Source organism: Podarcis muralis, chromosome 10 (genome assembly GCF_964188315.1).
Source record: "Podarcis muralis chromosome 10, rPodMur119.hap1.1, whole genome shotgun sequence".
In the NCBI taxonomy this organism is placed as follows: domain Eukaryota; kingdom Metazoa; phylum Chordata; class Lepidosauria; order Squamata; family Lacertidae; genus Podarcis; species Podarcis muralis.
This window is the reverse complement of record NC_135664.1, coordinates 19,692,502-19,764,496: the sequence shown is the minus strand read 5'-3', so window position 1 is coordinate 19,764,496 and position 71,995 is coordinate 19,692,502. Positions and strand designations below refer to the sequence as shown.

Sequence of the window (71,995 nt, the reverse complement as noted above, 5' to 3'; positions counted from 1 at the left end):
GCTAATCCAGCATTGATTGTAGGCAAACAACATTCTAAAACAAAAAGTAGAAATATGTGTGTGATGTCAGGCTTCCCAGCCGAAAGATACAAGATGGCCACCATTTTGTAAAAAGCAGGGCTGAGTCAAAACCACTGATGTTGTTTCAGTTTTGCTATTACCACTCCCCCCACTTATTTGAACACGTCAGTCATCCTGTGGAACCTCACACAATTAGTAGGGGATGCCTCACTCACAATACATTTTTGCTCTCCAAACTGAAGAGAACATTTATAATAATTATAAAAATAATTTATTATTTATACCCCGCCCATCTGGCTGGGTTTCCCCAACCACTCGGGGCGGCTCCCAAAAGAATATATGAAAAACACAATAAAACATCAAACATTAAATACTTCCCTAAACAGGGCTGCTTCATTTCCTTCAAGACTGATGTTTATTATATTTTGCAACCAGCTTTGTATTGTTTGGAATCCTCCCTGTGGTTGACTTGGCACTGAAGATTGTTAGAGCATAAGGACACTCCTTGGTATTTAGGGAAGTGAATAATTTTGTTCTTATCAGCAATCGGATATCAGTATGAGGGTGGATAAGCATGATTATTCTGTCATCTGAATATAATGTTTATGAATAATGTGTATGATACATCATTCATAAATAAGGATGGAGCAGATTTTCTCTCTTTTTTGCATTTAAACGAGAAACTACCTGATGTATACTTCTTGAATGAATATGCGAATTGAAATTCGCACTTCTCTGAATTTTGTAACGCAGTTGTACAACAATGTGTACAAAAATGCACAGTGAAAAGTAACATACCGAAATGCATTATATTCAGGGAAATTGCTTGGTATACTAGTCAAAACTGCAAACAAAATGTGTTTGTTAGGAGAAATTCACACCAAAATGCTGATTTTCAGAGGGACTTTTATTTATTTATTGCACACTGTGGAGATCTGAATTTAAGACTGGGAAAAAACGAGAAACTTAGAGGACTGAAATGGACAGATTTTTCCATTCTGATAGTGTTATCTGTTTACCTCACACTGAATAAAGAAGGGCATAGGGAGGTACCACTGAAATTTGAAACCACTGATACTATTACATAATGTATGGGTCATGAACATAGACTGACAGGTATGAAACTGCTTCATCCCTGAGATGATCCCTTTCATTAATCCACCTGAGCTTTTCTGTTGCAAGGAACATTGCCTATATAGAGTGTTGTCTGTACTTTAATCTGGCCGCGCTGTCAAAACAGTCAACCCAGTCTTAACAGGAATCTTACCAAGCAACATTCCTTTCCTATGTGGAAAAGACAGGATTCCTGTCTGTTGTGGAAAATATAATTGCATATTCTATGATAGTTTAAATGACTCACTGCACTTCATTTAGCTTAGCTACAATTAAAATTTAAACTACGACGACTGCCTCGTTGTGTTCCTGAGAAAAACACATGCTACGCATCTAAATGTGAGGCCAAACACTGGAATTGACCGTACTCTTTCAAATGTTTTTGCAAACTGAAAATTGCTTTATGAAGCAGGAATGGAGAACCGAGGGCCACATTCCCCCATGGGAAATCTTACGAGGGCCGCATGTCAGTGATGGGCATAAGGTAAAGGTAAAGGGACCCCTGACCATTAGGTCCAGTCGCGGATGACTCTGGGGTTGCGGCGCTCATCTCACTTTATTGGCCAAGGGAGCCGGCGTACAGCTTCCGGGTCATGTGGCCAGCATGACTGAGCCACTTCTGGCGAACCAGAGCAGCACATGGAAACGCCGTTTACCTTCTCGCCAGAGCGGTACCTATTTATCTACTTGCACTTTGACATGCTTTCGAACTGCTAGGTGGGCAGGAGCTGGGACTGAGCAACGGGAGCTCACCTCATTGCGGGGATTCGAACCGCAACCTTCTGATCGGCAAGCCCTAGGCTCTGTGGTTTAACCCATAGCACCACCCGGGCGGAGCCTGAGGTAAAGGTGAGCAGGGCAATGAATGTAATCTGTACCTTCATATTGTGGGTTGCATCCTGGCCCTGCAAAGCCAGATGTTTCTACATGCAGGCATATCTCTCGGTCCCCTATCCCAAAAAGATGAATGATCACATACAGACAAAAGCACTTGAGGGTGCACAACTGAGTCAGCGAAGGTGTGGCCTAGGGAGAGTCGGGAGGGCTGGGCAGAGAGGACTGGAGTGCCAAATTTGGACCTTGGGTCTGAATAATAATAATAATAATAATAATAATAATAATAATAATAATGACGACGATGATGATGTAGTATATGCCACCCATCTGACTGCATTGCCACAGTCACTCTGGTTCTAATGGTTTAACTCCATAGCAAAACATGGTTGTGTATTTAGGTGTTTTTGTCAATATAGAATCTATTTAAGCTACTTTAGAAGTCTCAAGCCTTTTTTTTTATAATATGGAGCATGGCAGCTGTAAAACAGTTTTGACTTAGGTGTCCTTAATTTCTAGGGGAACTTTCCACTTCCTTTTTAAAAAAAATCATTTTTATTGATTTTCCAATAAAAAACATCCAGTTAATATAGCCAATCATAATACTCCAATTAAAAGAAAAAACTAAAATAAAAAGACCAAATTATAGTCCAAATTTATTAATTTTTTGGAGCTCTCCATGGTCTGGATCTCTGAAGCATATCTCCACATCTCAGTCCTGCCTCTCCTTGTTGTTTCCATATTTTCAACATCTCGATTTTGATGCTATATAATTCTCCGTTCCTGAGTCCACAATTCTCAATCATGTCAAACATCATATACTTTCATTCGTCAAATACAGCTTTATTAGTATATATTTTTCCAACTGTGGGAACTTTCCACTTCCAATTTGGGTTGAGTGCAGGCATTCAAAGGTGCCCTCAGACCATCTCTTATTTTCTCATCGCCCACATTTACACACACACACACACACACACACACACACACACGTCCTAAGAATGACGCTATGTGCTCATGGAATGTCATTCCCAAGTGACTTCTGGGGAAAAAATGGCAGCTGCAGGTAGAGTCCCAGAGGAGCGTTCATAAGGCACCTTGAATCATTATTTCGGCTTTCAGCCCAAGTTTGTCTCCTGAAAAATGTCAAAAGCCTCTCCCATTTCATGGTTTGTGAATGAAGTATTAAAATGGTGGTGACATATTTATTCATTTTTAAAATAATTGTTTCTATGTCATATTTTTTTCAGGTAAGAAAGAACATTTCAAGTGTAACAAGAACAACAATGTATAAAGGACAAAACAGGCATTTGTCCCTGACAACCGTTCTACCCTTTCTTCTCATCCTGACGTAATATTTTTGAATGTTACAGTATTTTGAAACAGCAACTTGGAGAATTCATTTATCTAAAAATATATATATTAAAAATCCAGAACTTAACCTGAGATGCAGATAGGCCATAGAGTATTATGTACATAACAGATGGAAACAACATTGGGCATTAAAATCCTTCCCCTCTCCTAGGTCTTTACACATACTAGTTTTATGTGTACATTTGTTTGTTTTGTTTTGCGTGCAGCTGGAATATCATTCATGTGTATTTTTAAAAGGATGGAATGATTCTTGGTACAAAGTTTTACTCATTGAAATTAATGAAAACACTACTAAGTTAGTCCATTAATTCTGTACACTTTCCTTGAACGGAGACCTCCAGTTCCTCTCTGCTCAATCCTGCAATCTTTCTGGGTTTCAGAAACTTATGAAAAATGCATCTTCTTTTGGACCAGGCATTTCTCAACTGTTAATTGTTGCCTCGTATTGCTCAGGATTTACAGTGTTTTTAAAGTTCTTTAGTCTGGATATTTGTTATTTGTAGGTCTGTGTTGTGCTTTAATGTATGCTTTAGAGTTCTGGCCCTCTTAATTACAAACCATTCTGAAATAAAGCAGGTGGTCTATGGCCTCAGCTACATTGTCCAAAAACAGCGCTTTAAATGTGTTATAAACATGCAACACCAGAGGGAGCTGTAGAGCACAAAACCTTTCTATGCGATTTTACATAGTGTTTTTTTTACAATTGTTATAACAATTTAATTTATGGTTTATTTATAGCGTTCCCCCCCACCATGTGTAGATCCACCCTATCCACTGATTACATAAAATAAATAAAAGTGTCATCTATGATAAATAAAACTTTCAAAACAAGCTAAAAATGGAAAGGAAATGAGCCAACAGTGTGACGCGGCAGCTTAAAAAGCCAATGCAATTCTGGGCTGCATCAATAGGAGTATAGCATCTAGATCAAGGGAAGTAATAGTGCCACTGTATTCTGCTCTGGTCAGACCTCACCTGGAGTACTGTGTGCAGTTCTGGGCACCACAGTTCAAGAAGGACACTGACAAACTGGAACGTGTCCAGAGGAGGGCAACCAAAATGGTCAAAGGCCTGGAAACGATGCCCTATGAGGAACGGCTAAGGGAGCTGGGCATGTTTAGCCTGGAGAAGAGGAGGTTAAGGGGTGATATGATAGCCATGTTCAAATATATAAACGGATGTCATATAGAGGAGGAAGAAAGGTTGTTTTCTGCTGCTCCAGAGAAGCGGACACGGAGCAATGGTTCCAAACTACAAGAAAGAAGATTCCACCTAAACATTAGGAAGAACTTCCTGACAGTAAGAGCTGTTCGACGGTGGAATTTGCTGCCAAGGAGTGTGGTGGAGTCTCCTTCTTTGGAGGTCTTTAAGCAGAGGCTTGACAACCATATGTCAGGAGTGCTCTGATGGTGTTTCCTGCTTGGCAGGGGGTTGGACTCGATGGCCCTTGTGGTCTATTCCAACTCTATGATTCTATGATTCTAATAAGGTGCTAGAGTTCTAAACTGGATATTGGTGTTTTTTTAAAAAAAATGGGGCACATCTGCATGCTCATTCCCATAATGTCACTTAGGCATTGATGTGCTTGGACAATGCCACATGGGACCTGTAGTTCCTAGATAAAGTAATGGAGAATAAGACTACAGTTGTAACTCGGATCCCGAATGCCTTGTGAGCCAAACGTTTTGGCTCCCGAACGCCACAAAAGTGAGTGTTCAGTTTGCGAACGTTCTTTGGAACCCGAACGTCTGACCCGGCTTCTGTGGCTTCTGATTGGCTGCAGGAGCTTCCTGCAGCCAATCGGAAGCTGTGCCTTGGTTTCCAAATGTTTTGGAAGTTGAATTGACTTCCAGAACGGATTCCATTTGACTTCCGAGGTATGACTGTATTGGTGTCTATTAGCCTTATTCTCCCTCCACAGTTGGAGACAGTGTGCCTCTGAATTCCACTTAGTTACTGGGAGTTACAAGTGAGGAGAATGCTGTTGCACTTAGGTCCTTCTCATGAGATTCCCATAGACATCTGGTTGGCCACCATGAGAAGAGAAAGCTGGACTAGATGGGCTGCAGAACGGCAAGTATGGTAAGTCCTCTCTCCTAGTCCCCCAGCCCCTGTGTCTGCCAGTGCTGGCCTTGGCATACTGTGAAGGCCAGTTTGCTTTCGTGGCGATGGCTGTTGTCTTGATAGCAGCTATTACACTAGTGGTCAAAATTGTGGAAACCTTTTGGGAAAAGTGTATTTCTGAGGTTCCATGGCTCATAACATCACTGTTTTGGAGTAATACCATCAAATTACATATCAATGGAAAGATGATTTAATGAAGAATGTAATGCAATAACTTATGACAACAATGGTCCTAAAGAATAAAAATGAAACACACAGAAAAAATGACATATACAGAAATTCTCACCATGTCAGTTACCGTATTTTTCGCTCTATAGGATGCACTTTTTCTCCTCCAAAAATGAAGGGGAAACGTGTGTGCGTCCTATGGAGCGAATGCAGGCTTTCGCTGAAGCCTGGAGAGCGAGAGGGGTCGGTGCGCACTGACCCCTCTCGCTCTCCAGGCAACAGGCAGCTATCTGGAAGCCTTCGGAGCGCTCTGAAGGCTTGCGGATAGCCGCCTGCAACCTGAAGCCCGGGGAGCGCAGTGCCAACTCCCACTGCGCTCCCCGGGCTTCAGGCAGCTATCCGCAAGCCTTCTGAGTGCCTTCCCAAGGAGGGAACCAAGTTTTTTTAGTTCTGCAGCTATCATAATGTGAAACTAAGATTGAATTATTGCCTCTATTAATTGGGTTTTATTGCTGAGTTGCTTCTAACAAGTTTCTTTAGTCTGCTGTCGTAATAAATAATCCATAAAGGTTATTGCATTACATTCTTCATTAAATTATCTTTCCACTGATATATAATTTTATGGTAAAATGTAAAGGTAAACGGACCCCTGACCATTAGGTCCAGTCGTGGCCGACTTTGGGGTTGCGGCGCTCATCTTGCTTTATTGGCCGAGGGAGCTGGCGCACAGCTTCTGGGTCATGTGACCAGCATGACTAAGCCACTTCTGGCAAACCAGAGCAGTGCACGGAAACACCGTTTACCTTCCCACCAGAGCGGTACCTATTTATCTACTTGCACTTTGTGCTATTACTCCCCCAAAAACTGGTGCTATGAGCCATCAAACCTCAGAAATACTTTTTCCAAAGTAGGTGAGAGGGAAGAAGGAAAGAACAACTGTCCCTCTACTCCTTCTGGTGCCTGGTGATGCTGAACTTACCTATGAAAATGGGAAACATGTGACTTTGATTTCCATTCTTTAGCCAATCTGCTATGTTCCAGCGCTCTCTTCTTCATTATACGGTTCAGTATTTGAAAACAACAACAACAACAAGGACCGTGCTAATTGGAACAGAACAATCTTGCATTTTGTGCAATTATTCAAGGCCTAGCGGATGAAATTGCCCCATCCTCTCCAGATCGTGTTAGTATCTCATTAGTTAACAGCATGCCCAATAGGAGGACGACGGGGCTTTAATATAAAATGCAGCAGTTACTGTATGTCGTTCTGCCAAGTTTTCTTCTCCTGATTGGCTCTCTAGACGTAAGTACCTCTGTCTTCGTCAATAAATATGTATAAACAGCACAGTGTTTTTGGGTGTACTTAAAGGCTAATGGCTTAAAACTCCTGAAAACTCCTATTTATTAATATAATTTTAACCCCCAGCCTTACAATTGGACTGCAAGTCCAGCTTTGCTAGTATACGATTCTACTCATTTGTCTAATACCTTATCTCATAATATGGAATTTTTTTGAAAAAAAGTGTGTGCCATGAAATGTTTTTTTTTTTTTTATATTGGCAGCATAGAAATGTTTGCAAATAAAAAAATGTGGATTATGAAAAACTGAAGGAAACATCACTGGATATAAACTTCAGTGCTAAATAATGCCAGTTGTTTCTAATTTAAATGTTTCAAGATATAAGTACACCCCACAGTGCTCTGAATTAGAGGCATAGCGTTAGGTTTATCTAATTTGATAATGTTCAAAGATTTTGAATTGTAGATATATGTTTCTAGGATTTTTAATATTACGGTTGAAGCATTAATAATTGGGTCCAGGTTTAAAAATGACACAGCATGCACTGATTTCAAAAAGCCGTCGAAACTTTCTACTTATCAGATATTCAGGGAAAGATCAGAATTTGCTGTAAATCTAGATTCAAACGGGATGTGGGTAGGGAGTCATTCATTAAACGACAAAGCAAAATGACTACTTGGTTGGATCTTGAATACTTACAATATGAATGAAAGGATCATTTAAATGAGCAGGCAAGATGTGCTGCGGACATCTCAGCTACAAGCCTCACTGAAATGAATGGGGAATTGTGTTCTTCAGTAGTCCCAAGTACTGGCGCCTTGGCAAATATATATTCTATGTAGATGGTGCTTTATGTCTTCAACCATTAATATACGCTCAGTGTCCCACTAACTAATGTGAGTTGAACCCACAAAATTTAGTGGGGCTTACTTTTGACTAAGCATCTGTAAGATAGGGTGATTTTCTTGAGAGCCAGTGTGGTGTAGTGGTTAAGAGCGGTAGTCTCGTAATCTGGGGAACCGGGTTCGCGTCTCCGATCCTCCACATGCACCTGCTGGGTGACCTTGGGCCAGTCACACTTCTTTGAAGTCTCTCAGCCCCACTCACCTCACAGAGTGTTTGTTGTGGGGGAGGAAGGGAAAGGAGAATGTTAGCCGCTTTGAGACTCCTTAAAAGGGAGTGAAAGGCGGGATATCAAATCCAAACTCTTCTTCTTCTTCTTGAAACCTAGGCTAAATGGTTGTAGATTCTTGTAGAAGCAGGTTGTAAAAACTTGAATGGTTCATATGATCTTTGCTTTTTAGTGAGATGAACTGTACTTCTCCTGATTTTATTTGCAGGGGGATAACAGTCTCCTCTCTCTAGGTTATACCACCAAGGACTAGGGATTTCAGGAGTGACCATATTCTATTCCTTTATTGTGCCTCCATTTTGCCCAAGGAACCCCTAGTTTTATTCCATTCCATTATACCCAGTGTTCCGTTCTTCCTGGGCACCAGTTTACCTCAGAGAACTTCCACACTTAATTGCAGAATTGAAAATGCAGCCATTTAAGGTAGCTCTCAGTTACTTCAGTTCATTGTGTCTTTTTCAGTTCTGTGTTACTGGTGTGCTCTTATGTACTGACAAAGCAATGCAAAATGCATTCATGTCATGGATGGAGAGCCTGCAGTCATCTAGATTTTGCTGGACTACAGCTCCCATCATGCTTGATTATTGGCCATGCTGACTGGGGTTGGGGGAAGTTGGAGGAACAATATATGGCAAGTCATAGGTTCCCAACGCCTGATTTATATGATTTTATGCATTTTTTAATACAGTATTTTACAGATGTACACATCAGTCCATGCACATTATTGAAATGCCAAAGAGAAGAATCTTGATACTACTGCGGATACAGTCACATGAAAATTTACATTTTTTGTAGTGTTTTATCAATGCACATTATTAAAACACCAATACAATGAATTTGATGTAGTAGTGCATGTATTTTTTTTTTTGTATCATTCATTTTGCGGTTTCCCCCCTAATGCATACATACAAATTGGATGAAGACACGAAGGAAGGAATTGAAAGCTGTGGCAAGCTCCTTAGGTACAAAGCTCTGTACAGTGGTTCCTTGGTTCTCAAACTTAATCCGTTCCGGAAGTCCATTCCAAAACCAAAGCGTTCCAAAACCAAGGCACACTTTCCCATTGAAAGTAATACAAAACGGATTAATCCGTTCCAGACTTTTAAAAACAACCCCTAAAACAGCAACATGAATTTTACTATCTAACGAGGCCATTGATCCATAAAATGAAAGCAATAATCAATGCACTGTACTATAAAATAAGAGAGATAACTTTTTTTTAAAAGATGATAAAAAAATTAATTTTTTCTTCTTACCTGCACTGATGATAGTCATTGTTTAGATGGGGGACTTTTATCCATTTCTGTAGTCACACAATCAATCAGTAGCTGAACTGGGTTCTACACCGTCACAAAAACAAATTAACCGAAAAAGCCTCAAAAACAAAAACGCAAAATAAATAGCAAAAACAAAAGCGCCAAGCTTAATCCGTTTGACTTCTGAAATGTTCGAAAACCATAGTGCAGCTTCTGATTGGTGCAGGCGTCCTGGAAACAAAAGCCGACAGCCGCATTGGACGTTTGGCTTCTGAAAAACATTTGAAAATGGGAACACTTACTTCCAGGTCTTTGGCGTTTGGGAACCAAGACGTTTGAGAACCAAGGTACCACTGTACACAATTTAGGAATAAAGAACAAAACAATAGATAATCCCTAATGCAGTTGTTCGGCTGCAGGAGGTGGGCAAACCTGGCTAATTTGGACCTCTAAAATCTGGGTGAAAAATTGGTTGAGGAACATTTTGGAAGTACAGTGGTACCTCGGGTTAAGTACTTAATTCATTCTGGAGGTCTGTTCTTAACCTGAAACTGTTCTTAATCTGAAGCGCCACTTTAGCTAATGGGGCCTCCTGCTGCTGCTGCGCCGCCGGAGCACGATTTCTGTTCTCATTCTGAAGCAAAGTTTTTAACCTGAGGTACTATTTCTGGGTTAGCGGAGTCTGTAACCTGAAGCGTATGTAACCCGAGGTACCACTGTATCACTAAAAGGGCAGGGTCTTTAGTGCCCAAGCCAGTAGCAGCCAGTGTGATGGGGCAGAGTTTACCTGGACAGGGTTGAGGTGGGACAGGGTGTCAGTGAGATTGCACCTGTGTGGATGCATTGAGAGAGGCAATATGGTACTCTTACTGGCGCACTCATGCAGCCCTGTCCTCACCACTGCCCTTGCCTTTCCCCTGCTCTGTCCAGGTAAGCTGTCGCAACATCAGCATTGGGAGGGGACTTCCTTCAGCTCTAATCCACCACACCAACCGCTAATGCCTCAAGCACTGGTAGGTAAAAGGTAAAGGTACCCCTGCCCATACGGGCCAGTCTTGACAGACTCTAGGGTTGTGCGCCCATCTCACTCTATAGGCCGGGGGCCAGCGCTATCCGGAGACACTTCCGGGTCACGTGGCCAGCGTGACAAGCTGCATCTGGTGAGCCAGCGCAGCACACGGAACGCCGTTTACCTTCCCGCTAGTAAGCGGTCCCTATTTATCTACTTGCACCCGGGGGTGCTTTCGAACTGCTAGGTTGGCAGGCGCTGGGACCGAGCGACAGGAGCGCACCCCGCAGCGGGGATTCGAACCGCCGACCTTTCGATCGGCAAGTCCTAGGCACTGAGGCTTTAACCCACAGCACCACCCGCGTCCCTTAAAGCACTGGTAGTAAAGTGCAATTTCCCTTTGCTAGCCCCATTGTTACGATTAAGGACATGTATGTAAGGCCAGGGGCACCTATTGGCTAGTGTCAGTAACATCACGTGAGGTGAGATACATCATTTCTCTCATCTGCGGCCATGCAAAGGTTGCTGTTGTTTTAAAACTTCCACTTTCTGTATATATTTTTTTTAAAAAGCATTGCTTTTATTTAAAAATATGTCGGCATCAGAATACTGATGTGGCATCGTGTTATAATGCCTTAAATGCGCATAAACTATACTGCTTTATACTGAGTTTGAATGAACGGAATGCTCTGACCCAGATTTCACTTCCCACAAGTTCAATGTTTTTCTAAAGGATAAATTAATTTTGACGTGATTTAAAGCAACAACATCATCTTTCTAGTTCCCTATACAGTGGTACCTCATGTTACATACGCTTCAGGTTACATACGCTTCAGGTTACAGACTCCGCTAACCCAGATATATTACCTCGGGTTAAGAACTTTGCTTCAGTATGAGAACAAAAATCGTGCTCTGGCGGCGCAGTGGCAGCAGGAGGCCCCATTAGCTAAAGTGGTGCTTCAGGTTAAGAACAGTTTCAGGTTAAGAACAGACCTCCAGAACGAATTAAATTCTTAACCCGAGGTACCACTGTATTCTTGGGCAAGATACCTCCCTCACTTTTCTCTACTGCTGGACAGAATAGGTATCCATCAATGTGTGCTAAATAAATGCTCATTTTGGAGATGCTTTATTCCAGGCTGAGTGCTTCTTTGTTTCTCTACATGAGTGCTGATTTTGTTGTTGTTTTGTTGTTTAGTCGTTTAGTCGTGTCCGACTCTACGTGACCCCATGGACCAGAGCACGCCAGGCACTCCTGTCTTCCACTGCCTCCCGCAGTTTGGTCAAACTCATGCTGGTAGCTTCGAGAACACTATCCAACCATCTCATCCTCTGTCGTCCCTTTCTCCTTGTGCCCTCCATCTTTCCCAACATCAGGGTCTTTTCCAGGGAGTCTTCTCTTCTTCTCATGAGGTGGCCAAAGTATTGGAGCCTCAGCTTCAGGATCTGTCCTTCCAGTGAGCACTCAGGGCTGATTTCCTTCACAATGGATAGGTTTGATCTTCTTGCAGTCCATGGGACTCTCAAGCGTCTCCTCCAGCACCATAATGAGTGCTGATAAAACCCTTTTAAAAAGCGGCATTTGTGAGCACGTTCCCCCTGCAATTTTCAGCTCCAGGACTTTGAGGACACTCGAGCGTAGTGTCCATAAGTGACCTCTGAGACCTAGAAGAGGTGGGGAATGGAAACTGAAAAATTTCTCATGTTGCCTTTGACCATCATGGATGTGATGCTTCTGACCGCATTGGATCTCCTCCACAAAGTGAGAATACCAGCCGTATCCGTAAAAATACAAATCAAAATTTGCAGCATAAAACACCAAATATAGCAGTAGGCTAATAATACCTGTGATATTGTCTGGGCAACTCATAGAATGAATTAACTGTTAATTGGAATGTGTATAAGCTATAAATTCATATCCACATTACTTATACACATAATTATGTGCTGTATTTGAAAAAATATTTCCATGTTTCCAGAAGGAAGGAAACATTTCAAATAATGCAGCCAAGTGTCACGTGGGACCTTAAAGACATTTATTATGGCATAAGCATTCATGGACAGGAAATGATTCTTTAATACATTTAAACCATTCCCTTTGCGAGAGTAAAACCAAGTAAATCTTTCTCATCGTTTGCTGAGGAATTGACAGGGGAAGATAAAGCAAGTTGATGTATTGTTTGGCAGACCACATCAATTTGCTGACTAGAGTTAATTTTGTGAATCAAGGATCCCTTTGAAATGCTCCCATTGGTTTCGGCAAGCTTGGACACAAACCTTTAACTCATTCATTTTCAGGGGACCTTTTTTGTGTTTAAAATATGGAGCAGAAAAATTTCTGCATGCTTTTCTTTTTGGGACTCTCCTATGACTAGGAAAGAGATGTGCATCCTTTGGATGTTTAACTAAGCATGACAATGTGGTATTGACTGAGAAATGTCGGAGAATCTGTACCAAGCTGATAATGAGGTAGCAAACTGAATCATTAGCGCCTATGCTCATTACAGAGTTTGGGATTAAAACTATGCAAGATAGCCATAGAAGAAAAAGCAGCGGCAGCAGTAACGAAAGACACCAGTGCCCCTTTTTTGAGCAAAACACAATAATAAGCAATTTATTTATCATGGGATTTGGATACCACAGATTATTAATTTCCCTAAAATTCAACTTTGCATGGTTCAAAATGTGCTTTTTACATATCGCAACTGTAGGAAAAATCTCAGCGATACGATTTCTCATTATTCTTGAAACAGAATATGTAATATTTTATGGCATCTTCCGATGACTTATTGTGCCCTCCAGTGAAGATTTGAGCCGGTGTAATGATGTCAATTTCCGTGGGAAATCCTGATCAATTAAAAGCAATAGAAATGTTGCCTACTCACAGCCTAATCTCATGAAGCTTCATTAACAGACTGTTTCATTGGCACACCCAGGTGGCTTCATATCTTTGGAGATGGTAGAGACCATGGTTTCCCCAAGGGAAGGTCTCAAGGCTTGCTTGGGGAACATTGCCTTTGTGGGGGAAGAGAGCTTAAAAACAAAGAAAGTGGTGATGGAGGAAGAAACTTGGATAGCTAACAATAGCAGCTGCAACAGCTTGTTCACGATCTCTATCAGGTCCCACACCCTGCCTACCAGGTGATTCACATTTGTTGTTTAGTCGTTTAGTCGTTTCCGACTCTTCATGACCCCATGGACCAGAACACACCAGGCACTCCTGTCTTCCACTGCCTCCCGCAGTTTGGTCAAACTCATGCTGGTAGCCTCGAGAACACTATCCAACCATCTTGTCCTCTGTCGTCCCCTTCTCCTTGTGCCCTCCATCTTTCCCAACAACAGGGTCTTTTCCAGGGAGTCTTCTCTTCTCATTAGGTGGTCAAAGTATTGGAGCCTCAGCTTCCAGTGAGCATTCAGGGCTGATTTCCTTCAGAATGGAGAGGTTTGATCTTCTTGCAGTCCATGGGACTCTCAAGAGTCTCCTCCAGCACCATAATTCAAAAGCATCCATTCTTCGGCAATCAGCCTTCTTTATGTTCCAGCTCTCACTTCCATACATCACTACTGGGAAAACCATGGCTTTAACTATACGGACCTTTGTTGGCAAGGTGATGTCTCTGCTTTTTGAGATGCTGCCTAGGTTTGTCATTGCTTTTCTCCCAAGAAGCAGGTGTCTTTTAATTTTGTGGCTGCTGTCACCATCTGCAGTGATCATGGAGCCCAAGAAAGTAAAATCTCTTACTGCCTCCATTTCCCCCCCTTGTTTTTGCCAGGAGGTGATGGGCCCAGTGGCCATGATCTTAGTTTTTTTGATGTTGAGCTTCAGACCATATTTTGTGCTCTCTTCTTTCACCCTCATTAAAAGGTTATTTAATTCCTCCTCAGTTTCTGCCATCAAGGTTGTGTCATCTGCATATCTGAGGTTGTTGATATTTCTTCCGGCAATCTTAATTCCAGCTAGGGACTCATCCAGCCCAGCCTTTCGCATGATTCTAAAATGACAGATTTAAGGACTCTCAGCATTTCTAGGGTCCTCCAGATGTGGAGAAACTGCTTTGGGATGTTGGGGAGAACCTGATATGGCCACCTGAATATTCAGCACCATAAGGCACTCTGCCAGGGTGCGAATGGAGCCCATGGACAGTAGCGACATGAGAACTAGGGCATGTGGGAAGGCCATGTTGAAGTTCAAGGAACCAGCCTTTCAACCTGCCTCACTGGAGCAAGCACATGAACATGGCCACCCCTCCCAACAATAATATCCAATGGAGGGGATCGTGTAGATGTGGGAGGGTGGTAGAAAAGGGGAGCACACTGCATGTGGCATGGCCATATGTTCAGCTTTCCATATGGCATACTGTTCAGATAACTGACCTCATGCTCCATCCCTTTTACCCCAGCTGCCGTGGTTGTTGCCTTCACTGCTATCACTGTCACCACACAATCCAGTGCTCTGCCATCATTGTAGAGTAATTTGGCAGCTACTTGGCCCAAGATGCAGAGGCCTGGTAGCTTAATACAGTGTACTGTGGGAGCTGACGGATGTGCATGATAGGAATGGGGAATCTAAGAGGTACTTAGTGAAATTCCTAACTATAGGAATTATCCCCTGCCAGATTCCTTCTTGCGTTTGAGGGTTCGGAAAAATACTTTACCAACACCCTTAAATTCTCGTTTCTTGGAAGATGTCAACAGGCATGGAAACCAAGGAGAAATAGAATGCTGGGATTATAATGGAACAGAACTTCAGTACACAGAGGGATCTGATGAGGAATGAAGGACCAGGGATGGTTACCACCAAACCTGTTGGAAGCATCAGAGGAAGTGATGAGCAAATAATCTGTCTCCTGCTCTGCTGACATATAGGGTTAGTGTTGGGGCCATGAAAAATATAACAGAGTCAGAAGCAATAGTGTAGTGTAAATGGCTTGGCTGTTCAGTGGGGCTGGGGGAAGATGATGGGGGAAGTCATTTCCCAGTAAGGGGCCTCCGGAGTCTGCCTGCTTCCTCCTACTCAGCTGCCCTACAGCTGAGGGGGAGGCGGTGGGCAAACAATTTGGGGCAGCGTGGAGCCTGTGGGTGCCCAAGCCACCGCATCACTCCCAGGAGAGATGGTGGCTCGGGTGCGCTGCAGACCCCGCGGTGAGTGCCACCCAGTATTTTGTCACCCCCCCCCCAGTGGTGACACCCAGGGTGGACCGCCCCTACCACACACCCCTTCCTCCGCCCCTGGCTGGCTACTGTACAAAGGCAAAATTTCCATTCATTGATCCACCCACTTTGAATGAAGGGATTTGAACTATTCTACCCACATAACACAGTACTACAAATATAGGCATTATGGTGGCATGACAGCAACATCAAAAAATGTTGCAAAATGACGAGCCAAAGGAAATGTTTAGCATTGAGATATTGCTGCTGTATGATAAATTTCATCTTGTAAAACACTTCCTGGAACAATTTCTACGTTAATATGTTGTGTATTACATACGTTCAACAGCTAGTAATAATAATAAAAAACTAATAAGAACCAGTAGGAGGGGGAAATGTATGTTTTAGTTAATGTTTTTATAGTAATCAAACCGACATAGCAGGGATTTGCTGATTAGTGACGGTTATTTTATCCATTTATGATGTGCTTTCAGAATGTTATTCAAGATTGGTTTGGAAACCTTGTGGGGAATTCTATTGCAATTCTGTATTTGGAATTGAACTTTCATCAAATGACTGATTAAATTAATGTGAAAATACTAGTTCGCACAAATGAAGGCACACATTTACCTCGGAGTAAGGGAATATAGGGCTGGATTCAACTAAGTAGGGGCACTATTGAGAGCTACCACAAGTCCTGCTTGTGAAACAGGGCTTTCTCTCCCACCAACATATGCCTTGTGCACAAGAGGAGAAGAGGAGAGATGTTAGGCAAGTAGAATGATAGCGTTGATAGAAAGTTTGTGTTAGCTCACAACTTGCATAACATCTGAGTAGGCAAGTACATTACAGTGCAATCCTATGCGTGTCTTCTCAGACTTAGTCCCATCAAGCTCAATGGGGTATACTCTGAGGAAAGTGGATATGGAATTGCAGCCTTCATCCCATAGAAACCAATGGAACACTTTAGTAATGACTAACCCAAGCTCCATTGATTTAAATGGGATAAAATCATGACTGACACTACAATCCTATGCATGCCTACTCAAATGTATGCACCACTTGGTTAATTTCACTAACTCCAAGTTTATATAGGATGACAATTGGATCAATTTTCCCAGGTCTACAACTTTTAATTCAGGCATGGTGAACCTTTGGCCCTCCAGATGTTGCTGAACTACAACTCCCATCAGCCTCATCAAGCATGGGCAATAGCCAGAGGTGATGGGAGTTGTAGTTTAGCAACATCTGCAGGGACAAAGGTTCCCCACACCTATTGATCAATTTATGTCAGGGTCTGGGCAGAGGAGGAATGGTGGAGACCGCCTCCCCAGCCTGACCCTTCCAGAGAAGAAGGAGACAGTTCAGAATTACAACAGGGGTTTGAGGGAGGTCACAGCTCAGAGGCAGATGAGGGGGGAAGCTGGGAAATAATGGGAGAGGAAGAGGAAGGAGCACTAGTGGAGTGACAGCTGACAGACTCAGTGTCTTTAGAAAGCATACCAGACCCGCCCCCTTCTCCCAAAACATTGCGGGCCTTGAAAGTAGTAGAGCAAAGAGCTCAAAGGCCGAAGTTGCTTTCCTGCACCCATAGCAATGACTCATGAGGAAGTGGGAGAGACGGATGGGGTGGGGTTTCACTCAGAGCAACGCCATTATTTTGAGGGGCCACGTTTCCAAGCCTCTCTCTGTGAATATTGAATAAAAGCAGATGGCAAGGCTTTGGCTCCTCTGCCACCTGATAATAGTAATAATAATAATAATAATAATAATAATAATAATAATAATAATAATAATAATAAAAATAAAATAAAAATAATTTATTATTTATACCTCGCCCATCTGGCTGAGTTTCCCCAGCCACTCTGGGCAGCTTCCAATCAAGTGTTAAAAACAATACAGCATTAAATATTAAAAACTCCCCTCAACAGGGCTGCCTTCAGATGTCTTTTAAAAAGAAGATAGCTGCTTATTTCCTTCACATCTGAAGGGAGGGCGTTCCACAGGGCGGGCGCCACTACCGAGAAGGCCCTCTGTCTGGTTCCCTGTAACCTTACTTCTCGCAATGAGGGAACCGCCAGAAGGCCCTCGGAGCTGGACCTCCGTGTCCGGGCTGAACGATGGGGGTGGAGATGCTCCTTCAGGTATACAGGACCAAGGCCATTTAGGGCTTTAAAGGCCAGCACCAACACTTAGAGGGGCAAAGTTCTTCCCGACTCTTGGTTGACACTGTTCATTACCGTTTCTTATCTCTTTCAGTTTTTCCTTTGATGAAGTTACCTCATACTATGAGCCACCTGTGGATTGAATACCTAGCACTGTGGGTGTTGCTGATGGTCGACAACGGAAGTGAAATCATGCAGGCGAGAGCGCCCATGTTCCCTAACAAACCATTTCTAGTAGTTTGGAATGCACCTACTGAGCAGTGTCGGCGACGCTACAAGGTCGATTTGGACCTCAACGTTTTCGACATCCTGACAAATCCAAACGAGACCTTGAGCGGCTCCAGTGTGACAATATTCTATCACACTCATCTCGGGTACTATCCTCATGTAGAAGACAATGGTGAATCCATCAATGGCGGGGTGCCACAAAACGAGAGCCTCATCAAACATCTCATCAAAGCCAAGGCTGACATTGAGCATTCCATCGCCATGAAGAAATTCCAGGGACTCGGGGTCATCGACTGGGAAAACTGGAGACCCCAGTGGGATAGAAACTGGGGCCATAAAGCCATTTACAGAAATAAGTCTCTTGAACTTGTCAGAAAGCAGCATCCTCAGTGGCCTGAGAACAAGATCAAGAAAGTTGCGAAGGAAGATTTTGAAAATGCAGGGAGGGGTTTTATGAACAGCACCCTTTTCCTAGCTGAAGATATGAGGCCAAATGGGCTCTGGGGTTACTATCTCTACCCAGACTGCTACAATTATGATTACAAGAACCACCCAGACAAGTACACAGGCAAATGTCCAGACATTGAATCGTTCCGGAATGATAATCTGATTTGGCTGTGGAAAGAAAGCACTGCCCTTTACCCTTCCATATACCTGGAATACATGCTGAAGTGCAGCCCAAACGCTTTGAAATTTGTACACCATCGGGTTAAAGAAGCAATGCGCATTGCTTCGATCGCTCGGAAGGACTATGCTTTGCCTGTTTTTGTGTATGCTAGGCCATATTATGCCTATACATTCCATGAGTTGACGGAGGTAAGGATGCCGGTATCTAATAAGCTCCCAGATCCACCAACACGTGTTACCCTTTCTGATATTCTTGCATATTGACGGGATTGTACAGAGGTGAAAACCATAATGTTAGAGAAAGGGACTTATGGAAGATCGCAGGACAGCTTTTGCTAGTAATCTGTACTTTGAAACCAGGTCTCCCTGCTATAGAAGGTGGATTGCAGACTTCTCTTAAATCTGAGGGTACACTAGTGATGCCAAACATTCACATGAGCAGCAATATGCATAAAAGAGACTGCAAAGGTGGTATGGGAACCAGGGCCTAGCAGTTAGAGGTCCTCAAAGATGTTTCTTTATGGGAGGGATAGGGAACCTGCAGCTCTCCCAGACATACAACTCCCATCATTCCTTTTTTTAAAAAATATTAATTTTTCAGGTATACATTTCCCACAATTAAATATACAGCAATACATTGAATGACTTCCCTTCTTCTCCTTCCATGGTTCCTTAGACTTCCAAAATTAACTACATATTCTATTTCCTCCATCTAGTTCCCCCCTTTCCATTATATCTTAATCTACATTATACTGTTGAATTTACAATTTTCACTTACTTACAGTTGTTTTCCAAATACTCCACAAATATTCTCCATTCCTCTTTATACACCCATTCTTATTGTTCTCTTACCTTGCTGGTTAGGCCTGCTAGCTCTGCACATTCCATCATTTTCAGTTGTTCCTCCTTCTCTGGACCTTCTCCCAGCTGCCATTTCCGAGCTAACATAATCCAAGCTGCTGTTGTTGCATACAGAAATAGCTTTTTCTGCCCCCTGTCTGTACCATACCCAAAAGAAATGCCTCTGGGTTGTTGTTGTTTTTTTTTTTTTTTTGGGGGGGGGAATGTTCTTTTAAACAATTTTTTCATTTCATTATAAATCATTTCCCAATACTGTCATACCTTGGTTTTCGAACAGCTTAGTTCTTGAATGTTTCGGCTCCCGAACGCCACAATAGTTTGGTTTGCAAACTATTTTTGGAAGCCGAATGTCCTGCAGCCAATCAGAAGCCATGTTTTGGTTTCTGAATGTTTTGGAAGTCGAACGGACTTCCGGAACGGATTTTGTTCGACTTTCAAGGTACAACTGTACTCCTTAACTATTCTGCATGGCCACCACATATGATGAAATGCTCCTTCTGCTTCTTTCCATTCCCAACAGATACCTGCAACTCTCATCATTCCTGACCATTGGCCACATGGACTGGACTTGATGGGAACTGGAGTCCAACAACATACAAGTTTCCCATCCTCGCTTTAGGGAAATGCATATTAAGCCTATCCCCAAGGCTTCATTGAGAGGGGAGTGGGACTCACCTGTCAAAGCACTCACTGGTGACCATGCCTCAAAGTTTCTGCATTTAGCATCTGTGAGGATGGGGTTTTATGTGGGTACATCTTCATGCTGTTGGGAATCCTGATTGAACCTGGGTTCTTGATGGTATGTGTAACGCCAGGGAACTATGGCTGGCAGGCATGTTAATCCCATTCCTCTCAAAAATTCACTAAAGTTACCTGTGCCCCATGGAAAGGTGCTTATGTATATACCTCAGCTTGACTGGCAAACTGTTAAATGTCTCATGTAAAAGCACTGATCTAAAATACAGTGGAACCTCAGGTTATGAACTTAATTCGTTCTGGAGGTCCATTCTTAATCCGAAACCATTCTTAACCTGAGGTGCAGTTTCGCTAGTGGGGGCCTCCCACTGCCACCGCACCGCCGGCATGCAATTTCCGTTCTCGTCCTGGGGCAAAGTTTGCAACCCAAGGTACTACTTCCGGGTTAGCGGAGTTTGTAACCCGAAGTGTTTGTAACCCAAAATGTTTTTAACCCCCCCGGGTTACCACTGTAACCAGAATAATTATGCAGGGATAGTTTGACCTATTTTTATACAATCATGTGCATTCTTTGTAAAGTAATGTATAGCGCTGCATTTTCACAGTCCACTCTATTTTCTGTGTTGGCCGGTGTGAGGAAAAATACAGGCCGGCAACAAACAGAGGCTGGTGTATGAGAATGTGAGGGGAGAACAGTGTGTGATTTCTATCACCTCAGTGAGAACAAGGCCTCAGAAGCTGCATCCAGTTAAATGCAGTGTATAATACATCAGCTTTATTTGCTCTCTCGGGTCAAAGAAACATCACAGGTTGACTGTGGTCACCTGCTGAATTACAAAGGCCAGAGTGAAATTGCCAGAAGCAGTTAAAATGACAAGACCAGATAAAACAAACAAACAGAAAAACACACCACTGATCCAGCTAGTACTGAAACTCAGCAGTAATTAGTAATCAGCACCATAAAATACAATACAATACAAAAACAGCTCATTAACTAACGCAGAAAGAAAATATTCATCATAAATGTGCATGTAAGGACGATTGAAAGCAAAGAATTAAAAACATATTTTTATTAAAATGTTTCCAGGCTGTGTCTCATCTTGGGGAGTTAATGAAATACAAAATACTAAAACCATAAAAAGTCTAAAATCAAATATACAATGATTGCAAACAGTACAGATCTCATCCCTCCACAGATGCTCGACAGAACAGAAACATTTTCATGTGGCAATGAAAATTTGGAAAAACAAGCTTTCCCCTTCCCAGCAGTTTTTTTAAAAAAAGAACTGGCAATATATATTTCCATTTTCACTGTCACTCAGAACCTGCAGAACATGTTTTACATCAGCTATAGTTTCCAGACCATCTTCAAGAGCAGCCTTATGTAAAGCACATTATAGTCATACCTTGCTTCTCGAACAGCTTGTGACTCGAACGTTTTGGCTTCCGAATGCCACAAACTTGGAAGTGAGTGTTCCGGGTTGCAAACATTTTTCGGAAACCGAATGTCTGACGCAGCTTCAGTCTGAGTGCAGGAAGCTCCTGCTGCAAATCGGAAGCCGCACCTTGGTTTTCAAACATTTTTGGAAGTCGAGCAGACTTCCGGAACGGATTCCGTTCGAGAACCAAGGTACAACAATACTAGGAAGTAAAGAAGTTACTAGGGTGTAGACCATCATGGCTAGGCAACTCCAGGAAGGATTTCAGTTGGCAAACCAGCCATAGATAGCAATAGCTGTTGCTGCATCCACCTGGGTTTCCAATGTTGGTTCTGGGTTTCCAATGTATGTTCACCCAATTATGCACAGATTTCCACTTCAGACCTCCCACATAGGTTTGACACAGAAGCTGATGGAGGTGTTGGGGGGTGAAGTTAGCATGAAGAGCCCCTTCCTCTCTGTCTACATGTAGGAGGAGGCAGGTGGAGCAAGTGATCAGGGCTATGTTGCCTAAATTTTCTATCACAAGGCAGTTCTGGTGGATACAAAATTCCCTACATTTCAGTTCTGTATTCAAGCTGAGTACACACCATACGCTTAAAGCACGCAACTTCCTCTGAAAAATCTGGGGAACTGTAGTTTATTATATAAGGGTGGTAGAAATTGGAACTCCGTAGGAGATAAACTAGGGATGCGGGTGGCGCTGTGGGTTAAACCACAGAGCCTAGGACTTGCCGATCAGAAGGTCGGCGGTTTGAAGCCCCGTGACATGGTGAGCTCCCGTTGCTCGCTCCCTGCTCCTGCCAACCTAGCAGTTCGAAAGCACATCAAAGTGCAAGTAGATAAATAGGTATCGCTCCGGCGGGAAGGTAAACGGCGTTTCCGTGCGCTGCTCTGGTTTGCCAGAAGCAGCTTGGTCATGATGGCCACATGACCCGGAAGCTGTATGCTGGCTCCCTTGGCCAATAAAGCGAGATGAGCGCCACAACCCCAGAGTCGGCCACGACTGGACCTAATGGTCAGGGGTCCCTTTACCTTTACCTAGGAGATAAATTTACAGTTCCCAGGATTCTTTGAGGGCAGCAATCTACTTTAAATGTATGGTGTGTACAGAACCTCTCAAAGCAGGACACTTTATGTCACCTGTAATTCAGGGTTGGTACAGGGATGGGATATCACAGGATCAGTGCTGAATTATAGAGCTGTCAGGGGATGGGGGTATAGCTTTCTGGATTCAGAACTTTTGAGTTTAATGGATGGTTCACTTTGCTTCAAAGGTTATGTGTTTACTGTGCTCTAACCTGATCATTTGGGTGTCTCTTGAAACTGCCACCATTGTTTTTACTGCAGACAGTGTTTGCTTATTTTTTAAAAAAGAGAATTGATAGTGGTGCGAGAGGGGTATTATTGCCTATGGTGTGTGCATTCAACTCACTGAGATCTCTGGCAAACAGGCACTACAGAGTATTATTGTAGTGTTTCAAAAACCATCCAAACTTGTTTCACAAGACGTAACCCCCCCAACCCCCCCCCCCCGGAAAAAATGGGTGGATACAAAATGGGCAATGATGCTTTGACTGTGCACCATGCTCTATTAGGGTTGCCATGTGTCCTCTTTTTCCAGGACATGTCCTCTTTTTCAGGGGTGAAATTTCTGTCTGGGTGGATTTTTTTTAATTTATTTTTTGCCAAAATGTCTCTGGCTATACTTTCTGGATGAGACGTAGACATAATGGGTGGCTGAAGACTTGCTTTCCTCTTCTCTTCTCCTGACCCCCTCAGGAATATATCACAGCTACTAGAGGGACACGGGTGGCGCTGTGGGTTAAACCACAGAGCCTAGGACTTGCTGATCAGAAGGTCGGTGGTTCGAATCCCTGCAATGGGGTGAGCTCCCGTTGCTTGGTCCCTGCTCCTGCCAACCTAGCAGTTCGAAAGCACATCAAAGTGCAAGTAGAGAAATAGGTGCCACTCCGGTGGGAAGGTAAACGGCGTTTCCGTGTGCTGCTCTGCTTTGCCAGAAGTGGCTTAGTCATGCTGGCCACATGACCTGGAAGCTGTACGCTGGCTCCCTCGGCCAATAAAGCAAGATGAGCGCTGCAACCCCAGAGTCGGCCACGACTGGACCTAATGGTCAGGGGTCCATTTACCTTTTTACTATAGCCTACATGTCGTAGGGGTATTTAGAATGAGAGCCGTCACAGCGTCCTCTTTTTTGCTCGTCAAAATATTGCAGCCCTATTATATTATGCGTATCCGTGACTTACTTTTCAGGAAGACTTGGTGAACACTATTGGTGAGAGTGCAGCCCTGGGGGCAGCAGGAGTTATCCTGTGGGGAAGCATGCAGTATGCCAGTTCTAATGTAAGTGAATTTGGGTTAAGAAAATGAGCTGAGTTTTGCAGGAATTCTTGGGACACCCCCTCCTCCTAAACATACCCCCAATCCCCAAAAGATGGCAGCAAAGATAGCAGGTTCTTGATATTCCTATGGGCCACAGGTCTGGGAATGGCAATATGCATTCCAAGATTGGCCTTCCCAGAAAAAAAGATCTCCAATGGTTTAGCTCATGGGTAGGCAAACTAAGGCCTGCTGGCCGCATCCGGCCCAATCACCTTCTCAATTTGGCACACGGGAATCAACGCGTTTTTACATGAGTAGAACATGTCTCTTTATGCAAAACACATCTCTGTGTTATTTGTGGGGCCTGCCTGGTGTTTTTACACGAGTAGAATGTGTGCTTTTATCTAAAATGCATCTCTGGGTTAGTTGTGGGGCTTAGGAATTCATTCATTTTTTTCCCTTCCAAAAACATAGTCCGGTCCCCCACAAGGTCTGAGGGACAGTGGACCCGCCCCCTGCTCACAAAGTTTGCTGACCCCTGGTAGCTCATACAAATCCCCAAATCAAATTTATTTTATTTTATTTGTTGGTACTGATCCAAAGATATACAGAAATACATACCCATTACAAAGTATCTTTTTATAATATACTGAGATAAAATGACTAATTAATCTAAAAAAAGAGCAAAGAAAATACAAGAAAATGAGAAATCTAAAGGAGAAAGAAAAAAAGAAGGAAAATAAAGAAAAAAAACTAAAGAAAGAGTAGAATAAAAGGATTTCTGCTCTCTGCAGCTACATATAACATTCATTCTTTAGAACGCAATCATTCTATATTCTATAAGCTAGTATTTTTTTCAACCTTCAAATCCAGATATTAAAAGTTCATTTTCTCTTTTATGCAAAAGTCCATAAGGAATTTCCAATCCTTAACAAATGTTGTTAATGGTTTTTCCTCTAATTAAGAATGTTGGTTTAGCCATCTCAGCTAAGTCCAATAATTATATCAGCCATTCTTCTGTAAGTGGGTAAGGCACACTCACACATCAAATTTAGAATACATCTGAACAGGACAAGCTCGGTGGCTCATCTGACTGAGAGGTAAACCAAGAGATTTGCATGTGGTTCTTGTGTGCATGCATTTGGAAGAATATGGGCTCAGCTACATTAGTAAAGAAAAAGCGTTTTATATGTGTTATAACACTGTGAGGCCAGGTGGCGCTGTAGAGTTCTGTCTTTTGCCAGTGTGATTTCCCACTTTGAGGTTTACAACACGTTTTCCTGAAACGCTTTTCTGATGTGTCTAGATCCAGTCTGTAGTAACACTTGGGGTGTCAAATGTAGAATGCACGGGCTGTGCAACATTTTGTGCTGAAGAACTCAAACCCAAATTTTATTTTTTTGGTAGCATGTAATAGAGATATTCTTGGGACGCGGGTGGCGCTGTGGGTTAAACCACAGAGCCTAGGACTTGCTGATCAGAAGGTTGGCGGTTCAAATCCCCGCGACGGGGTGAGCTCCCGTTGCTCGGTCCCTGCTCCTGCCAACCTAGCAGTTCGAAAGCACGTCAAAGTGCAAGTAGATAAATAGGTACCGCTCCGGCGGGAAGGTAAACGGCGCTTCCGTGCGCTGCTCTGGTTCGCCAGAAGCAGCTTAGTCATGCTGGCCACATGGCCTGGAAGCTGTACACCGGCTCCCTCAGCCAATAAAGCGAGATGAGTGCCGCAACCCCAGAGTCGGTCACAACTGGGCCTAATGGTCAGGGGTCCCTTTACCTTTTTTAAACAGAGATATTCTAATGAATGTACTCATTTTGTGCCCGTGCGATTTTGGCTTCAAAAATCTGTGATCTACCAAACCTATTTATGCTAGACTTTGAATGGGGAAGCAAAGAGGAAGTTACTACTTGCCTTTAAGAGACTGGAGGATGGGGAGAACCTGGTACTGGGATTAGCAAATGTCAGACCAAACACTTTCCTTACCCACACATGTTGTCATTGTCCTCTGTACTCCAGAAATTTATGAATAAGCAAAGCTGAGATTTTTGTGATTCAAAGAACTTTCATAATCACTCATGACTGAACCCATTTCACATCCCCTTGAACAAATATCTGCACTAGTCATTTAGACAATACAGTGGTACCTCGGTTCTCGAATGAAATCTGTTCTGGAAGCCCGTTTGGCTTCTGAAACATTTGAAAACCGAGGCGCGGCTTCCCATTGGTTGCAAGAGCTTCTTGTACTCAGTGGAAGCCTGGAAGCCACGTCAGAAGTTCTGGTTCCAAAAGACGATCGGAAACCGAAACACTTCTGTGTTTTCGGCTTTCAGGAGCCAAAATGTATGATAACGGAAGCATTCGGGAACTGAGGTTTGACTGTAGTGCCAACTGCTTAGAGGTGAAATCCTATAGTTCCACTTATTATTTCTGAGAAGACATCTATAGGATTGCTCTGTAAGTTGCTCCCTTTCCATGGAGGCGCAGATTGCAGCTATAACAAAGGCGGAATTTTTTCATCTCCGCCAAGCTAAGCAGTTGGCTCCTTACCTCTCTTGCCCTGACCTAGCCACTGTGATCCACGCGACGGTCACCTCCAGACTGGATTATTGTAACTCGCTCTACGTGGGGCTGCCCTTGAGACTGACCCAGAAACTCCAGCGGATGCAGAATGCCACAGCGAGACTCCTTATGGGGTCCTCGCTGTGAGATCACATTCACCCGGTGCTATACCAGCTGCACTGGCTCCCGGTGGGGTACAGGATCAGGTTTAAGGTGCTGGTTTTAACCTTTAAAGCCCTATACGGCCTAGGACCCTCGTACCTATGGGACCGCCTCTCCTGGTATGTCCCACAGAGGAACCTACGGTCTGCAAATAAAAACACCCTGAAGGTCCCAGGCCACAGAGAGGTTAGGCTGGCCTCAACTAGAGCCAGGGCTTTCTCGGCTGCGGCTCCAATCTGGTGGAATGCTCTGTCACAAGAGACTAGGGCCCTGCGGGACCTGACATCTTTCCACAGGGCCTGCAAGTCAGAGCTGTTCCACCAGGCTTTTGGTCAGGGCGCAGCCTGACTCCCTCCTCTGGCAATCTGCACAGAATTTTGCTTAACGGTTGCCATCAATTTGATTTTAATTAATTTTTATAATGAAATGTTTTTAGAATGTGGGATTATTTGATTGTTGTTAGCCGCCCTGAGCCTGGCTTCGGCTGGGGAGGGCGGGATATAAATAAAATTTATTATTATTATTATTATTAAGTAAACCTGTCTTTGTTTTCTTTTAGGACAGCTGTTTAACTGTGAAAAAGTACGTCGATGGTCTCTTGGGACATTACATCATGAATGTGACCTCTGCGGCCAAGCTCTGCAGCAAAGTTCTCTGTAAGAAGAATGGAAGATGCATTCGTAAAAACAGTGAATCAGATGCCTACCTACACTTGTCTCCTGACAGTTTTAAGATTTGGCTCAATATCTCTGAAACAGAGAGAAGAGTAGTTGTACAAGGAAATCTGAAGCAGGAGGACTTGGAGGTCATGAAAGAGAAATTCATCTGTCAGTGTTACCAAGGGTGGATGGGGTTATTTTGTGAACTGCCTACTCACCACAAAAAGCAGTGCAAACCTGATTCAGTCTAATATTCAATATTTCATTACCAAACTCTTACTGTGGAGTGTTAGTCAGATTTTAATCAAAAGCAGGCAGACGTTTATTGACGGATGAATTCCCCAATACAAAGCAAATTACCCAAGAACCCAAGTATATTCATAAATCCATTTACTCTAAAATCAGCAAGTTGCGTATCCCATACAATTAACAGAACTGTGGAATAGTCTTGAGTGAATACTATACTGCAGAACTCTCCGAACTTTTCATGCTGGGGACCAATGCTTCTTTTCTAAAAAAAAAAATGTTTAGGGGTACTCTCATTTTGACTTAAAGAAAATCACCATTTTATAGGTCAGACCAGGGAAAATAAATACAGAAAATGGACAAAAGTACAAAGATTCACAAAATGTTTAGGGGTACACATACCCCTGCATCCCCCCAGAAGAAAAGCACTGCTGGGGACATACCTTTTAGATATGCATCATTTCATGACACCATAATTCAGCTTTATTAGCAAACTGGAGGTTAAACTAACCTCTTTCCAGCCCCGGGAGGAGCGCAGGGAGTGTTTGCACGACACAACTACACACTGCAGCCAACACAATGACGTGTCGCAACATACGGTTTGGAAAGCTCTGCTATACTGGGTCCAGGAGGATAATCCTCTCAGATTCTGTAAGAACAGGCTGAAGCTATTTCTCACTTTGAGATACCCAAATCTCCCAAAGATCTGTTAAGGAAGTCCTTTTAAAAAACTTTCTTCATGCAAAGCATATGTATCTCAGCTGCTATACAGAATTAGTGATAGTTTACCTGTTCTCAGAGGGCTTGAGATTGTCCTACTAAAGGGATATAAAAAGGTAAAGGGACCCCTGACCATTAGGTCCAGTTGTGACCGACTCTGGGGTTGTGGTGCTCATCTCGCTTTATTGGTTGAGGAAGCCGGCATACAGCTTCCAGGTCATGTGGCCAGCATGACTAAGCCGCTTCTGGCGAACCAGAGCAGCGCACGGAAATGCCGATTACCTTCCCGCCGGAGCGGTACCTATTTATCTACTTGCACTTTGACATGCTTTCAAACTGCTAGGTTGGCAGGAGCAGGGACCAAGCAACAGGAGCTCACCCCGTTGCGGGGTTTCAAACCGCCGACCTTCTGATCAGCAAGTCCTAGGTTCTGTGGTTTAACCCACAGCGCCACCCGCATCCCTTACCAAAGGGATATAGCTTAGCAGTAAAGGAACGCAGACACCAGTATCCCCAGTTAGGACTAATGCCAGTCACTACTGACGTCGATGGACTTGGTATAAGGCAGTTCCTATGTTGCTTGGTAGATAATTGTTTTATATGTCTTAGCAGAAGAGCTGGTACCCACCCCAGGTTATATCATTTGTGCCTTCAGGATACACTTATTATTATTATTATTTATTGAATTTAGATACCACCTTATACCTGGAGGTCTCAAAATTGCATGTAGTATAGTGATCATTGAAATGTGCATCCGTGGTGTGTCGTCGTTTTCAAAGTAACATCACCTTTATAAGAAAACACAAGCCTTGATCAATGATGTCTTGATCTGGTTTGCATGTAACACTAACACTAACTCTGTTGTAAAGTTCCTGAATTATCTATCTCATGTATCTGTTTCCACTCAGGTAACAAACCAGATCTCATTCACTGCCTCATTCATGGCGCAGAGGTTGCTGTCACTCCTCAATGCAAGGCATAAACAACACTTAGCTTCTTGGCTTCCTAGAAACTTCACCATTAAATAATGCCAAATACTCTACTCAACATAGCTCAGCATGTGAAAAATGGCACCAGACAAATGTTCTACCCAACATAAAAACCAGCACATCCCAGTTTTGCCTGCATTTGCCCATTTATGCCAGACATAGACAATGTGACTCTGACACAGCCCCCAGGCAGCATGGCCAATGCTCAGGGATGACAGAAGTTGCAATTCAGTCCAGCAACATCTGTAGGGTATCAAATTGGCTACCCTTGATTCATTACAACTTTCCCCCCATAAGAACAATGCAAGATTCACATTGTGGGTTAATATTAAAGGTGTCTACTGCAGCAAAATAAAGAAGTACATTCTTCATCAAATGTAAAAGGACTTATGGAATAAGGTGGCATTCCTCTGTTCTTGAGAATGGGCATCAATACTGTGGGATTTTTTTTCAGTTATAAGCTCTCTTTAAAGTTCAAGTTCTATATTCAATGGCCCCATTTGAACCATGTCTTTAAATCACTGTTATACCACTTTAACAGTCATGGCTTTCTCCAAAGCATCATGGGAACTGTAGCTTGTTAAGGGAGCTGAACATTCTTAGGAGACCCCTATTCTCCTCACAGAACTACAATTCCCAGAATTCCCTGGGAAGAGGGATTGATTGTTAAAATGGTTCCCCAACAATGTTTATGCCATTAACAAACTACAATTCTCAGGAGTCCTTGCAAGAAGCCATCATTGCTTAAAGTGATATGATGATGCTTTATGTGTATAATGCAGACCTTATAGCAAACTCCTTTTGCCTGCTTTCTAGCGGCTTTCTTTTACTTTGTCCAAAACCCCATTGTTGCCATTGCTAGTCTTAACTTTCATCATTCTGAAGTAAGATAAGAAATACTAAAGGACTTGAATTATTCGCAGTATTCATTTCCCAGTGTGCTATGATTTTGTAGAACCAAATCTCTTAGACTTCTCATATCTCCCACCTGCACATGTTCTTGGACTGCTTTTTGTGTGGTGCTAGCCCCTACATAAGACTTGTTTACAAGATTTTTCAGTGTGTTTGATGTTCTGTCATGTTCAGTATTTGCTCTATCCAGGTTGAAGAAGAAGAAAATCAGAAAATCTTCCCATCATTCATTCATATTGCAGCAATGAGGTTTACATGACTCTCTGAATCATACTGATCCTCTTCAGCTAAGACTCTTGTATTTTTAAGATTTCATAAGAGTTGAAATTTGAATTTGGTATTAATATATTTGCCTAATTTGACTATTGATTCTTTAGCTCATTAAACACTAAGAGCAGTATCCAGTGCATTTAAATTCATGTATCATACCTGGAGTCAACGGGAAATAATTCTCAAACAAAAACTTGTGATATTTTCCCTCCTCCTTGTCACAACTTTTTATTTTTTTCATATTCATTGGGTCAAAAGGAAGAAGGGGGATAACTCTCTGTCTCTCTTGTAGGAACTTCATTGCTTTTTCCTAGTGTTTATCCTAGCGAGAATTTTAATAATGGTTTCCTGTTGAAAATTGTAGCAGAAAAGATGAGTGAGTGTTCCAGTTTGCGAATGTTCTTCGGAACCTGAATGTCCCATGCGACTTTCACAGCTTCCGATTGGCTCCTGCGGCCAATCAGAAGCCGCACCTTGGTTTCCAAACGTTTTGGAAGTCGAACGGACTTCCGGAACGGATTCTGTTCAATTTCTGAGGTACCACTGTATTGCCCAACATGCTCCTTGATTAATTTCACCCCTGAAGAAACTGGGTGATTTGTAGAATCCAAGTTACACATTATCCCATGTGAGTTTTTCCACCCCCATCCAGAAGGACACCTGGAATTCCACCTGGAATTTGGGAGAGGGGGAAGATATCTCAAAATTCATCTGGTAGCAGCATTATTGTATTTTTTCTTACATGTATATCCAACCTTTCATCCATCCTGGAACACATGGTGGCATGCAAGTTGTCTCTCATCTGGGTAGCACTGACCAAACCGAGACCTGATTAACTTCAGGTAGACAGTGGTTTGACTGATGTTATAAGTCTCACTGAATTCGGTGACTTGTACTTCTGCATAGACATGCTTAGGATTGGCCTACACGAGTCATGGCTCATAATAGAACCGTAATGAATATTTTAAGGCGGTAATGGCCAGTTTAAACCAAGACACATAAGTGGGACTGACTTCAGTTAAATAGAGATTTAGCGAAAGTCTCCAGTTTTACTCTTTGCCCTGAGTCACCTCTGTAATGACATGTTTGGTGGAAAGCAAACAGAAAAAGGTTTGACATTCAACTTCTCTCTTCTGCATGGGATAGCTGGCATGACTGATGGCAAATCGGAAGGTAATCATAACTGTATTTTTCATTTAAAATGTGGACCTGTTCTTTTAGATCCAAGTTGGAAGTCTTGAAATTTATTTTACCTGTCTAGGGTTGACTTTTAGTATCCATTGTTTTTGGGGTTTTTTTAAAATCATGGTGCATTGCAAATTTAGCTAAACAAATTTGTTAGAAGTCCAAACTTGCTGGTGCCATTTCTGCCTTGGACAAAATTAATCCAAACTATTATTTTGAACAACATGGAATTTAATATACATCAGGAATTATATTCTTAGATCCTAGTGACAGCCCAACAATATAGCAAAGTGCTCTTAGATGCTACCTGCAAGAGACCTAAAGTTGGCAGTGGTAAGTAGTCTTGGGGAATAACTGTATTGCTGAGAATAATTCATTTTTCATTTCTGCGTTATGAACAACCCTGTGTTATTCCAAAGCTTGCACACCAAAATAGCAACTTTTGTACTTTAAGATTCAAATTTAACAGGTGCAACCTTCCAAACAGACGCAACCTTCAAAAATAAAATAAAATGTTACAATCTTCATTAAAGGGTGCAGACTACTCATTCGCTTCAAGTAGGTTGTTCCACTACCGCTCCCATTCTACATTTCCATTTCCCTTATCAAATTGGCACTCAATATTTCACAGCTATTGAGCACGCTCAATTCCTACAGTGCTTTCCCTCCCCCCATAGGTTTGTTTTAAAACTTTTCAAGTTTATGTCTGCAAATTTTGGGGTTAATACCTTTTCATTTTTTGGTGGCCCCATTTTGACTCTAATCCAGCCAGCACACACACCCTGAATTCAGGGAATGATGATCATTATGCCGTTCATTCCGCAATGTTTGCTCTTATTCCATTTTGCATGTGCTTCATCTGTTTAGATTTAGAAGGACGCAAAACCAATTAAAACATACAGGAGTCCTAGAGAGCCAATGTGGTGGGATGGCGATAGATTGTTGGACTGGGACCTGGGAGACCAGCGTTCAAATCTCCACTCAGCCATGGGTGACCATGGGCCAGTCACTGCCTCTCAGTCTAACCTACCTCACAGGTTGTTGTTGAGAATAAATGAGGAGGGGGAGAACAATCGATGCGATCTTGAGTTCCTGGGAGGAAAGGTGGGGTATGAACGGAATAAATAAATATACTGCAGTAGCACAAATGAAACTAAATTCTATATAGAATACATATTCAGATTATGACTGATGTTTGTCTGATTTCTCCCCCTTAAGAGAGCCACTGTGAAGAAGACCAAACCATGTTTCAGTATGCAATGGTAGCAGCCAGGATATTGCTAGCGCAAAATTGGAAAACACCTAACATCCCAACTATTAGAGAGTGGCAAACTAAGTTATTTGAGTACATAGAACTTGCAAAGATGACACAGAAGATCAGGCATCAGAAAAATACCAAATTTATTAATGATTGGAACAAATTTATTTCATATACAGAAGCAAACTTAGGAAATATTAAAATCACAGTAGGTGAAGCATAAAACCTGTGATGTAAAGATAATAGCTGTAAAAGGATACTGCAGAGGATAACATCGGGATATAGCTCAAACTGTGGTGGAGGGAAGTCAGATTAACAACACAACATGATTTAATGGTTTTTTGTGATTTATTCCTATTTATGCATCTTAGTTTTTCTTCTTTTTCCAAAGTTGTAAGTATATTGTTTATTTTTTGGTTGTTGCTTTTTCTTTTTGTTTTTTCTTTTCTTTTTTGATATGTCTGTGATTTTGGATGTATTATATGTATTTTATGCTGGAAATAAAGTTTTTGAGAAACTAAAAAAAAAAGAAAAAAAGAGAGAGCCAGTGTGGTGTAGTGGTTAAGAGCGGTAGTCACGTAATCTGGGGAACCGGGTTTGCGTCTCCGCTCCTCCACATGCAGCTGCTGGGTGACCTTGGGCCAGTCACACTTCTTTGAAGACTCTCAGCCCCACTCACCTCACAGAGTGTTTGTTGTGGGGGAGGAAGGGAAAGGAGATTGTTAGCCGCTTTGAGACTCCTGAAGGGGAGTGAAAGGCGGGATATCAAATCCAAACTCTTCTTCTTCTTCTTCTTAACAATCCATGTGAATTCCAATTACCCAAACCTTAAGATAGCTGTGATTCTGATTTCCAGAATTGACCGTGTGTTACTATGGCCAACAAGGAAACATTCAGATAAATGGGCTATTTAATTTGCCACATTTTAATGAAGCTCTTCCTCAAAGCAGCTCAGTCTAACTTGCATGGGATAATTCCATTTTATCTGCATAACACCCCTATGGGATAGAATAGGCTGATGAAGTAGGTTTGCTGAGGGCTGCCCAATGCAATTGATGGTTGAGTGGAGATTTGATCCCAGGACCCTGTTTCCAGTCCTAATATTCTCGCAATTGCACTAGAAGACCAACTTTCAACTAGGCATGTGAATATTGCATTTCCTCCTGAAGCATGATTGTCTAGCCTTGGGCAAAGTTTACCTTCTTGATTCAATGCATTTGAATAGTTTGTTACTGAAGCTGAACTCATATCCTCCAACATTTCTCCGATGAAAATAAGGATGTCCTACTTAATAATAATGATGATAATAATTTTATTATTTATACCCTTTTTCTGATGAAAATAAGGATGTCCTACTTAATAATAATAATAATGATAATAATTTTATTATTTATACCCTTTTCTCTGATGAAAATAAGGATGTCCTACTTAATAATAATAATGATAATAATAATAATTTTATTATTTATACCCTGCCCCTTTGACTGGGTGGCTTCCAACACCTATAAAAACATAAAATGTTTACAAATTTCTCTATACAAATTTCTCTATTCAAATGTCTTCTAAAGGTTATATAGTTACTTATCTCCTTGGTTCAGGGGTCACATAACCCTCCAATGAACATTTCTCCAGTGAAAATACAGATGCCCTAAGGAAAAGTGGGACATTCTGGGATCAATTCAGAAACTAGGACAGCATCTTTAAATCAGGGACTATCGCCGGAAGATATGGAGAGTTGGAGGGTCTGTGAACTGGGGCTATCATTTCAATAAGCATAGGAGCCAACTCCTAGGGGCTGAGGTTCCTTCACCTCCCAACTAGAATATTTGAGAACCACCCTACCCCAAGTTAATGGGCATTGCTATTAAAATGTACACATAATGTGATTGATGATGTGGGGTGGGGTTTACCTGCCCCCCCATATTTTATTCAAGTTGGCACCCATGGCAATAAGGGGTACATGTTCATTGCCTCACAGAAATAACAAACTGTCTACAATTATAGTTGATTGCCAAAATCTCTGCAGTGCAAGTACAATATATTCCAAAAAGTAGCTTAGTTTAGAATACAGTTGTACCTTGGGTTACAGACGCTTCAGGTTACAGACTCCGCTAACCCAGAAATAGTACCTCGGGTTAAGAACTCTGCTTCAGGGTGAGAACAGAAATCGCACGGCGGGAGTGGTTGGCCCCATTAGCTAAAGTGGTACCTCAGGTTAAGAACAGTTTCAGGTTAAGAACGGACCTCCAGAAGGAATTAAGTTCTTAACCTGAGGTACCACTGTACTGGCTAATTGTACAATTCTATACATGTCCATTCAGAAGCAAGTCCCAGTGAGTTCATTGGAGTCTGCTCCCAGGTTACTAAGTTCACAGTTTCTACTATGAGAAAGTAATACAGTGGTACCTTGGATCCCGAACGCCTTGCGAGTCGAACATTTTGGCTCCCGAACGCCGCAAACCTGGAAGTGAGTGTTCCGTTTTGCGAATGTTCTTTGGAAGCCAAATGTCTGACACAACTTCCGATTGCATATAAGAAGCTCCTGCAGCCAATCAGAAGCCGCGCCTTGGTTGTTGAACGTTTTTGGAAGTCGAACGGACTTCCGGAACGGATTCCGTTCGACAACCAAGGTACGACTGTACCGTATAAAAAGACTCAGCACCTGAAACTGATTGAAAATGATACCTTCCCAAAGGGTTACACATACTGTATTAGCAATCACACTCCAAACATATATTTTTTAATGAGACACTTGCAGAACACAATTCGTTAGGAAATCAGATACAGCTTTTATGTAGGGAACACATTTCTCTTTACATTACAGGAAAAGTCATTTCCTGTCAATCTGTGCCAGGTTCAGAGAGTGGGAGTGTTTGCAAATACAGGTTGTTCTAAAAATAAATTGGAAATGATAGTTTTGCATACAGAGAATGAGAGTCTGGAAACAATTTGGGGCTTCGGGAAAAAGCAACAACCATACCAACCTAAGCTTCTATAAAACACGGTTGCTCCAATCAAGATAAGGATGCAATAAGGATTCCATGCATAGAACATCTGCTGGTTTCAGATCCATAGGCAGAAACTAGATGTGCATTAGATGCCCATTTGAATGAGCATCTGAATGAAGCTGTTATCCATCTGTACTGAGTTACTTTCTATGGGCTTCAGGGAAGAGTGTTTGCCTTTATTGCATAAGATGAAGTCATTACCTCTTTATATTTTTATTGCACAAGATCAAGACATTACCTCTTTATATTTCAAGAAACGGCAATACCTTTTGCATAAGATTCAGGAATTGCTTTTTTTATATTTAAAGTGGCAACAGTACTTTTTTAAATTTCCTGTTAACAGCATAATACATGTGCCATTTTCACTGCAAGGTCATTTGGTACTTGGCAATTGCATTCAAAATCCCCCTTGCAAGCACTTATGCTACGCCTGCCATATGTCTGGAATTTTCCGGATATTGCCAGCTTTTGTCCACGAAAAACAGCGTCTGGGTGGAATTTTCAGAAGTCGGTTAAAATGTCTGGGGAAACCAGAAGTGGGTTGTTGGGTTTTTTGGCGAATTTCCTTAAAAAATAAGCTTAAAAACTTCAATTTTTACTTTTTGAAATATGACAACCCTAAATTATGCACATTTGCAGCTGAGGTTTTCTATCAGTAGCTCCTCAGCTGCAGGGAATGCCGTCTGACTCAGTCACCATGGGGGATGGTAGAATCTGCCAATTTCACTTTGAGAATTTCCCATTTTCCTCATCTTGAATCCAGTTTCCACCCCACCCCCCATACACAGTTTTTCACCTTTTGGTAGCAATTGACAATTTTAAAAAATCAAAACCTTTATGAAAACTCGTCGGCATTTTAGTACGAATTTCTCATAAAAACATTGAGGTACGCAGTTTTGACAAATCTACACATTTTTGCAAAGCAATTTCCCCTAATATAATGTGTTTGTACATGTTCTTTTCACACACCTATGCATTTATATGCGTGCACATTTTACCCCATTTGTTCACATTACTTGGCTGGGGAACTGCATTGCAAAATTCATAGAAATGCAAATCTCAAAGGTTAGCTGTGTTTTTGGTTTACTCAGAGGTATTGAGCTCAATGGGACTTTCTCCCAAGTAAGTATGCATAGGTAGCTTTAATTTCTATTGAACTCCTACTTCTTTAGCAATGTTTTTCTTGGCTAGTATAGGCCCACATAACACACACAGTTATTATTTCCTTCTTGATCTGTACTTTTAATTGTAGTTCACCCCCCCTTTTCTGTTTATTACACTCTGGAATGTCTCTCTGCCCTTATTCCTTATTCCCTTAGAGACCTCTCCCCTAAGCAGAAGATTAGTCTTTGTTCTGCTTAGTTCCTCCTGTCACTTAGATTAACCTCTAAGCCACATTGAATTTGGAAAATACTTCTTAGTTTCAGCTGTATTCCAGTTTCCATTAACATGGAAAAGACCAAACACACACACACACACATGCAAAACTGCACAATTTACTGACACTCTCTTTTACTGTATGTAGTAGCAGAAATTAAACCAGCAGCCACATTAAATTGAGATTCCTTATCACTGCCAATTAGGGACACGGGTGGCGCTGTGGGTTAAACCACAGAGCCTAGGACTTGCCGATCAGAAGGTTGGCGGTTCGAATCCCCGCGATGGGGTGAGCTCCCGTTGCTCGGTCCCTGCTCCTGCCAACCTAGCGGTTCGAAAGCACATCAAAGTGCAAGTAGATAAATAGTCGGCCACGACTGGACCTAATGGTCAGGGGCCCCTTTACCTTCACCTTTATCTATGAGCACAACAAAGGATCTTGCCTAAATCATCATGTGCTGTTTTGTTTTCCTATCCAAATGTTCCTGTTCATAGCCTGGAACAATGCGGCTTCCTATTATCAGTCATCAGTTGTTCACTGCATAACCTCGAGGTGAGTAACTTCTCCCTGTTGTGCTCGAGCCTCAAGGTGCAAGACATTCACTGCAGTGCTACGCCATTAGGGCATTTTGTCGTTATCTTCTCATCACTTCATTGCATGTGCAGAAAGCTCACGGCATCGCTATGCATTATTCACAGCTAGAAGTAGTTGCAGGAACATTTGTCTTAGCAAGAGGAAGTGATATTAATGTAGCCCAGCGTAAAAGGGGGGGGGGGATGGCAGGTCAGTGTTTGAAAAGAATGTGTTGGAGCAGGAGGGAAAAAAACACTATGAAAGGAGGCAGCACTCAACAGTCCCAGGAACTCCTCAGAACTCCTCCACCTTTTAAAAGTATATTTTTCTCGCTGGATTTGATCTAGGAGATCTTACAGCCGCTATTCTATCAAAACAGAATTCATTACCTCCCAGTGCCATGGATGACCAAAGCAAATCTCTGCAGTTAGCTACAGTTTATCCCGTGCAATCGATCACCTGTGATGAAATCTGGGGAAATGGATGTAAGGGGGTTGATAGCAGTCGGAGCAAAAAGCAGAAGATATGGAGTTGACTATGAGCTTATAATGGGAGGAAGGTTGCACTATGATCCCACAGATGGCAAATGACATCGCTTTAAATTATTACATTTTCCTTTGGGTGTTGTAGATCAATTCCTCTTGACAGCTGGGTAAAAAATTTGATCTATTTATAAAGCTCAGATGATGTTATGCTTGCTTGTAGCTACTCCACCCTGACATAAGAGCAGAGGTCATAGTCGTTCGCCAGGGGCAGTTCTGAAAATGTTTGTTTTCTGTTTCAAAACCCAGTGTTAAAAAAGCCATATATTTTTAAACAGAGGCATTCCCGTGCCACTTTGGTATGTTATTACTGTTTAGTAAGTACCCAAATTAACAGAAACCCATTCATCTAAGTCCAAACACTTGTCCTTAAATAGCTTTGTTTTATTTAAATGGCCCATGAAATAGACCGGCAGTGACATCCAGTGGCAAAATTGAACAGCTACAACTTGGTGTGGAGTAAAGTGCCGCAATTTCTAGGCCCGGATTTGTGACTTTCAGGCATGGGTTCAAGCAGGGTTTGGGTTTTTTGTTTTGTCCTACCACCTTCACTGGGGAAACCTGCTTTTTACCGCTGAACTGGAACAATAGTCAATTGGGTTTTCTGCAGGTTGACACCCGTTCCGTGGTAAACAGTGGGTTTTCCCAGGGAAAGCAGCAGGTCAAAACCCACCACAAAATCTTGCTGAGACCTGTGCCTAGTTATCACGGCAGAAATAATTTTGTTTATTTGTGTTTTAAAAACATTTATGTTTTCATATATGTTGGAAGCTGCCCAGAGTGGCTGGGGCAACCCGGTCAGATGGACAGGGTATAACAACAACAACAACAACAGAATAGGACATCCCTATTTCCCTCAGATAAATGTTGGAGGGTATTCTATTTTCCAGGGACAGTCGCAGGTTTACAGAAGCCATCCTGGTTTCTCATTTGATCCTGGAATGTCCCATTTTTCCTTAGGACATTCCTATTTTCATTGGAGAAATATTGGAGGGGAGGTCTCTATTTTCATCAGAGAAATGTTGGAGGGTATGCCAATGGCCCCTTTTTCTTTGTAAAATTATTATTATTATTAATTGAATTTATGTACCGTTCTACAGTGGTGCCTCGCAAGACAAAATTAATTCGTTCCGCAAGTTTTGTCGTCTTGCGATTTTTTTCGTCTTGTGAAGCACGGTGTCGGGAAAGTTTTGGAAAAGCTTCAAAAATCACCAAAGTCTTTAAAAACCTCAAAAAAAGGCTACCACACTGCGTTCTATGAGTTGCTCCTCGAAGTCAAGTCGCAACTGTATTAACGGTGTTAAGAAAAAGGAAACAAACTTGCAAGACGTTTCCGTCTTGCGAAGCAAGCCCATAGGGAAAATCGTCTTGCGAAGCAGCTCAAAAAACAAAAAACCCTTTCGTCTAGCGAGTTTTTTGTCTTGCGAGGCATTCGTCTTGCGAGGTACCACTGTATACCTGGAGGTCTCAAGGTGGTTCACAGAACAAAATCAGAATATAAAACCACAAAATATATAATCAAAATAAAAACAACCCAATAACACTCCCAAAAAACCCACCACATTTTAAAAGAGCATAGGATGTCAATCAAATCAGCCATGATACTCTCCTGAAAGTTTCTGAAACTGTGGGAGCCAAAGATCACCTCTGGCTTAGGTGTTATATTCAGCTTTAGATAGGTTTACTGTTTTAGATAGTTTTTGTAGTTCTTTATTGTTATTGTTATTGTTAATTCTCATTTTATTTTACTTTGCACTTGGTAAAGTTGGGAGATGTACTTGCAAAAGCTTCTCCTATAACGACAGCCATATTGAAAACCCAAATATTGCTATCTATTATCCAGCAGGTCCACTTCACAACTTGGATACATATGACATTTGTGTGGAGTTCTACTTTCGCCATGAAGCCAGCTCAGCTCCCTGTTTTCCGAAGGAAGCCTTTTGTGGCGGCCTGGAATGCGCCGACGGATCATTGCTCCATCCGATACAACGTAACGATTAACCTGGAAATGTTCCACGTGACTGGAAGCCCGTTTGCCAAAGCGAGAGCGCAGAACGTGACGATATTTTATGTCAACAGGCTAGGATATTATCCATGGTACACTCCACAGGAAATCCCTGTCAATGGCGGCCTCCCTCAGAATTTCAGCTTGCAAATGCATCTGGAAAAAGCTCTCCAAGACATTGACTACTACATTCCCGATAAAGATTTCACTGGGCTAGCAGTCATAGACTGGGAACACTGGAGGCCGCAATGGGACCGCAACTGGAATACAAAGGATATTTACAGGAGGCAGTCGAGAAAACTAATTTCCGAAATGCACGAAAATGTTTCGGCAAACGCCGTTGAGCATCTAGCTAAGCTTTCCTTTGAGCAATGTGCTAAGGCGTTCATGAAAGAGACAATTGAGCTGGGGATTAAAAGTAGGCCCAAGGGCTTGTGGGGATACTACTTGTATCCTGACTGCCACAATTACAATTTCCATGACCAGAACTATAGTGGTTCCTGTCCAGAAAATGAGGTTTTGAGGAACAATGAACTGTCATGGCTGTGGAACAGCAGCGCAGCCCTGTATCCTTCCATTGGCATTAAGAAATGCCTTGGAAACAGTGAAAATATCTTACGCTTTTCACAGTTTAGGGTGAACGAATCTATGAGGATTTCCATGATGACATCACATGGTTATGCTCTCCCAGTATTTGTATATACCCGACTAGACTATAGGGACGAACCTTTGCTATTTCTTTCCAAGGTAAGCTATTTGGGGGGAAAGTAGCAACTGCTATGTTAGACCTTATACTAGGTTTAGTATAAGGTAAAATAAAAAGGTAAAGGACCCTTTTACCAGTCAAAATCCAGTCAAAAGCGACTATGGGGTTGCAGCACTCATCTCGCTTTCAGGCCGAGGAAGCCGGCATTTGTCCGCAGACAGCTTTCCAGGTCATGTGGAACCAGAGCGCACAGAAACACCGTTTACCTTCCCGCTGCAGTGGTACCTATTTATCTACTTTCGCTGGCGTGCTTTCGGACTGCTAGGTTGGCAGGAGCTTGGGCAGAGCAACGGGAGCTCACCCCGTCACAGGGATTTGAACCGCTGACCTTCCGATAGGCAAGCCCAAGAGGCTCAGTGGTACAACCCCATAGTCGCCTTTGACTGGACTTAACCATCCAGGGGTCCTTTACCTGTTTAGTATAATGAGTCCTGAACTAGGAAAACCTTCTTCATATTTTACCTCGGCCAAGAACTCAAGAGATGGACTTAAGCAACAAATTATTTTTCCACCATAGCCATTCATCTTTAATAGGGGTATAATAATAATTTTGGCTTTTGTAGAACAAACAAACGGAAAAAAACACCTTTAGATAATGTCTGCGAACTGTTTTATATGTTCAGGAAAAAAACAATATATAAATGCTAAGCATTATTTCACATTTCACAGAAAGGCTTAGTGCATTAGACTTGGGCATATAATCATTTATTTGAGTTGACTGTGTTAACAAACTTCATTTTGCACTCTTCTCCAGAGTATTTAGACTGTTACAAATTGATTTTTAAACCGGGGTTTTCACTACACTGGGGTAATAGATGAGAAGAGCCTATTATAGGCCTTCGTTTGCTATATTTAAGGTAATTCCAGGAAGGAGTGAAGATTTTGAGTGTTGCAGTTTGCCCCAAGACCTTCCAATACAACAACAGGCCTCCTGCTGCATTATGGGAAATGTGACCCCAGAGTACAGAAATACAAGGGGGCATCCAACTAAGTCATTATTCCAGTTTTACAATTCTAAAAAAGAAGGCCTATGTGTTAGCTCATAATACTTGGATTATTATTTTCTTTGATTTTTGAAAGAGTCAAGTAAACCTACTACTAGGCTGTAGACTAGTTCCTTGAAGAGTAGCCCCTTGTCCACATGGCCCATTTATCAGTTTTTTATCTGTTTCCCCATCTTTAGCAAAATTTGTTGCGAATAAACAGTAATAGACACTGATGATGTTTCCTTCTGTTTCCAATATAGCAAGATCTTGTTAGCACCATTGGAGAAAGCGCTGCCTTAGGAGCTGCGGGAATTGTTATTTGGGGAGACATGAATTTAACGTCATCTGAGGTAAACCCATGCCTTGATTCTTCCTTGAGGATATTATTTAATCTAGTAGACAGAATTTCTATTGTATGCCATTCAATTTTATTTTCTTTTATTTCATTTATCTTTTGTGGTGCAGTTTATCTGACAACTCATCCATAGCTAGCTGGTCAATAGCATATGGAATTTCTTCTTGGCTGGTGCTAGGACGTGTTCATGGGTCACCAATAGGAAGGAGAGAGTGGCTGAGATTTAAGTTTTGAATAACTGTATCTGTTTAAGAATTGGCATGTCTTTTTGCCCAGATGGACAGATACTTGAAGTAAGAGAAGGCGACTTTCTTCTTATAGTCAACAAGGCAGGTCATCTGTAATACAGTGGTACCTTGGTTCTCAAACTTAACCTCTTCCAGAAGTCCGTTCCAAAACCAAAGCATTCCAAAACCAAGGTGCACTTTCCAATAGAAAGTACTGCAAAATGAATAAGTCCATTCCAGACTTTTAAAAACAACCCCTAAAACAACAATTTAACATGAATTTTACTATCTAACGAGAACAATGATCCATAAAATGAAAGCAATAATCAATGTACAGCACTATAAAATAAATGAGACAGTATTGTAGATGATAAAAATTTTATTTTTATTTTTCCCTGCACTGATGATAGTCATGGTTTGGATGGGGGGCTTTTATCCATTTCCACAGTCACTCAATCAATCAATCAATCAATCAATCAATCAATCAGTAGCTGAACTGGGTTCCACACAGTCACAAAAACAAATTAACCGAAAAAGCCTTAAAAACAAAAACGCAAAATAAACAGCAAAAACAAAAGCGCCAAACTTAATCCATTCTGGAAGTCCATTTGACTTCCAAAATGTTCAAAAACCAAGGCACACCTTCTGATTGGTGCAGGTGCCCTGGAAACAATAATAACAACTGCATTGGACGTTCAAAACTTTCAAAAATCGTTCAAAAACCAGAACATTTACTTCCAGGTTTTCGGAGTTTGAGAACCAAAGTGTTTGAGAACCAAGGTACCACTATATAGACTTTAATTGCTTCCTGCCTTATTCTCCACTTCAACTATTAATTGCCCCCACTTCCCTTACTTCCATATATCATCTGTTATCTAATTCCTTTAGTTTGCTTAGCTTGGATTGATTTTTCCAGCCCTATCTTCTAGAACAGAGGTAGGCAGCCTATGGTCCACCAGATGTTGTTGGGCTCCAACACCCACCAGCATGGCCAATGGCCATGCATTATGGGCCTTGTAGTCCAGCAATATCTAGAGCAGTGTATCTCAAAGTTGGATCTTCAGCTGTTGTTGGACCACAGCCCTCATTACCCTTAACTACTGGTCCTGCTAGCATCCAGAGGCAGCGTTTTTGTTGCTGTTGTTGTTAGATTTTCATCCCACTCTTCCAAAAAAGCCTAGAATAGCAAACAACAAAGCAATCAAAGCAGTACCTTGTAAAAATACACACAACCCCCCCAAAAAAATTACCTCACAAGTAATAATTTCAAAGTTGTCAGAAACAATCTCTGTCAGCCAACAAACCCTAGGGTTTTTGATTTCTGCCTAAATGTTACAATGCACCTTCCCAGCATTCTGTAAGTGGGGCCCACTACCAAGAAGGCCCTGTTGTGGGTCAATCAATGTCAGGGGCGCCGACTTGAGCCCCAGGTTGTGGGTGCCCAGTGGCGCATGATGTGACATCATGGCATCACATTGCGCTGTGATGTCATGACATCATGCGCACCACAGCAGTGCTTGGTGACCCTGGAAGCCATATTGGAGGCCCCATAGTGTGGGTGCTGATGGGACGTGGGTGGTGCTGTGGGTTAAACCACTGAGCCTAGGACTTGCCGATCAGAAGGTCGGCGGTTCGAATCCCCGCGACGGGGTGAGCTCCCAATGCTCGGTCCCTGCTCCTGCCAACCTAGCAGTTCGAAAGCACATCAAAGTGCAAGTAGATAAATAGGTACCACTCCAGCGGGAAGGTAAACAGTGTTTCTGTGCGCTGCTCTGGTTCGCCAGAAGCGGCTTAGTCATGTTGGCCACATGACCCGGAAACTGTACGCCGGCTCCCTCAGCCAATAAAGCGAGATGAGCGCCGCAACCCCAGAGTCGGTCACGACTGGACCTAATAGTCAGGGGTCCCTTTACCTTAACCCTGGGTGCTGAGCACCCACAACAAAAAAAATTGTGGCTACTTGTGCCCCAAGGACTCCCTATAGTTTAAGGTTACCAGATTTTTTCCAATGAATCCAGGGACACTTTTCAACTTCAGTTGAAGGGGATGGATTTTGTCAGGGACTGATTTGTAAATCCGGGACTGTCCCCAGGAAACGGGGAAGTCTGGTAACCTTACTATAGTTGGCACCAGTGATCAATGCCATCTGGTCAGCAAATTGTGGTGGCCCCACCAATAGGGTCCCCCTGCCAATTCTAAGGCTCAATATCTTAAGACCTGAGCTTACAGTGATACCTCATGTTACAGATGCTTCAGGTTACAGACTCCGCTAACTCAGAAATAGCACCTCGGGTTAAGAACTTTGCTTCAGGATGAGAACAGACCTCCAGAACGAATTAAGTTCTTAACCCGAGGTACTACTGTATAGCATAAGGCTCCTATAGTTTTTATACCTGAGTAGATGAGATAATTTAAACAAGTGTAGCTTGTCATTCCTTAGTGTTGCAGGGGTATAAAAAGTAAAAAACAACAACACAAGATAGTAAAAAACAAAACAAAACCTTAAGTATTGAACAGTACTGAACAGCAAAACAGTTATGACATAATCAAACCAAATCAGTTGTAATCTTTGTCTAAAGAGAAATCATACTTTCCTTTTATGTCCCGTCCTCACCCACCCTCCACTGTGTTTTCTTCTGCACTATTCATAATGTTCACAATGAACACAGCTAGACTTCCATCTTCTGTATCTTCAAAATTGCCTAGAACAGGAAATTTCAGTAGCTGCAGCTTTCCTCACCCTTTAATGCCAAGCCTTGCCTGCCAAAATCATTTTTTCTCCTCAGCGGCTAAGGAATTAGGACACTTGCTCTTCCTTATGTAAGAGCATCCGATTGGCAGGAGAAACGTCAAATTCATCTGGAAAGGCATTGTTAGAAATCGAAAAGTTTCTACTGATCTCATGGGCTTTTGAGGTGTCATGCAATATAGGCACCATTTTACTATGCTGAATTGATGTGAATTGAGAAGGGCATGCCTTCACACAATTTGCAACCTCTTATTTTTCTTCTTGCTCCGTCCAGGTCAACTGCACAAAGGTGAAACAATTCGTTGCTTCCGAGTTGGGCTTCTACATCATCAATGTAACCAAAGCGGCCGAGGTGTGCAGCTGGCATCTTTGTCACAACAACGGGAGGTGTGTTCGAAGGAACTGGAAAGCCTTAGATTACCTCCATTTAAATCCTCAGAACTTCCAAATAGAAGCGTCAGGCGGCCTGGGCTTTACTGTGAGAGGGGAAGCATCGCCTGTTGACCTTCGAATAATGGCAGAGAAATTCGCCTGCCATTGTTACCAAGGGTTTGAAGGCGCTGATTGCAGGGGAATGAAGACTACGGGCAGCCAACCAGGAGATTCTGCCAATTTACTCCCATCTGGAATAGTAGTTGTGATAAATTTGACTTCTTTAATCTTTTTAATGCCTGAGACTTCCATCCTAAGAGTCAAATTGCAATGAGTCTATCACATCAGAGGAATTAAAAATCAATTGCCCTATGCCTTTTTACCTCCGAAGCAACATGCATAGGAGGCTAGGCACCGACAATATTGAGCAAGATAAAAACTTCCTCACATGAATTAGCTGTATCATATGGAGAGATTAAAAGATACCAAAAACACCATTGGCTTGCTGAAATGTTTGACAGTGTCACAAAACTATTAATGTGATAGAGGTGATCAACACAACAAGCCATTGCCCATTGTTTTTCAGCTGAAACCATTTCAGATGGCCTGGTGAAATGTGTAGACCAGCTGTCCACATTGGCACAATTTTTTTTGGGGGGGGGGAGGGGCTTCTGAGTGATCCATTCCCCTTTCAATCCCCTCACAATGCCAGTTTGACATGAATATGTTGATATGGACTTAGATCCTAATAAACAGAACTTGCAGCTTGATCCTATACGTGTCTGTGCAAAAGCAAACTCTTGCTAGTCCCAGGCTAAGGGAAGAAGGTGCTTGATCTGAATTTTTGCAGCAGACCAACCTGATCCATTGTTCCTAAACTTTTTTTGTGGACCGGAATGCAACTTCCCATAGAATCACACAAGTCTCTGGATTTTGCAGCACAGTTTTGGTGCATAAAAGTGCGAACAATTGATTTTTATGTAAAGTTGCATTAAAAGTGTGCATTTTATGGGGGGGAAGTGTTGAAAACTACATATTTTACAGTAAAAAAGTGCATAGAAAATGTGCAAAAATGTGTAGAATTTTAAACGTGGGTTTTGGGTGTGTTCTTTTAAAATATCTGCACAAAATGGGGTGGAACAGAGCTTTGATTGAGTGCTAACAAGACCGAAGCAGGATAGAATCAGCTGCTGGGATCGTCTGTGCTCCTAAGTAAGTGGACATAGGATTGCAACCCTAAGGAAGTTTGTGGAAGGAAAGTTCCCTGTCTTCACATTTCCGCTGCAGTCACCTGTGCCCCTAAAAAGTCTCCTGAACAACTTGGATAGAGTGTAGTGCAGGGCCTCCCCATTTGTCCTGCAAGGCAGTCTTGGGCAAGCCATGCCCACCCATTGTACCTGGGGCAGGTAAGCAGGGACTTCAAATCAACACATGAGCACTTAAAGTGATCTCCTGATTATTTGCTTGCTGGAGCAGCTGATGGGTGGAGAGACTATGCCTTGGCCCAGGAGGGAGAAGTGGTCTCCACTGAAACTGCTGTTAAAGTGGAGACAGAACCTCCAAAAACTGGATGCTCCAAGATGGGGCTGTTTAAAAGCCCTTTGGCAAACAGCCCTGTTCTGTTCTTTGAACCTCTGGGATTTGGAGATTTAAAGAGCAGTGTGGGGCTGTTGCTCAAGGGGCTTTTAAACAGAGCCACAATGAGCTTTCAGGACATGAAAACCAGGGTTTCAAAGCATCAGCTGATGTCAAAGTGACACCAGGTGATTGACAGGTGGGCAGCCCTATCTCCCAGCAAATTTGGCTCTCCAGCCAGAAGGAGGGGGCAGTAAACATTCCTTCTGTTAACCTTAAGTTAATTTTGCTTAGGATCCAAGCCACTGTAATGATATGTGTGTGATTGTCCCAGAGAAGCAAGCAAATTATTATTATTATTATTATTATTATTATTATTATTATTATTATTATTATTTATACCCCTCCCTTCCTGGCCAGAGCTGGGCTCAGGGCGGCTAACACAAGTAAAATTACAGTAAAAACATAATAGGCAAAAAAATATTTCCCCATGTTGCAGTCTAAGTGGGATATACTGCAACCCTCAACATGTCTACTCAAAAGCAAGCTGCATTGTGTTCAATAGGATTAACTCCTTGTCCAAGACAGGAAAAGGGTTTCATTTGAATTTGTCTAGTGTTTGAGGCACTTTTGAAAAACTGGAAAAAGTTGAATCCTTACATCTAAACAATGCCAGATGGTTAAATATTTTCAAGAATTATAACATTATCTGTATTAAAATAGGAAGGTATATAATCACTCCTAAAACATTTGGATGTCACACACACAAAAAAAAATCTATTTGGGAAGCTCAGCACTTTCCCCCTGGTGTGCTCTATAGCTGCCATGATTCTTTGTGCAATATTACAAAGACTTTTATTAACCGCGAAATAAATATTGATCTAACAAAGAGGGAAAAGATGAACAGTTTTATGATCCAGCAAATTCATTATGAATATCCCCATCCTTTGGGGTGGGGCCATGTCTTTTCAAGCCCCTCTATAAATTGGGGCTGGAAACTATCATCAGCTTAATTGGGAGATTAATTAACTCAAGCTTAATTGTGACATTACAATCATTAGGCTGCTTGGTTGTAAGTCAGCTTGAGTATTCGACGGGGATATGATTGACTGATGCTGTAAAAAGAACAAACAGTGAATTACTTGATGAATTGGTGGAGGCATGTAATTGGCAAGGTAGCATTAGGACGCTACTATAAAGACACCATCAAACTGTGTGTGTGGTGTATGTGTGTGTGTAATTTACTAAATTATGGGAATGCTCCTTTCCAAGCAGAACTCGATTTAATGGACTTCAGTTACAGAAAGAGAAATGTCTTGATAGTAATTGACCACTTTTAGGGCTGCCATACGCCCAGAATTTCCTGGAAATATCTGGGATTTGTCTGCTGGAAACAGCGTCTGGTCGGAATTTCCAAAAAATGGTAAAATGCCCGGGAAAACCCTGGCATGTGGCAACTTTGCCTCCCCCCCCAATAGCTCAACAACTTTTGTGTCTCTCCCTTGTATAGAGGTGTCTGTTGGGAATGCTCTGGCTTCACGGGGCAGGAAAACAGATGAAATGACTTGCAAAGCCCCCTCCAATTCTATGAATCTGTGGAATTCAAAGCACTTTTGAAATACTCGGAGTCGAGTGTGAATTTCATGCTCTTTATTCAGCTCATAGTAGCAATGAATGAAACTTCCCCCAAAATGTCTAGCTATATATATATTATATACACAATGGGCCCCGCATGATTGGCTAATTCCGGGCTGCTCCTGTAGGCCAATCAGGTTGCGGATTCACCTCCTCCAGAAGCCTGATTGGCTGCTTTAGGCCAATTGGGTTGCTGACTCACTTAATCCAGGAGCCTGATTGGCTGCTCCTGCAGGCCAATCAGGTCGCTGATTCACTTCCACCCGGTGCTGGGTTGGGTGGCTCCTGCGGACCAATCAGACTGCTGCATTCTGGATCCTATTGTTCTAGGACTCAGCTCAGCTTTTCATTCATTTTTACTTATTTACTGAATATGTATAGGCCCCCAATCAACATGTCTCCTCTCATAGCCAAAGGAGAGAAGGAAGCTGAGTAGACCGCGTGTCTGCATGCACCCACTGACAAGTAGCGATGTGTCGCCATATAACTGGAGGCATGCTTTCATTTTATCTAGAGAGAAAGGAAAACAAAGCTATAAACTATTTTGTGTTTGAAAATCCTCGTTTGCATAAGAGGAATCAAATGTAAGCAGCTTGTTTTACAAGACACAGGTTAATGCATGGACAGGACACTGCATGGGGAAAGTTATTATACAAATAAGATGTGATGCTGCTAAAAGCAATTAAAGCTATGAACATAACAATGCACGAAATCTATTATATACATTTCAAGCTTTGTAATCAAACAGCCAGCAAGGAGTTTATTTTTTTACTGAGGACACAAAAACATAGCGCATGCTTCAGCAGAAATGAAGTCCCAGCGGTTTCAGTGGAAGATGCTATTGCTTGCACAGTACTGAACTTTGTAACTCCACAATATCTACTTATAGATTTGAAATCCCCTTTGTAGTCAAACACATCAGTTGCTCCCGGCCGCTATTGTTTGAGACTTGCTAAAAGTTCATATAACAATACAGTAGTTTCTCTTTTTTTCTTCATGTGAGCACTATAGCAAGCAGCAAGTCTAATATGCTACATGGAATATGTGAATTAACAAATTGTATCAAATGCTTCGGTAAGCCTCACGTACCCACCCACATCTCAGGATACAGCATCCTTGCCTGATTTACTCCTCACCTTGCCTTCTTCCAATCAGCCTGCAGTGGAGACAGGTAAATTCAGGTGTGTCGCTGCATCTGATGTGTCGGCTCATTCATCACTCCTGATATTAAGAAGCAGCAGAATTACCTGTCTTCATGAGGCTGCTTGTTGTATGAGCCACTGTTTTGGGCTGTCCCACTGTTCTTTGAATTAGGAGGCCTGCTAAGATCAGCTACAGGGGAGATGGCCTCCTCCTGGGGTAGGTAATCCCCCCCCTTTTATTGTTAAGAGTGAAACGTACCACCAGCTCTATCTCAGAAAACCCATCTCAAAAGATTGTGAAATACAGAAACCGATCAAAAAGTCAAATCACTAGAGGGCAGCAAAGAGATGAAATTTGAAGATCTTTCACAACGGAACATAAACATTGTTTCCTCCCCCAGCCCTAATTTCTACCTGTATCTTAAGACGCACCGCCCCTCTCCTCTGTGGCATGTCCATACAGGTGCTTTAGCACATATCTCTTTTTAAAAAATTATTTAGGAAGGCAAAGCAAGATTTTGAGAAATCTCATTTGCACACAAATAATGGTGAGATTTCCTCACTGACCTAATCCTGCAATGTAACCAGGGGCAATTTTACACCCCAATGCAGGTAGAATTGAATGATCCAACCACATGTTGTCAGCCAATTACATGGATTTTCTCCAAAGAACTGGCATTCCTGCCCTGATCCTCTTAAGGGGGTCACATTATGGCTGTTTTTAAAGAGGTCTTCTTTGGACCCAGGAAATGACTGGCTAGTCTCAAGCAGGGACAGCACATCCTGTTTCGCCACCTGAGGCTAAATAGGAAGTCTCTCCCTACCATTGCCCTGCTGTGTTGAGAAGCCCCCATAAAAGCATCTCTTGTGGGGTGGTGGGTTTAGGTGAGATTTCACTGGAAATTGGCACCAATGCCACATGTCATGGGCTGGTTGGACACAGAGGAATGGTGGGAGGAACCAGCTTGGGAAGTTCCAAAGGAAGGATGCTCAGAGCCCAGGAAGTGGTGGTGGAACAAGGAAGAGTGGTCAACGAAGGAGAAGACTGTTTGTTGTTGTGTCTGCACTGTGAGATGTCAGGTTACAGGCAGGGCCGGATTTAGATGAAGAGAGGCCGTAGGCTACTCCACTTGTGAGGCCCCTCCCCATCCCCCACCCTCACAACTAGAAGAAAATGGAAGAGCGTTATAAGCAAAATTGAGTGAAACCAAGGATGATGGATATTTAAAATTCTACAATTCACAATTTCTCCTCTAAAGGGCATAAGATATTATTGTTAAATACCCTGGAGATTTTAAAAAATGCATGAAATTAACACTGAAAAACTTTTGCAATAACTGAACTTTGTAAATCTTTTGTGGCCTGGGCAGGCCTGGAACTAGTTCCCATGTCTTGTTCCTCTCTAAGGAATCAAGTTCAGCCTTCATGGCATTTAACCATGGATCAGCATCCTCTGAGGTTAGACTTTGGACCTCTTCGAAGCTTGAAGGCTCCCAAACCTTCTCTGAGTTACTAACAACAGCTGTATCTGCTATGACTGTTTTACCAAACCTTTTGGGTGTCTGTTGGTCCCAGGGGGAAGGTTACCATTGACGTAGTCGAAGTCCGGTCCTGGGTCACTTGCCTGGAAACAGTTCGCAAGGAGTGGGGTGAGGTCCGAAGCAGGAAGCCGAGCAGGGACAGGAACACTGGAGGGTTAGGTCTGGGTCCGGACAGGAGCAGGTACTCAACGACGATGACGATGTTGCTCCTGCAACCTGAGACCGGGCTGACTGGCCTTTATCTTCTCTGAGGCCAGGGGTGGTCCCGGCCCCCAGGAGACCCGCCTCTCCTGGCCTTAAGGCGAGCACTCCTCCTGGGAGAAACCAGTTCCCTTCGCCTCTCTGCCCTGAGTCTCTGCAGTTCAGGAGAGGCTAAAGGGTTACTGGGCCCAGGGGGAGACTCACCTGTAGGCACTGAGTCCTCAACCACCTCTGGAGCCAGAATGGATTCACCTGGTGCCTGCTCCTGAGGATCTGGCACAGGTGCAGGCACCTCAGAATCAAGGCCCTGCCCCAGTTCAGCCGGCCTTGGAGGCGGGGACTCCTGTGCAGGCTGGGATTCCTCCGGTTCACTCTCTGAATCGGATTCCCAGGCCATCACAGGGTGGTTTGTGGTCCTTTCAGATCTGTGTACTATACACAAATCTTCCATGCTAGGCTTCTCCTTTTTAGGAGAATGGTGGGCAGGCCAGGTCGTCTTCTTATATACCTGCTGGGATTGACAAGGCTTCTGACCCTCACCTGAATCTCATAGCTCTCCTGCAGCTGCCTCCGATTAGTGTTCATTTAACTCTTGGGGGAAATAATTAGCATCACATGTCATGTGCATGGAAGTTGCCGAACCAATTAACCAACTAGAAGGATTATTGTTAATAGCACCAGTTTTCCTATAACTTGATATTGCTGGATAGTTTTGATGAACTGCAAAAGCATTTTTTAGTTTGATTTCTGTTGCCACCCTGGAACTTTTCTTTATTAGTGCCACTTTGTTTTGTACGATTCCTTGCAAATGAAGGAAAACCAATTTTCTGAAGGTAGCCCTGCTCAGGGAAGTTTTTAATGTTTGATGTTTTATTCTGTTTTTAATCTGTTGGGAGGGACGCGGGTGGTGCTGTGGGTTAAACCACAGAGGCTAGGACTTGCTGATCAGAAGGTCAGCAGTTCAAATCCCCACGACGGGGCGAGCTCCTGTTGCTCGGTCCCAGCTCCTACCAACCTAGCAGTTCGAAAGCACGTCAAAGTGCAAGTAGATAAATAGGTACCACTCTGGCGGGAAGGTAAACGGCATTTCCGTGCGCTGTTCTGGTTCGCCAGAAGCAGCTTAGTCATGCTGGCCACATGACCCGGAAGCTGTACGCCAGCTCCCTCAGCCAATAAAGCGAGATGAGCGCCACAACCCCAGAGTCGGCCATGACTGGACCTAACGCTCAGGGGTCCCTTTAGCTTTTTAATCTGTTGGGAGCCACCCAGAGTGGGCAGGCTGCAGAGTGGCTGGGGAAACCCAGCTGGATGGGTGGGGTATAAATAATTATTATTATTATTATTATTATTATTATTATTATTATTATTATTACTACTACTACTACTACTACTACTACTACTCACTGGTGGGGATGAAATTTAGCTTGACATGCCCGTCTATTGGACAAAAAGCCACAATTCCATAATGGAACAGGTACTGCAATGTGAAAAGAATATTACAAAACAGAACGTCTAGCATTATATTAGGAAAACTACTGCAATATTCTCCTTGTTTGGGGTTGCAAGCGGCTGTGCAGTGATTGGCGGGTGGGCTGAGGAGCAAATGAGAAACTTTCCTTCTATGAACATCCTTAAGTTAACTGATCTCAGCAGTATAAACCTTATACAACAGATATTTCCCCTCAACCTGACAATCAGTGGGAAATTAGGTCATCTGCCTCTCAGGCTTGTGACTTGGTTGGATGCAGCTAGAGGCCTCCAGGTTATCGCTGCTTAGTCAGCTGCAGAGATCTACTGCAGGTTGTGTGGTGGATGAAGGTAAAAATCAAAACACTGTTGCTTACTCTTCCATTGCCTTTCCATGGCTCTTCTGTGGACAGCTTTCTCCCTCCCTCCCTCTGTCTCAGATTGCTTTTACCTCACCAAATCATCTCAGTCTCTTGCTGCAGATTTCTCAAACCCCTACAGCTCCTTCTCAAACCCCGTTTATAAGATATGAACTGGAGAAGGCATATTCTCTTACTAGTTAGCTGTGCGCGCCTCAGTCCCTTGGAAGGATGAGAGTAATTCTTTAACTCCTGTGCTGAAGAAATGGACATTTTGAAAGCTACTCTAGAAATTCTACAAACATGGGCTGAGGTTTCTGAGGCACTGCAGAGGGGATTTATATTTATTTTTAAGACGCGTGGCCTTCGATTCTGTTGAAAATATTGATCGGAATTCTCATGGGCTTCTTCTGTCCACTATGTTCCAATACCTACATCCAAAGCTTCCAAAACTATACATTTGACTCATGGCTTCTGAGAATTAGAGTCATTTTGAAGCTTATAAATTATTTCCCTCACCCCCAAAACATCCTGCAAAACAATACATATATATTTAGTATCCAGTTTCTCTTATAAAAGCTTCTTTCTTCTATGCTTCTAAACCCATATTAAAGTCAGACTGAGGAACACACTGGCATTTCCTTCACCCTTTCGTGTTATTGCCTCACTCCAGTTAGTGAGAGTCCCATGAGTGGCAGCAAGGCCAGTCTAAGATATTTTGCTTCCTGAGCCAAAGCAGCAGATTGTTTCTTTCCTCCATCATGGAACACAGCACCAAACTGGTCATTTCCGCAGTTTTGCAGAAAATCCTGCATGTGTCTTTCTCTCTTGAAAGTAAAAATAAAACAAAAATAAAGTAACTAATAATTTACTAATAATTTACTAATAATTTACTAATAATTTACTAATAATTTACTAATAATTTACTAATAATTTATTAATAATTTACTAATAATTTACATGACACCCCAAATCAGGTGGCTGAAGTGACTATTACACACCATCAATTGTTAGAGCCAGTCCTGTATGCTGGAAATTTGCCATACTTTTATGCAGTGCCGGATTGACGTATAAGCTAAACAAGCTATAGCTTAGGGCCCCACTCTCTTGGGGGCCCGCACAAAATTTGAAGCAAAAAACCCTGGATGTACATTTCCAAAATATAAGATAAAACACAAATAAAATAAAACCTACATGCAGCAACATGATGTAAGTAATGGGCCCCGCCTGCTAGCCTGCTCCCTAAAATATCACTGGTTTGCTCATTTCTATATATAGGGTGCCTACATTCTGCATGGACTGGTTGCATAGCAGCATGTGCAAATGGCTTTAGATACCTATTAGGTCCACAAATTACCATATAGAAGAAGAAGAAGAAGATGAAGAAGAAGAAGAAGAAGAAGAAGAAGAAGAAGAAGAAGAAGAAGAAGGAGAGGAGTTTGGATTTGATATCCCTCTTTATCACTACCCGAAGGAGTCTCAAAGCGGCCAACAATCTCCTTCCCTTCCTCTCCCACAACAAACACTCTGTGAGGTGAGTGGGGCTGAGAGACTTCAAAGAAGTGTGACTAGCCCAAGGTCACCCAGCAGCTGCATTTGGAGGAGCGGAGACACGAACCCGGTTCCCCAGATTACGAGTCTACCGCTCTTAACCATTACACCACACTGGCTCTCATATATAGCATATATCCAACACAAAAAACAGTGGCAATTTGTTGTTGACAAAGGACAGCTGGACATATAAAGGGCCCCATTACCTTCAGCAGCTTAGGGCCTCATCAAACCTAAATCCGGCCCTGCTCTTATGTAGTTGGGATATCCCCAGTAGCAACTGGGACTCTGTTGTTCTCCTGGCTTCTCAATGCCATAGTTTGTTGGTGTTTCCTGACCCTCGGCTTCCTGACTCCTGGCTTCCGGACTCCTGCTCCTGCTCCCACCCTGCCGTCTTGTCCCTGGTCCCGACGTCCTCCGCCAGGACTTTGACTGCCCGTAAACCGGACCGTGACAACCTGTTGTGTAATCAATAAAGTTGTGGCCTGATGTTGCCCAACAAGGTTGCCCATTTTGTCCCATTTCTACTGCATCCACATGCCACAAATCTGCATCTGTGTGGGCAACTGCCACTCCTTCTTCAACATCTGTCACCATTGGAGTAGTTCCACATTGTGCCGGGCTGTAGTCTAGGTGTTTATTGGACTTGGATATCCCCTGTATGTTGCGCTCTGCTTAGTTGCACCACACAATCCAGGCTGCTAATCCAGGGTGCCACAATATTTCTCTCCGCACCCTCCAGATTTCATTAGTATTTAGTTGATTGCTTCTTATGGCCCTGCGCCCCCTAGACACCACCTCTGTAATGTCGCAGAATAAAAGGTACATGGTGAAGTGCTCTGACTCTTTATTAATGTTGAGGTGGGGGGGATACAAAAGACACCGCTGCTGAATGATCACAGTGATAGCAAACAGTACATGACTTGTTTACAACTCAGCTTTGTACTTATACGGTGCCTTTCATCCGACGATCTCAAAGCATGTTTCAGAAATGGAGAGGTCTTATTAACCTTATTTTTTTCAGCAGAGAAAGAAAAACACAGAGGGAATTCGAGTGACATTTCAAAGACAATAAGGCTAGATTCTTGGTCTCCTTTGTAATGGCAGGACTAAGGACTCTGACTCACTTTGGAAGAAAAAAAATGTTTATTTGGCAGACTTTAGAAAGACCAAAAAACCTTGTGTTTGATAACAAGATTTTGAACAGTTGGGTTCCAGCAATTCAGGCTATTGGGGGGGGGGAACACCCTAGGTTTTAATAGAAGATTATATGTTATTTTGAGTTATGCATGTGTAGGATTTAAGCTATGTTTATAAATAGATGAGATGCAAAAGAGTTGGGGGATGAGGGTCATAGGAATAATTTTGTAAAAATTCCGTATTAACAAGGAAAAAATAATGGAGCAAGAAGCCACATTCATCAAATCATATTGTACATGTATTTATTATTTTTGTTATACCCATTACATCACTAAATTTGTGTATTATGAGTTGGTTGGATAGTGTGTTTATAATTAGGTTAAACATGAACTGTTTCTGCATATAGTAAGCCTTAACATCTTTTATTACACACCCACACCCACCCACACACACATATTATTTTTTTACACATTGTTTTCCCCATATACTTTATTTACCATTGAAATAATGAAGTAAATATAAGATGGTAACAATTATAATGCATAGCATTCTTCATCCATCTTCCAAAACAGATTCCACTCTTTTCTCTGGACTCGCAGCTCCTTTGTTTTTAACAACTGCATGAAAAGCTGACAATCGGTAGGTGAACCTTTTCACACCAGGCATCTATATGCCAGGGCAGGCTGAGCTGCTTTCTACAAATCCCCAGGCTTTCCATGTGACAGCTAAAGAGAAATGAGAGATGAAGAAAATGGAAAGACACATGGCCTCAGAGGAGGACGCAGTGACCTTTCTTGCCTGAAACCTCTTGAAAGGATGATGATGGTGGTGGTGGTGATGATTGAATAAAACATGCAAGAGGCAGATACCTTTGTGTTCTGCTCTTTACAGGGCATAAGAAGCAATGGGGTGCATTTGCGTGGACAGGCGGAGTCCCCCCAACCCCAGGTGACCTCCCAAGTGGAATAATGACTCAAGACAACGTGCTATGGAATTAAAATTGGCCACATCTTTATTAAATTTCAGATGTAGGGAGACCTTGGCTCAGGCATTGGGCGTTTATCCTTCCCAGTCCCCAGCCGGGGATCTGGGGGACATCAGGGTTATCCAGAATGTGTGGGGATTGGGCTGGCTCTGGAGAACATACGTTCAAGCAGAGAGCCCACCCCCCATTTTGCCGCCGTCGCCTCCTCTGAAGACCCCTTTAAGGGGAACCCTGGGATTGCCACCACAAGGGAAGCGTGGGTCAAAGCTTCACCCCCCCCCCCATTTAGGAAAGATAGACTAAAGGATTCCACCCAGGGCCTGAAACCGCCCAAGTTGTGACATTTTGCTATGGGAAAGGCAAAACCTGCCAATGCAGGGAAATTCCTTTCTTGGATGGCTTTGATGGATTATGGCGTTGATGTCAGGTGAGCACCCCCAATGGCAATGCATGTGGCAGTGGTAGTACCACACAGCCACTCAGCTGAGAGAGAAACTTGCTGGCTATGTAAGAGGAATGAGCAACAGCTGGCTTTTACTTTTAAAAAGCCTGCCACCATTGCACCACGTCTCTTGCTCCTCAGCAGCTGATCTGGTGGCCCTCATTGCATCCATGCTCTCCCGAATGCTTATTTACACATGTGCACAAGGCCAAATCGAGGTGGTAGTGCTCAGGGCAGTTTTTCCAGCTGGTGTTAGTGGCGGGAACCTTGCCATTTTATGGACTCCAGATAATAACACTAGGTTAATATTTTTGTGAATAAACAACAACTCTGTGTTATCATTCTGTTCCTTGGGTTTAATTATTTACTTGCGTTGCATCTTGCACCCCCCCCCCTGTGAACCGCCCCGGGATCTTCTGATGAAGGGTGGTATATAAATTTAATTAATCAATCTATGAAATAAACAGAGCTGCCTGGCTATATGCCTTGAGGAAAATTAATCATTAATTTTAATACCACAGGAATCGGGAAGGTTTCTCCTGGTGTTAGGAGTGTGATAGGAGAAGAAGGAGAAAGTCCTTGTAGAGAGATTATTTATTGAAATTAATCAGCTTGCATCATGGATAGGCTTTTCACCCTGATGAAAAGGAAACGAATGACGAGATGTATCCTGGAGACTGAAGGATAGTTGGGAGGGTAGATGCGTGTGTAAAAGGACTGAGTGTTTTTGCTTGAGGCATTTTTGCTGCCTGTCACATTTCCCAATCGTTTGACCCAAATGCAATCTGCCACCATTGCTTCAGAGCGCTTGCCCAAGGACCGCTTCGCATTTGCAATGAAGCAATCTTCCTCTGATAACTCAATGCACGGGAGCATGTACATTGCTTGCTCAGAAGGAAGCCCACAACCAAACTCGCCCCTTGTTTTATCTCCCATTTCCATTGCTCTTGATGAAGGCACCACCTTGTCGAATCAGAATGCCAGCCCCACTGACTTCCGGAAACCTCCTCTCTGGCACCGGGAGGTTGTGGTTCGAGGACCCGACCCCCGCGATGTGGAAAGAATACACAAGGACACGTTATATAAGGTTAATGGGCAAGGAAAGGCCACAACTTTATTGATTACAGCAGTGGAAAGGTATTGGCTTAGGCATTGGATCTCTCAAGCAAGTGGGTTTATTCACCAGTAGGTGGAGCCTGTTGATGCTAATCCAACTATAGGCTCTCCCTTGATGTCACCGAGGGTCGTGCCATGGCCTCCCGCCAAGCAGGCATCGGACAGAATACACGACCGCCAGATTCCTTTAACGGAATACCCCTAAATTGAAGGCATAGGCGATGGCCACACCTAGCTCTTCGACACACCACAACACAGTATTCCAATGCCTAACCTACCCACCAATACCACAAAAGTTGTGACGATTGCTACGAGGTAGGCGAAAAAACCAAAAAGCCTAATGCCAAATGGAAAAACTCCTACCAGGCCCCCTAGACAACCAGGGCGACCAACCTAAGGTCTATAGCAAGGCCAATGACCTAAGCCCTAACTCAAAGGGAGTGGAGGGTGGGTGACTCGCGGCGAGACGACGAAGAATGAGGCCGGGGAGAGGCTGGCGCCGCAGCAAAAGGCTGTTGAACACGCCCCCTCTCAGGCACCTGGTTGGAAGCCTGCCGAGGGGCGTGGGCGCCAGCCAGGTGAGGTGGAGGCAGGGGGCTAACGCCACAAGGAAGCCCACAACCAAACTCGCCCCTTCTTTTATCTCCCATTTCCATTGCTCTTGATGAAGGCACCACCTTGTCAAATCAGAATGCCAGCCCCACTGACTTCCGGAAACTTCCTCTCTGGCACCGGGAGGTTGCACAGCAATGCAACAATCAAAGGCCTGAATAATCAAAACTCAGTGAATTCATAACTGTTCTGTGTTGTTAATCTTGTTGCTGGGGATGTGGGGGGAAACCCCAATTCTGTTCACAATTATGGACAAACCTATTTATTTGCACTTTCTGAAACAATAGGCAAGCTGAAACACATCACCCTTCAAAATTCACACTTCTCTGAACTTTGCAATGCATTTTTCCAGCCAAGTAAAGTCATATACTGAAGTGTGCATTAAATATGAATGTTCTGTATCTGAGGGATTAAGTAGGGCTGTTTCTGCCTGCTGTACAAAGCCATGTGACTTGAGTGGTTTTAAACGTATGAGTATTTACTTCCTATTCTATAATCACTTTCCTTTACCAACAACACTTTGTTACTTTCACACAAACTCAGCATGAAATATTATCGCGATTCACAATGATGTAAAAGAATCCTCACCTGCTCTAAAAGCGCATGCTATAATAATAGGCAGTGGTCTGAGCACTTGTACAGTAGACCCTCGGGTTACACTACTCTCAAGTAATGTAAACTTCGGGTTGCAAAAGCGGCAAACCTGGAAGTATTTTTCTGGGTTTCGCTGCTCATGCATGCGCAGAAGCGCTCCACAGTGGTACCTCGGGTTAAGTACTTAATTCGTTCCAGAGGTCCATACTTAACCTGAAACTGTTCTTACCTTGAAGCACCACTTTAGCTAATGGGGCCTCCTGCTGCCACCGCGCCACTGGAGCACAATTTCTGTTCTCATCCTGAAGCAAAGTTCTTAACCTGAAGCACTATTTCTGGGTTAGCGGAGTCTGTAGCCTGAAGTGTATGTAACCTGAAGCGTATGTAACCCGAGGTACCACTGTATTGCGCCACATGGATATGGATTTTTCAGGGTGTGCATGGACCCCCGGAACGAATTAAATTTGTATCCAGAGGGTCCACTGTATTGCTTCATAGCCGACTTTATCATTTGATTCTGAGTAGCTTTAAAGCATCCACAAACTTTACCATACCCTCTAACATTTCTCTAATGAAAATAGGGACATCTTATTCAACCACCACCACCACCACAACACCCCACCCATCTGACTGGTTTGCCCCAGCCACTTTGGGTGGCTTCCAACATATAAAAAATAATAATAAAACCTTAAACATTAAAAATCTTCACTATACAGGCCTGCCTTCAGATGACTTCTGAAGGTTGTATAGTTACTTATCACCTCGGCTGGGGGGAGGGTCACACAACTCCATAGCCTCCAACATTTCTCCAGTGAAAATAAGGACATGGTTAGCGCTGTGGTCTAAACCTCTGAGCTTCTTGGGCTTGCTGATTAGAAGGTCGGCAGTTCAAATTCCCACGATGGAGTGAGCTCCTGTTGCTTTGATGCTCCTGCCAACCTAACAGTTCGAAAGCACACCATTGCAAGTAGATAAATAGGTACCGCTGCTGCAGGAAGGTAAACAACATTTCCGTGTGCTCTGGTTTCCGTCATGGTGTCCCGTTGCACCAGAAGCGATTTGGTCATGCTGGCCATATGACCTAGAAAGCTGTCTGTGGACAAATGCCGGCTCCCTCGGCCTGAAAGCGAGATGAGCGCTGCACCCCATAGTCTCCTTTGACTGGACTTAACCGTCCAGGGGTCCTTTACCTTACCTTACCTTTTACCCTCTGACATTTCTCCAATGAAAATAAGGACATTCTACCATACCGTCCAACATTTCTCGGATGAAAATAGGGAAGTCTGAAGGAAAAGCGGGACATTCCAGGATCAAATCAGAAACCAAGACAACTTCTGTAAATCCAGGAGTGTCCCTGGAAAACAGGGACACTTGGAGGGTCTGCTTTACTAAGCAGTAAGTATGCACTGGTATAACGATTGTACAGCCATAGACATATATGTCATGTCTTTAATGTTACTAAGCAGCTGGGTCTAGATAGCAAAATCTGCCTTTAAAAAAATGGCAAGAAGCCAAGGCCCTCATAGATGATGAGGCATTGGGCTGCAAGCACGCTCAGCCCATATGTCAATCTGGCACTGACTCCTGGAGATGAGGTGTGCATATGCAAACAGTCAGGAAACACATGCTTGGCTTCTGTTTCTCATATGCTTACAAACAAACATCTCCCCTTTAAACACTGCAGAACAGACACCGCCGACATGCAGTAAAACTCCTCTAGGTATAATATGCGCAGCAGCCAATGATTCATTGTTTAGTGGGCCTAGGTTATAATAGACTCTCCAGCTTTACTAATGGGCTATGGAGAGCCCAAAGAGTGAGTGTCACTGATAAAGATGGATGGGAATTAGTAGCCAGCGGCAGCTACCACCAGCTCTTCAAAAAACCAACAGCGACTGGATAAAGAGTTGAGCGAAGGGACCTCGCCCAGAACATTAGGAGCGCTGCTTAGTAATGAAAGCTCACAATGGACTCCATTTATCAATATTGACACTAGCTGGTAAGGGAAAACCTACAGGCCATGGAGTGAAGAGGAGAAACACCACACATGATTAATTCATTTGCCTTCAAGGAAATAGCTCGCTGCTCAAACCGTATACACTACAACAGTTGTTAGGAGCAGATTGCCTTGCTAATGCACTGTTACACTGAGGAGGCAATCCTGTGCTCATTTGCATGGAAGTAAGCCCACTGAACATGCTGGAACTTATTCTTTGAGCAGACACGGATAGGGTCATGCCGTCAAACAACTTCTTCCCAAGCACTGGAAATCTTGCACAAGGCTTTCCTTTGACTCCTGAAATTTGAATGAGTATTGCCTGCACAATATTTCTTGATAGACGCTGTAAAAAGTAAAGGGAACCCTGACAGTTAGGTCCAGTCGCGGATGACTCTGGGGATGACCAGAGTGGTACCTATTTATCTACTTGCACTTTGATGTGCTTTCAAACTGCTAGGTTGGCAGGAGCAGGGACCCAGCAATAGGAGCTCACCCCATCGCGGGGATTTGAACCGCCGACCTTGTGATCGTCAAGCCCTAGGTTCTGTGGTTTAGACCACAGCACCACCCGCTGTAATTTCCTTTAAAACGGAAACTGGTATTTTCAAGAAGCTGAATTTTGCGCCAAATTCCAGCTTCTCTTCACTTGTTCAGTGGGACTGTGTGATATGTACACAGGACAGTTTATATTGAGGGGGGATCCACACTATCTGTTTAAATTAGTAAAGGTAAAGGGACCCCTGACTGTTAGGTCCAGTTGCGGATGACTCTGGGGTTGCGGCGCTCATCTCGCTTTATTGGCCGAGGGAGCCGGTGTACAGCTTCCGGGTCATGTGGCCAGCATGACTAAGCCGCTTCTGGCGAACCAGAGCAGTGCATGGAAACGCCGTTTACCTTCCCGCCAGAGTGGTACCTATTTATCTACTTGCACTTTGACGTGCTTTCAAACTGCTAGGTTGGCAGGAGCAGGGACCAAGCAACGGGAGCTCACCCTGTCGTGGGGATTCGAACCGCCGACCTTCTGATTGGCAAGTCCTAGGCTCTGTGGTTTAACCCACAGCACCACCCGTGTCCCTTATCTTTTTAAATTAGAGGCTACCAAAAAAAGGAATAATTGCTGATTAAAGTAAGGGAGTTATAGTTCAGCAATATTTGAAGGGTCACTAGGTAGCCTTCCCCACGCTGGGGACACATATATGTCTTGTTTGACAATAGGGATGTTTAACCTTTTATCTCTTTAACATGGAGATGTAGGGAGTAGAAAATTTTTCTGCTTCCCAGTAAAGCCAGATGGCTTGCCATCTTCAGAACTTTTCAAAACATTTCTTCTCTTATATGCATGCTCATTCCCTAACAGCTGGAACAGCGATAGAGGCTGTTATTATTTACAGGTATCATTTGTGCTTCAGAGGGGCATCTTTGATATTTTCCCAGAAACTCTTTAGAAAGGTAACACCCAGCTAGTTTTATAAGAATAATGGTAACTCCCTGCAGGCTCTTCATCCCCATCATTCCCTTTTATTTTCCTTTGAAACTAGTTCATATGTACTCATTTGCATGCTTATTATTATTATTATTATTATTATTATTATTATTATTATTATCTTATGGAGCAGAGATTCTGTGAGACATCTATTGTAGATTTTGTATTGTTAAATTTTTAGCCGGTATTATCAGCTGGAAATGTAATGAGCTCTGGCTCTTTTGTCATCCTCATGAAAGAAAGGAAGGAAGGAAGGAAGGAAGGAAGGAAGGAAGGAAGGAAGGAAGGAAGGAAGGAAGGAAAGCAGGACAAATTCCAGCAGAGCTAATAGGTGCAAGAGCCTCAACATCGCATGCATTTTCTCTCTCTTTAATGAATGCCTACACATTATAGCAAAACAGGGTAGCATTTACTTAACCAGCCTTATAAAGCATAAAATCATTCCATGCGATAGATGCTCCAGATTCAAACTTTATTATCTCTTGAAATGCAGATGTAACTTTAGCATCATCCCAGCCTCTTACTGCTTACATTCTCCAGCTGTTTCTAAATATAAAACAACCACCAGAGTTGAATTTGTGTGTGTGTGTGTTTAAAGGCAGTTGAGTCAAAAATGTCACAGGAGTCTCTGTGGCATGTATTGTAAGTAGGGGTGGGCTACTCTGTTTCACTGCTTGAGGCGAAATGAGAAGTGCTACCCAGCCCTGCCACGGCCACCAACGTCTGCGCCGCTCACCCAACCACCACCACCACTCATTCCAGGTGAGGTCTCGCCAAAATCACGCAAGATCTCACACGCTCCAGAATGTCTCACACGATTTCAATGAGATCTTGTGAGAAGCCAGCGTGAACTCACTGGAAATCAGTGCTGATGCAAACGCTGCTTCTCTGCTGGCCCCAAAGGGTGCCTGCCTCGCGGATTTCTGCCACCTAAGGCAGTAGCTTCACACTGCCTAATGGCTGAGCTGGCCCTGTGTATCATGAGCTCATTTACAGTTTTGTTCACGTGCTCTTACCTTCACCTGCTGGGCTTTGGATGGCAACCACAACGCAAGAGACCAGGCAAGCCAACTCCTAGGGGTGGAGGGCTCTTTGACGCCCTCAATATTTGCTAGCAGGGGGCAGGCCCCCCTCAATGTCAGTTTGCATTTCTTAGTACAGAAAATATTGATCTGATGTGTAGAGATCTTTCCTATTCCGATCAATTCAAGAGGTTTTCTGGAAGCTTCTCTGTGAGAAAGAAACAAGCAGAAGGTTCATGATGTTTGGGTTATTCCTTCAGAGAAGCTGAGTGCAGCTGGTTTAAACTGGTTCTGTTATCTCTTCTGTCCAGGTCATGCTGACTATAATAACAGGCCTGAAGGAGCCTGGGTTTTCACTTTCTCTTTCTATCTTCCTTCTGGTGTGGTGTTCTATATATAGTGTTAAGGTTTAATCTTATTATAAGCTATTGTGAGTTTAAGTTAAGTCTGCTGCAGTTGGATTTCTTAAGGACAGGGCTAATCCTGAATATATTGGATTTGTGACCATTATGCTCATTTGCCTTCAGTAGCAGTAAAGCTCTGCTGGATGAAATTTAATTGTCTGTGGTCTATTATTTTTTTTGAATCCCGCAACGTGTTTATGTTTTTTTATTCTGCTAACTATACATTGGAAGTGACGCGGGTGGCGCTCTGGTCTAAACCACAGAGCCTAGGGCTTGCAGATCAGAAGGTCAGTGGTTCGAATCCCCGCGACGGGGTGAGCTCCCGTTGCTCGGTCCCTGCTCCTGCCCACCTAGCAGTTTGAAAGCATGTCAAAGTGCAAGTAGATAAATAGGTACCACTCCGGCGGGAAGGCAAACAGCGTTTCCGTGCACTGCTCTGGTTCGCCAGAAGCAGCTTAGTTATGCTGGCCACATGACCTGGAAGCTGTACGCCAGCTCTCTCAGCCAGTAAAGCGAGATGAGTGCCACAACCCCAGAGTCGTCCGCGACTGGACTTAATGGTCAGGGGTTCCTTTAACTAACTATACATTGGAGCTCTGCTCTGGATCACTATTAAGTAGAATTCCATGACAGTTGAAGGGGAGGAGGAGGCCGAGGGCAGTGCAGTTCAATGGCTTGCTTCTCCTGAGCATGAGAGAGGAAGCCACACTGCACTGGGCTCCATGTTTGGCCTTCTCCCAATGCTACAACATTGAACACATGTTGTGTGTCATTCGCATGTTGTCACACACGTGCAATGCACGCCGGGTGCATGATGTCATGCACTTGTGATGAGCATCATGCACATGGCATCACGCACATGCAGTGCATGCTATTCCCCCATCTTGGGCACAAGATGGTGCCTCTGCAGGAGACTTAGCTTCACTATAACTAAAGTCAGTTATGCATGAAATCAGTAGAACTCAGTGAAACTGTTGAGCTCAGTTGGACGTAACGGCAACTGATTTTGGTTGGATGGGATTTTCTGCTTGTGCACTTTGCTGACAAGAAAGTAGCAGTAACCATGATAGGGCCTCTACTGTCTAGCCAAGTTTAAGTTTCCCTACAGGAAATAATTGAATAAACATAAATTGAAACTTACACTGTAGGTGTGTTTTATCAAATCAGTTCCAAGAAGTTGCTTGAAAAGTATTCATCTAGGGAGAACCACGAAAAGAGTGGATGGGAGCTTAAAATGGATATAAAGGTGAGAAGCAGGGTATATGTGTCGAAGATGAATATCAAAAGGAATATCTACAAGCTCCACCATGAAAATCTTCCTGCAGCAAAGTCCAAATTGCCTGCTGTCTAAAGGCTCTGTGGAAAGGCTTCCAAACCAGATCCAGCATGCAGAGATAACTTAATCATCATGCTAATTAACCTGAACTCCCAGAAGTGAATTCATTATCTCAAGGTGTGCCAGCACAGGTTTTTTTTTTTTTTTGGGGGGGGGGGTGGCTAGCAATGCAATCCTGTGCATGCCTATTTAGAATTAAGTCCTATTATGTACAGTGGGATGTACAGGTAAACATGCATATAGGATGGTAGCATTAGAAGATTTGTTCTGTGGCTTTTCTTCTATGTGAGTCCTAGTGACATTGGATTCACTCACTGGTTCCCAAATCAAACTCTGGCCGTTCCCAATCTCCCTGTACCCAACTTCCAGACCCTCCAAATGTGCCTATTTTCCAGGGACAATCCTGAATTTACAGAAACCATTCTGGTTTCTGATTTGATCCCAGAATGTCCCACTTTTCCGTATGAAGTCCTTATTTTCATCAGAGAAATGTTGGAGGATATGGAGTTAACCAACCTCTGAGTCAAGGAAATAAGCAACTATACAACCTTTAGAAGACATTTGAAGGCAGCCCTGTATAGGGAAGCTTCTAATGTTTAATGTTTTGTTTTGTTTTTATATATTCTGGTAGCTGCCCAGAGTGGCTGGGGCAACCCAGTCAGATGGACAGGGTAATAATAATAATAATGGAATAGGACATCACTATTTTCATTGGAGAAATGTTGGAGGGCATGAACTGCCCTATAGGATTAACATGTTCTTGTTCAGTACTAAATTGAAGACGCTCAAGGCATCAATGTGGGGGAGATACAGTTGTACCTTGGTTGATGAACGACTTGTGAGTCGAAAGTGAGTGTTCCAGTTTGCGAACATTCTTTGGAACCCAAACGTCTGACGCGGCTTCCATGGCTTCCGATTGGCTGCAGGAGCTTCCTGCGAGCGAATCGGAAGCTCTGCCTTGGTTTCTGAACATTTTGGAAGTTGTATCGTAAAACCTTTTATTGGCATCACATGCAACATCCAAAACAAATCAATACAGGATTACCACTTCCCTAGTGGCACAAACATTTGCTAAAAGAAAGGAGGCAGAGCAGTCTATCGTCACATCTCTAGGTCTCCAGGGAGATCAGACGTCTGCAGTGTATTTCAATGGCATAAAACCAAATAGAGATATTTAGCCACTAACTTGGTGAGCTCCTGATCATTCCCCAGTATTAGAAAATGTATGAGTTTTGGAAGTCGAATAGACTTCGGGAACAGATTCAATTCGCCTTCCGAGGTACAACTGTATAATAGTTTAAATTCTACCCATAACAGAATGTGCCAATAAGAACACACAGAATGTAGCATTGCAACCAATTAACAAAACAATTGTTATTTTTGGCTACTAAGTCATCTATACAGACAGCTTATAATATAATAAGCAAGTACTTCCTTCTCTGTGGAAAATATACACTCTAGGAAACAATAGATGAGTCAAATGAAAAGGTCTCTCTTTTCCTGGCAGAGATGCAGCATGGGATTTAGGAAGCATGGTTAGGTAGCTCCAGCTGCAGATTACAAGATGGAAAACTGGAGACTTGGAGAAACTACGCATCAAAAGGCCAGGTTTGATAAGACAGTGCCTGTGAAATTGACACAGTGGGAAGGTCTATGTCATGTTATGGGCAGGCTTGAAACAAAGGTCAAACTTGATTATAACATGTTGTCCTATCATGAAGGAATGAAGGAACATTGGGTCCTAGAGGTAACAAAAGACCAGAGCCATAACACTTGTCTAAAACACCTTATATTTAGCCTCTCCACCCTAGGTTTACATGACATTTTCATACATTTATGACCGCTCCTTCCACATCTGTTTTCTCTACCATGTATGAAAGTTGCTAGAAGAACACCTAAGAAATGGATTTGTGGTAGGGTTATCAGATAACCATGCAGATAGACCCTGATAGAATTTCTTGCGTATTTTTCTGGCTTCTCACTCTAGGATGCTGTTAGAGTAGATGTTTTGCAGGATCTCTCTTCTTCAGAACTGAACTAAATGAAGAATTATGGCAGCAGCATAAAATCTTGCGGAGACGATGCCAAAAGAACAGAGGCAATACAACCAATATTGATGGAAATAGCAGTTACAAGAGAAATTAGTTGGGATATTGAAGTGGGATTGTTATTGATCCTTCCTTTAGTAATATAAGGAGTCGGAAAGGACACAACACTAAGGACCACATGAGGTGAGATTTCACAAACAAAGGAAAACATGGGTTGTACGTAATAAGTAAATGTGAAAAAGCAAAATATTTACCATCAAGGGCAGTTATTGCATTTCTGGTACATTAAAGGTACCCCAGGGATGAACTTGGCCCATTGCTTTTAAAAAAAAATAAAGCTCTTGTAAAAACAATGCCTTTGTAATTCAAGGCAACCTTTGTGGCTAGTGAAAAGGTCTCATTTATCAAAACAGTGCACTGACCTTTCTGATGTTGAAATAGCTCCAGTATTCATTTAATACTATACGGCTAGAGGAGATTAAGGCCATGGAAGTGCCCATCTTCACCACTTCAGTGGGATTTCTGAGATCCATTTATTTTCCATCTATTACATGGATACTGTTTTTAAAGCCTGGTTCATTAATCACGTTAGCTTTCAAAGAGAGGTAGTAACATCTCCACTCTGGAGAACGACAGATGGTGGAAATAATTGGCTGTTCGACCCGAAAGAGGCTCTTGGTAAAGCAATGATGGAGCAGTTTCCTTACAAACAGCTAAAATGTTGATATGCTTCACCAATAACTCCCAGTGAAGACCAACTATATCTCAGAAGCTTTTGTGTATCTTACAGACCGCAGGCTAAAAATACTTAGGAAGGAGCATTATTGCACGATTTCCTTCAGAAACATGGAGGATCTGTGAGCAGCTGTCAACTGAGAAGAGCTTGATGCAGTTATCTGTGGAGTTGTCCTACTGACATAACATGTCATTCAACAGGGAGCAAGTTGGCTTGCAGGAACGCTGGTGTAGTAAGGTAATTTTAGACTCTGGTTTTAATGGTCTTACTAGAACCGCGCCCCCCAGCAATTAGATGGTAATACATATTTCTTCACATACTTCAAAACGCTGTAACACAGCCCTGCTGTGTTTGTGGAGTCCTCCTGCTGATTCTGTTGAGTGGGACCTGAGACTTCTACTTCAGTTTCCTACCTTGATTGTTCCACTGGGCAGAATCTCACATGACCCAGTCAGCTGACCTACTGAAGAATCTTGAGGGTAGATTTGGGTCAGGAGGCAGCAGACCTGAATAAAGGATCCAGAAAAGGTCAAATTTTGGTTGAAAACTGCTTTGAATTCTTGGCTGTTGGGTTGAAGCCTTCCACCAGGCTAGTGTGGAGATGCCAGGACCGTGGTTGGTTTTCCATTTTGATACCCTCTGCAGCATAGCCGTCAATGATGAAAGCAATGCCTTTAGATGAGGCAATAGATCTCTGGAGCAAGATTCACAGGAGGAAAGGGATGGACTTGGGGTGGAGGGCTGCCCAAATGCATGGCTTGATGAGGACTTCATTTGACTATCTTATGCCCAACCATGATAAACAGATAGGCAAGAGAAAATTTGTTATTAGAATGCAATATCCAACTTCATTGACCTCAAGGTCACTTCTTCTGAGGGAGCTGCCGATGGGCCACAGTTTAAATATTTAATCATAAATAATAGAGTTTAAAAGACTTGCAACTCAATCTGCATTCTTGTTAAGATAAAAGACTTGAGTGCTGATGCATTCCTGTTGGCTCCAATGGTACTAAACTTGCTTCTGTATATTTCCATGTAATAAGGTTATAGATCAGGTTTCCAATTAAGCAAACAGTGCAATTATTTTATTAAGGACTAATTAAACCTTAGCTTTTTGTCACTGCTGCCCCTTTTGAGCAGTCCTGATGGATTTGCTGTCTATCTGAAGTTCCAGGCAATGAATCTCTAGATGTTATGTCAGAAATGCTTTGGTTGTTTTTTTTTAATGCTTTGGTTTATTAAAAAGTAAATCCCTATTAATCAAGGGATCTAGGTGGCAAACCCAGAAGCAGGACTTTTTTACAACTGGAACTCAACGGAACTCAGTTCCTGCACCTCTCAGATGGGCACCTTTGACATTATAAGAGAACAAGGCATTCATTCATGGTGAGCTATGGCACCACCTTTTCTAGAAAAATATGACTGCCCAGAAGATCCACTACCCAGGACTGAATTAGGAGGAGTGAAAGTAAGTAGAAATAGAGAGACTCAGAAGATCTCCCAGTGGGAAGCAGCTGAAAAAGGAATCAGGAAGTACTGAGCAGTTAACTCAAGCCTACTGCAGCATGCCAAAGACAGACAAGTAAGACTACAGCTTTATAAATAATAATAATATAATAATAATAATTTATTATTTGTACCCCGCCCATCTGGCTGGGTTTCCCCAGCCACTCTGGGCGGCTTCCATAGAAACCAAAAAACACTAAAATATCATACATTAAAAACTTCCCTGAACAGGGCTGCCTTAAGATGTCTTCTGAATGTCAGGTAGTTGTTTATCGTTTTGACATCTGATGGGAGGGCGTTCCACAGGGCGGGCGCCACTACCGAAAAGGCCCTCTGCCTGGTTCCCTGTAGCTTTGCTTCTCGCAATGAGGGAACCGCCAGAAGGCCCTCGGCGCTGGACCTCAGCGTCCGGGCAGAACGATGGGGGTGGAGACGCTCCTTCAGGTATACTGGGCCGAGGCCGTTTAGGGCTTTAAAGGTCAACACCAGCACTTTGAATTGTGCTCGGAAACGTACTGGGAGCCAATGTAGGTCTTTCAAGACCGGTGTTATGTGGTCTCGGCGGCCGCCCCCAGTCACCAGTCTAGCTGCCGCATTCTGGATTAGCTGTAGTTTCCGAGTCACCTTCAAAGGTAGCCCCACGTAGAGCGCATTGCAGTAGTCCAAGCGGGAGATAACTAGAGCATGCACCACTCTGGCGAGACAGTCCGCGGGCAGGTAGGGTCTCAGCCTGCGTACCAGATGGAGTTGGTAGACAGCTGCCCTGGATACAGAATTGACCTGCGCCTCCATGGACAGCTGTGAGTCCAAAATGACTCCCAGACTACGCACCTGGTCCTTCAGGGGCACAGTTACCCTATTCAGGACCAGGGAGTCCTCCACACCAGCCCGCCCCCTGTCCCCCAAAAACAGTACTTCTGTCTTGTCAGGATTCAGCTTCAATCCATTAGCCGCCATCCATCCTCCAACCGCCTCCAGGCACTCACACAGGACCTTCACCGCCTTCACTGGTTCTGATTTGAAAGAGAGGTAGAGCTGGATATCATCTGCAAATATGTCTTTTGTCCAGTCTGATATGTATAAGCACTTTCTCTTAATTAATCTAGCATTGTCAAAACCTATAACGGGGTAGTCAATGCAATGCTCTCTAGATGCTGTTGGACTCCAGTTCCCATCAGCCCCAACCAGCATGACCAATGACTATGGAGGTAGTAGCCTAGAACATCTAGAGGGTTTCCTGGGCTTATAGCAATGGTCAACTATTTGTTTTTGTTTTTCAAAAAACCCGGAGTCCTTTCTGTTGGGATAATTCAGATGGAAATTCCCGGGTGTCAAAAAGGTTAT

At 43.0% G+C, this 71,995-nt stretch overlaps 2 protein-coding genes across 2 annotated transcripts; both read left to right on the top strand.

The window, feature by feature from the left end:
• The first annotated feature begins 17,767 nt into the window (after positions 1 to 17,767).
• LOC114605521 (hyaluronidase-like) lies at positions 17,768 to 27,467 on the top strand. The gene is made up of 3 exons (XM_028746876.2): positions 17,768 to 18,688; positions 23,770 to 23,859; positions 27,117 to 27,467. The coding sequence occupies exons 1-3, from the start codon at positions 17,768 to 17,770 to the stop codon at positions 27,465 to 27,467; spliced, it is 1,362 nt and encodes a 453-aa protein (XP_028602709.2).
• A 10,688-nt stretch (positions 27,468 to 38,155) lies between these two features.
• On the top strand, positions 38,156 to 46,091 carry LOC114605520 (hyaluronidase-4-like). The gene is made up of 4 exons (XM_077935596.1): positions 38,156 to 38,240; positions 40,103 to 41,049; positions 42,315 to 42,404; positions 45,660 to 46,091. Exons 1-4 carry the CDS (start codon positions 38,156 to 38,158, stop codon positions 46,089 to 46,091), a joined length of 1,554 nt encoding a protein of 517 aa, XP_077791722.1.
• The last annotated feature ends 25,904 nt before the right edge of the window (positions 46,092 to 71,995 follow it).

What these genes read in the sequence shown, in the direction of transcription:
- LOC114605521 (XM_028746876.2), top strand. Translation starts at nt 17,768, where the DNA reads ATGAGCCACCTGTGGATTGAATACCTAGCACTGTGGGTGTTGCTGATG. An exon ending in CATTCCATGAGTTGACGGAG is followed by an intron (nt 18,689 to 23,769) that starts GTAAGGATGCCG and finishes CTTACTTTTCAG; the next exon opens with GAAGACTTGGTGAACACTAT. An exon ending in TGCAGTATGCCAGTTCTAAT is followed by an intron (nt 23,860 to 27,116) that starts GTAAGTGAATTT and finishes GTTTTCTTTTAG; the next exon opens with GACAGCTGTTTAACTGTGAA.
- LOC114605520 (XM_077935596.1), top strand. Translation starts at nt 38,156, where the DNA reads ATGGATGACCAAAGCAAATCTCTGCAGTTAGCTACAGTTTATCCCGTG. An exon ending in TGAAATCTGGGGAAATGGAT is followed by an intron (nt 38,241 to 40,102) that starts GTAAGGGGGTTG and finishes CTATAACGACAG; the next exon opens with CCATATTGAAAACCCAAATA. An exon ending in CTTTGCTATTTCTTTCCAAG is followed by an intron (nt 41,050 to 42,314) that starts GTAAGCTATTTG and finishes TTTCCAATATAG; the next exon opens with CAAGATCTTGTTAGCACCAT.